This window comes from Bos indicus x Bos taurus, chromosome 2 (genome assembly GCF_003369695.1).
Source record: "Bos indicus x Bos taurus breed Angus x Brahman F1 hybrid chromosome 2, Bos_hybrid_MaternalHap_v2.0, whole genome shotgun sequence".
Taxonomy (NCBI): Eukaryota; Metazoa; Chordata; class Mammalia; order Artiodactyla; family Bovidae; genus Bos; species Bos indicus x Bos taurus.
In genome coordinates, this window is record NC_040077.1 from 104521264 (window position 1) to 104590727 (window position 69464).

General features: G+C 51.3%; 2 protein-coding genes across 3 annotated transcripts; one reads left to right on the plus strand and one right to left on the minus strand.

The window, feature by feature from the left end:
• The first annotated feature begins 364 nt into the window (after positions 1–364).
• IGFBP2 (insulin like growth factor binding protein 2) lies at positions 365–29566 on the plus strand. Its single transcript, XM_027567124.1, has 4 exons — positions 365–867; positions 25459–25688; positions 26707–26847; positions 29044–29566. The coding sequence occupies exons 1-4, from the start codon at positions 450–452 to the stop codon at positions 29206–29208; spliced, it is 954 nt and encodes a 317-aa protein (XP_027422925.1). The 5' UTR covers positions 365–449; the 3' UTR covers positions 29209–29566.
• Positions 29567–36729: 7163 nt separating this feature from the next.
• IGFBP5 (insulin like growth factor binding protein 5) lies at positions 36730–60430 on the minus strand. Of its 2 annotated transcripts, none has more exons than XM_027567139.1 (4): positions 59278–60430; positions 44201–44430; positions 43784–43954; positions 36730–41363 (listed from the first exon to the last, which is right to left on the minus strand). In XM_027567139.1, exons 1-4 carry the CDS (start codon positions 59609–59611, stop codon positions 41232–41234), a joined length of 867 nt encoding a protein of 288 aa, XP_027422940.1. In that variant the 5' UTR covers positions 59612–60430; the 3' UTR covers positions 36730–41231. The 2 variants fall into 2 exon arrangements, with proteins under 2 accessions (XP_027422940.1, XP_027422949.1); XM_027567148.1 differs by having other exon boundaries at positions 43784–43903; positions 59278–60422.
• Between the last annotated feature and the right edge of the window lie 9034 nt (positions 60431–69464).

A 69464-nucleotide genomic window follows, 5' to 3' on the forward strand; every position in this document is an offset into this window, starting at 1 on the left:
CAGCGCCGGCCGCATGGGAAGCGCACAAAGTCCTTCCGAATTGAACCGAAAACAGGAGACAAAAGCACCCACTCCTGCCCACTCCCGCGTCGATCTTAACCCAAACCCCCAAGTTATTCTCATTTTCCTGGCGTCAGGGAGCCCGGGGTGGCAGTGGGTGAAGGGAAGGAGGCCAGAGGGTGTAGGGGACCCACGTTACATGCGAGGAGGTGGGGATGGGCGAGTGGGCGTGCGCGCACGCAGAGGCCCGCGCGCGGGAGTGTCGGGGGGAAGGGGGTGGTCTCCAAAAGGGGGAGGGGAGAAGGCAAGGGGGCGGGGAGAAGCAGGGCCCTTTAGGACCCGGCTGCGGCGGCGGGGGTGGAGAAAGAAGCGGAGGAGGCGGCTCCCGCGCTCGCAGGGCCGTGCCACCTGCCCGCTCGCTCGCCGCCGTCGCGCTCACCGCCGCCAACATGCAGCCGAGACTGGGCGGCCCCGCGCTGCTGCTGCTGCCGCCGCTGCTGCTGCTGCTGCTGCTGGGCGCGGGCGGCGGCGACTGCGGGGCGCGCGCCGAGGTGCTGTTCCGCTGCCCGCCCTGCACGCCCGAGAGCCTGGCCGCCTGCAAGCCCCCGCCCGGCGCCGCGGCCGGGCCGGCCGGCGACGCCCGCGTGCCCTGCGAGCTGGTCCGCGAGCCGGGCTGCGGCTGCTGCTCCGTGTGCGCCCGGCTGGAGGGAGAGCGGTGCGGCGTGTACACCCCGCGCTGCGGTCAGGGGCTGCGCTGCTATCCCAACCCGGGCTCCGAGCTGCCCCTGAGGGCGCTGGTCCACGGCGAGGGCACTTGCGAAAAGCACGGCGATGCTGAGTACAGCGCCAGCCCCGAGCAGGTTGCAGGTAACGCGGGGCTGGGATAACTAGTTGGGAGAAACTTAGTGGGCGGGGGGAAGCCCGGCTAGCGGCCCTTCTGCAGGGAAGGAGTGTGCGGCGGGACCTCAGAGACCGTTTTAACGGAGGAAGAGCAGAGTCCTGGGCCGGCTCTGGGTTGGGGTGGAGGCGGTGGTTGTTGGGAGGGGGGAAAACCCGAAAGTCAGGTCCCGGGAGAGGAACTGGAGTTGGAGAGGGCGGAAGATCCCCGGCTACTAATTTGCTGGGGAATAATACGGAGAGAGAAGGCATCCCTGTTACCATAGGCTTCCCTGGTGGAAGGTACCCGACTTCTGTTTTGGAGGGGAGATTTGCTGGGGAGGAGGGTGCTGGTCAGATCGGTGGGAGTAGGAGCTTAAGGCTTATCTGGGGCACCACTTGAGCTGGTGGTCGCCGGCCGAAGGTTCCCGGAGAGGTCCTGGTGAAGGACGCTGCCCGGGGTGGGGGTGGGGGGTGCGGGGCGGAGGCTGGCGGGTACCGGTGACACCAGGGACCACTGGTGAGAAGGGGGCGCTAGGAGAAGGCAGCGGCGCATTGAGGTCCCTTCCTTCTGGGATTGTGAGGTGAGAAGAAAAGACTTGTGCATACTTTTTGTAGGGTGGGCTGCCTAGGAGTTAAAAAAAAGGAACGCTGCTATTTTACAGAGAGGACGAAGAAGGCGCTCGCTTTTGTGTTGGGTGGAATGATGAAAGAGGAGCATTTGGGAGGCGAGGAGACCCCAACCGTTGAGTCACTGTAACTCAAGCCAGGTCGCCGGTTGCATGCAGTCTGCGGCGCGGGCAGCCTTGCCGCTCATTTTAGCATCTGGGCCCCCGGGCGTCCGGGCGGGAGGATGCCCCAGCCCGGACGCAACTACCCTTACCGGAGCGAGGTGTCGCCCCCCGCCGTCGCATCCTAATTGACGGAGCTCTTCCTGTCCCATAGAACGGGGGCTCCGAAATTCTTTGTAAGGAGCTCTAAGCCCCTCCCCCCAAAAAGTTTTTTTTTTTTGGACACAACCAGACTATAAATATCTCACGTGTTTTTTTTTTTGTTGTTGTTGTTGTTGCGTGTTTTTTTTTTTTTAAATTACAAAAGCCTCCTGCTTCAGTGGTCTGGAGGAAGCTGTAATTATTTTCTTTCCTCTTGGAGACAGTGGTGAAATGTGTTCACTGCCTGCTGCCGTTGTTTAAAAAGCAAGCGAGTCTGACCAAGTTTCTCAAACTTAAGAGATATTTACAAAAAGAAGGAAGGAAAAAAAGAAAAGTGACAAATTCTTGCTCCCTTCTTAGCTTCTGTGGTCTTGACCCCCTCCCCCCTGCACACCTCCCACCCCCGTTCCTTCTGCCTGCTATTGTTTTTTGCTTGTTCTTGAGAATACAAGTAGGGGTCAGAGTTGAAATCTTTTTTCGGTCGCATTTTGACCTTGAGTGCACAGCAAGTTAGGGCTTCCTCCAGCGGAACCCCTCAGTCCCTTTCTTCTGGCTGGGGCTTGCCTCCCTCCCCAGCCTGCCTGGAGGTTAACCCTTCCCTCCAGCTTCTCTTAGAAAGCGCTGATGCCAGGGAAAAGACTCTGCAAAGTCCTTTCACCGCGGGCGCCCATCCCCCCAGCCTTGCGTCCGCGGCCCTCCTCCATCGCCCGCTAGCACCCCGTGGTCCACCGGGAGGTACTGTGGTTTTCTGAACTGAACTCTGACAAACTAAACATCTCCCCCAGCAGGGTGAACTTTTGTTCAAAAGGCCTCCAAGTTCATAGAATCCTTTGGATTTTGACTGTTGTAACCAAGTGCGGTAGTACACGTCCTTCTGAAACGTTTTAGTATTTTTTTTTCGTTCTTCGTTCTGCTTACTTTCTGCCTGAAAAACCAACTCTCTTGCCTCCCAACCCCGGAGGCAGGTTAGGGTTCTTCGGAAGGGACCAGATGCGGGGAATTCTCCCATGCACTCCTCCCTGCAGTCGTCAGGGGAACTCGGGGACAATGGAGTGAGTTCACGGGAAGAATGTCACAGGATTTTCTGCCTGGTTATGGGACTCCTTTCCGCCAGCTAGCCCCAGCTGCCTCCTCTGCCTGCTCCCAATGGCCAGACAGCCGCCTTCCGCATTTTTCTCTTGTGCTGCACGTTGGGAAGAGGGGACACCAGGGTTGGGGGGCGGGGAATGTGGGGTGGAAGCTGAGTGGGTGCCCTGGAAAGAAGTGCCAAGAGCAGGGTGTCTGCAGTGTGAGGAGGGCTGGGGGGAAGGGGACACTGCTGGGCGAAGCCTGGGCTTGCAAGGGTGGGGGTGGGGGCTGGGGAGCCGGGGGTGCAGGGAAGAGAGAAGGGCGAGTTTGGAGGCTCCTGTGCAGGAGAGGGTTCTGGGCTGGAGCAGGGATTGGGATGCTGAGTGAAGAATGCGGAGGTCCGAGTTGGGTGGGGTGGCCCAGATAAGACCTTAGCACTGAACGCCACTGCCTCCACTCCATCACCCGTCTCTTCTCCCCCACTCTGAAGAATAACGCCCCCCTCCCCATCCCAGCCTGCCTTCCTCTGTGAGCAGGTTGCTTTTTGAGAATTTTAAACACACCCTTCTTATTTCGAGGCAGCAAACCCCAGCAGTTCCGGCTTTGCTGTTAGCTCTTTTGTCTTTGTTCCCAGGACTCAGGGGCTGTGCTGCTGGCTTCCTGGGGATGGCTGGGATGCTGGGGGTGGGGCTGGGCACATCAGCGGGTGCTGAGCTTGCATCCCATGGGCTGGGACCAATTGGTTTCAAAGAAACCCAGAAGTCACACGGAGGCGAGGCTGGGGGCTGGCGGGGGGGTGGGGGTTGGAGTAGGTGGGCCTGGAAGAAAAATAGCAGGGGGACCGTGAGACCTGCCTGAAGTCTGGACCTGAGAAATGTGTGGGTGTGTTCGGTAGCGGAGTGTGCAGAAGTGCCTAGAAATGTTAGGGAAAGAAAAGGAAGCAGGCCTGGGCCGGTTCGGGCCCTTTCAGAATTCAGGGCCTCGGCCGGGCCGGACTGGCTCCCTCCAGCATCTCCCCAGCCTCCTTCCCCGCCGCGTACAATGCCGGGGATTATGCGGAGGGGCGGAGCCGCCCAAGTGGCCGTCTGGCCCGCTGCACTTATAAAGGTGCTATAGAAATGTGCAGTCATTCAAAGTCCCAGGGCAGGCGGGCCGGCGGGCCGGCGGGCCGGCGGGCCGGCGGGCGGGCGGGCCAGGGGAGGCTTTGCATCTGCAGTTGCTGGGGCAGCATAAAGGGGGGCAGAGGCGAGGGCTGATTTACAGTGGTTCAGTGCAGCTTCAAAGAAGGGGGAGAAAAGCAACGGGACTTCTGGCTCAGAGCACTGCTTTGCATCTTGTCTTGCATAAATTTGCATACTGAGTTCAAACTTGTAAAATAGTCTCGAATGAGTGGGACCCACTGTCACGGATTGCTAGCATCACTACCTTCCGGCCCCCCACCCCCACCCCCTTCTGGACAGAACACCCAGAACTAGCTCTGCTAAGCCACTCTGCCTGAGTATGTTGGAAGGGGAGATGGGGGACTAGAGGGCTGCTGCTCCTGGGTTCTTCTGGAGAGACGGGAGACTTATAGTTCCTGGACTACAGGATCAAGCTGGGTGTGGCTCTGGGCTCTATGGCCTTGGAGGCAGGGCTCCTCCAGAGGATGTGACTCTCCAGGTTCTGAACCAGCCTGGCAGAGGCAGGCCGCGTTGGAATCTTTGCCTGCAGGCTCCCTGCTCACCTTCCACTCCTGCCTAGAGTTCACTGAGCTTCTTCCCTTTGTGTAGAAATAATGACCCATGGTTGGATGGCATCACTGACTCAGTGGACGTGAGTTTGAGCAAATTCTGGGAGATGGCGAAGGACAGGGAAGCCTGGCGTGCTGTGGTCCATGGGGTTGCAGAGAGTTGGGTATGACCGAGTGACTAAACAACAGTGACCCCATCTATTCCTTTGATGAGGTATTCGAGTGAGCTTTGAGGGAAAAAAAAGTCCTATATAACAGTGTCAAAGAAACTTAGAGAAACAAACCAGAGGTAAGGAGCCTCTGAATTAGGATAGGTGGTGAAGTCCAGGGGGAAAGAAGAACTTGTCTGTTGCGGACATGAGTGTCTTTCTATGCAGTGATTCTTGACCTGATTGGATCATTGAGTTTCCTGGCAGGCAGAGGGAAAAGGGAGGCTTAGATTTTCTCACTGTTTGCTTACCTTAGCACTCAGCTTTCAAATAAGCTTTTCATGCACATAGTTTCTTTGGGGGAAATTATTCCTATAGAAATGCCTGCAGGGTAGCTGTTACTCAGCTAGAGTCATCAGCTGTCAGACACTGAGGGTGACTGAGAGCGTCTCTGTTCTCTAGCCCATTGATCAGGTTAGCTTCTAGTTTCTCAGATTAGCTATTCACTGCCATGGAAAATGGAACACAATTGCTAGTTTTGATATGAGCAAGTTCCAAAAATTCTTGGTTTAATGAAATGCAGGATTGCGGGGTGGGGGGTGGGCAGGAGGGGAGGGCAGGGCAGGAAGTGCTAAAGGGAATGAGGGAGAAGCAGAAGATGAACAGGCTTGGGCCCACGTTTGGTTTTGTCCTTGGTCCTCCTCACATACTACAAAACTACCGGGAAAAAAAAAAGTTTGGTTATCACAAGGAGACTGCATATCCAGGGACCGCATTTAGTTTTAGTCTTTCTCTGCTTTCTCCAGCCTGTGAACTGGTCTCTTCTCCCGTGCTTCTCCTCCTGTGGCTCTAGAACACCTTGCTGGATGCTAAGCAGGAGAACATAGCTTGAAAAAAAATGACGTGGGAAATAGATTGGCTCAGCCATCCTCAGAGATCCAGAAGTAGATGGAGACCACATAGATAATTGGGGATTGGCATGTTTGAACCAAACCCGATTCTTAAATGAGAAGGGTGGTTAGCTGGCCGTGCAGGAACTGGGCTTGGTGGGGGGTAGAGGGGGGAAACCTTATCCTCCCAGGGGGTTCCTGCTCAGGCTCTTCTTCTGCCACAGCCAAGACATAGATCAGTGAGGTAATACTTCTAATGCCCCAGGTGGTCTGGTTGGCAGGTGTTCAGAGCCCCTCTGCTTCTCCTTGCAACCTCTGGCCAGCTCGCTGACATGGCAGGCAGCCTCCCATCTGCCCCCGTCCTGGTCGCAACCAACTTCTTTGCCTGCTTCATCTCCTGTCTTAACAGCAACCCTGTGAGAGAGGCCTTTTACCTCCATGTCACAGGTGTGGACTCTGGGGCTCAGTGGAGGGGCCACCTTAGCAGGTTAAGTAGTGAGGTGAGAAGCTAACCTGGGTCCCTTTCTTCTGAACCCCTCTGCCTCCATGGCCAAGCAGGGGAGTGGGGGCCTCTGGCAGCAAAAGCCTGTGACCCCATCAGAAGGTTTGTTCCTGGACACCTGCCACATGCAGGCGATGCTTGGGCCACTGTGAGAGGCACAACTCCTGGAGCTTGGGGATTTCAGAAGTGGAAGTGGCCAGCGTGCAGCAGCCAGGAGGCACAGAAGGGCCCCCGCACAGGCCTCTGGAGAGGAGCTGGTGGGCAGGGAATGATGGTGGAAGCAGCCTGGCCTTGGCTGGCGGATTGACCTGCGTTCTGATGCAAGCCTGTCTCTGAGAACCTGAGTGATGTGAGTCTTGTCCTTTGATGAAATGAGGATGATTTTATTTCTCAAATGGGGTGTGTGTGAGGTCAGCTATGATAATACAGAATGCCCGGCACATAGTAGGTTCTTTTAGCTGCCTTAATCTTGGTAAGCAACGTCTCCTCTCTGATGCTTAGTCAGCCAGCCTTTAAAACAAAGGCCAAACTGGCTGTGTCAGGCAGGCCACTTGTCTCTGCAGGTTGTACCTGGTGTTGTGGGGCCTCATCCTGGCATGAAACGGCTTTGGTTCAAACCCCTGTTTTCTACCACATACTTGCCACCCAAGGCAAGAGATATATTTTCTCTGAGCCTCCGTTTCCTTATCTGTAAAGGAAGAATTGATAGCATCAACTGCATAGGGTCATGTCTGGACATGTGTATGTGAGTGTGTAAAGATAAATAATACATATAAAGCCTAAGCACTTGGGTGCAGTTTCTTTTTGGGATGATTCACTTGATTTCCACCTCTCTGTCTATACATTGGAAGCATCTGCATCGGATCCCTTTTGCAGACTGTAGTGGGGCTGTTTGGAGAAAAGGTAATGAAACTGTGCTTTCGATGTGGCATGAACCCAGTTGACAGTAAACAGATGACTGAGGTCCAAGACTTACATGTTTCATGGATGAGTTAGTGAAAATCGCTCAGTCGTCTCCAACTGTTTCCAGCCCCATGAACTATACAGTCCATGGAATTCTCCAGGCCAGAACACTGGAGTGGGTAGCCTTTCCCTTCTCCAGGGGATCTTCCCAAGCCAGGGATTGAACCCAGGTCTCCTGCATTGCAGGTGGATTCTTTACCAACTGAGCTATCATGGACGCCCATGGATGAGAGGCGTGCTCGTTAGGGCTTGTGCACTAAGGTCTGGGATTGACCCTTCTTCCTCTGGCAGCTTCTTGTGGTTGTTTGGTTGCTCAGTTGTGTCCGACTTTCTGAGACTCCATGGACTACAGCACGCCAGGCTTCCCTGTCCTTCACCATCTCCCTGATTTTGCTCAGACTCATGTCTCTTGAGTGGGTGATGCCATCCAACCATCTCATTCTCCGTTGTTCCCTTCTCCTCCTGCCTTCATTCTTGTCCAGCATCAGGGTCTTTTCTAATGAGACTGTAGCGCCCAGAATGTGGATGGAGTGGCTGTGGAGGCAGAGGGGGCCCCAGAGTTTGACCCTGGACACTTGGTGCTGCTCAGAAATGGGATGGGTACAGTTGGACATTATTAGGAACTTAGCTCAGTTCCCAGAAGCAGAGTCCTGCCTTCATCTGCCAGCCAAACTCTAGGACCCAGCCCTCCAGTTGCTGGCGTTCAGAGGACTGGGGAGTCCTTGAGGCTACGTTCGGGGCTGGGCAGCACTGTCCTCCATGGATGGCTGGCCTCCACAGGACACCTTCCAGGACTTAGCTTCAGCAGACGAGGATCAGAACGGCGTGTGCTAACATGCTAACATAGGGTGTGTGCAGGATGAGCCGTTGTGTTGTCCATGCAGCCAGTGAAGACCCCATGACGCCATTTCCCTGCTCCAGGAACGTGGGTTTTCAGGTCCATCCTGTCTGAGCCTCGGGTGCCAGAACGTTGAACATGATCCTGGCAAAGAAACTGGACGTTCTGTCCAAAAAAGTGATGTTTCCTTACTCCGCTGTCTCCAGCATTGACCTCATTCCTGAGTGGAGTGGGGACTGAAGGGTTCTCAGTAGATGTGGGGGCATGTTTTCTGGGCGCTGGGGTTCTTCCTAATGTCCGATTCCACCCGTGGTCCTGGAAAACCCTCTGAATGGCCTGAGTGGCTAGTGACATGACACAGTGACTCAGTGTCAAGCCTCTGATGGAGCTTAGACCCCAGGAAGCAGAGAAGGCTTCCCGGGGAATCTGGGGTGGAGGCTCTTCTTAGACACCTTGGTGTTGGTGGTGGGGGAGGGGAGGAGAGGATAAGCTCTCCTTACAGATGGGGTGGTAGGTCTAGGGAAGTGAAATGTGTTGGCTTTTAGATTCCAGAGTAACTGCCCCCTCTGTCACCCTCATCCCCACTGTGAATAGAGTGGATGGGCCATAGGAAATTTTTTTTCCCCCTACTGGAAAATGGACCATCTCTGTCTGCCCCTCCCCACACTTGGCTCCTGAGCCCTCCCTCCCCTCCCCTCCTGGGCCACTCCTGTTCCTTAACAAAGCCAGGGAAGATCTGGGCTGGCTCAGCTCCTGGGTGTCAGTCAGGACGCAGAGGGAGACCTTGCTCAGAAAGCCGGCTCCCCCGGAAAGAAATACAGAGTCGACTGTAGTCAAGAATTGTTTCCTTCCCCCCGCACCCCCCCCTTTTTTTTTTTTGCAGGGTGGAGGGGAGCATTTGGCAGCCCTTGGGGCCCCTTCTGGCTGCCAGCCCCATGTCTCTTCCTGGCTGTTGGGAGGCAGGGCAGGAGTGAAGGTTGGGGAGAAAGCGGGGCAGGGGCTGGCAGGCCTCCAGCTGCCAGGCTGGGGAATTGGCCCACAGGCTTTGCTTAAGTTGGCCCCAAGCAGAGCCTGGGGAGGCTTCTAATTAGTGAATGGGGTATAGGTGTGTCAGCCTGCGTTCATTCAAGGAACTGAGCTCTGGGAGCGAGGAAGCCCTTCGAGGAGGGGTACTGCGCCCAGGAAGGCCTTTGTAAGTTGGGGAGAGAGGGGGGCGGGGAGCGGGGGAAGGCTCAGGGGTTACCTCCTGATAGGGGTTGGGGAGATCGGTGCTTTCTAGCGGGAGTGAGCCAAGTTGTAGGACTGCAGGGAACGAAGGGTCTACCTCACAGGGTAAATGGCAAAATAATCATAATTAAATTGCTTTTTTTCCCCAGACTTTGTTCACTGCCACTAAATGCCAGTAGGATTCCCCCCGCACTCCCCCCAGCACCCGCAACTTTTTAGCCTCAGGATTCTCCCCACTTGACGGGTGAAGAATTCAAGGCTGCATTCAGGTTCCAAAGCCAAGGCAAGTACAGACCAGGATGGAGTCTGGGGCTCCAGCTTCTCATTCCAGAGCTCCATCCCATCAGACTCACACATGCAGAGAAGCAGTGAATTATATACTGCTGCTCGGAAAAGCTCCTTTTCCCTGGGAGGTAGTAATTAAGGCATAACTTCTCAAAAATCTTCTTTATGCAACTCCCCAGGGAGTTTCTTTTAGGTCTATTGTCTTGGCTTCTGGATAGAGGTGCCAAGATGCCTGTAGATGGAGAACGTACTTTCTAAAGTGCCTGAGGCCATGATAAACTGAAAATGGCAATTCCCCTGGGCCCTGCCCTTGCATTTGCCTGATAACACTGGGTGGTTTCTATTGGAACAATGGCAAGGTGTGTCAGGCGAGATAAAGGAAGGTGGGAAGGGATATGTGTATGTATGTTAGTTGGTTGCCATTCCCTTCTCTAGGGGATCTTCTTGACCAAGGGATCAAACCCGGCTCTCCTGCATTTTAGGCAGATTTGTTACCATCTGAGCCAAGTGTTCTTTAGGACGGATTGGCTTACTGGATCCTAAATGCTTTTGAGGTCGGGTAGGGGGCCACTTGGATCCTAAATGCTTTTGAGGTCGGGTAGGGGGCCACTTGGAGAAGGCAATGGCATCCCACTCCAGTACTCTTGCCTGGAAAATCCCATGGACGGAAGAGCCTGGTGGGCTGCAGTCCATGGGGTCGCTAAGAATCAGACACGACTGAGCAACTTCACTTTCACTTTTCACTTTCATGCATTGGAGAAGGAAGTGGCAACCCACTCCAGTGTTCTTGCCTGGAGAATCCCAGGGACAGGGGAGCCTGGTGGGCTGCCGTCTACGGGGTCGCACAGAGAACACGACTGAAGTGACTTAGCAGCAGCAGCAGCAGCAGCAGGGGGCCACTTATGACTGATGGCTTCCTTCTCTGGGAAGACAAGAGAGGGTCTTGTGGAGGTGGGAAGGGACAAAATGATGGGGAACAGAAGAAAGGAAGCCCTGAGGTTACACGGTCTCTGTCAAGAGTCTTCCAAGATGCCAATAAGCAAGTGCCATTCTGGTTGGTTAAGTGCTGTGGAGGGAAACCACCTGGGCTTTGGTTTCGGCTCTGCTGTTGCTATGTGACTTTGTGCCATTGGCCCCACATCCTGTGGCTTCTTAAAGTGTGAGAGGAGACGAATTATCAATCTCATGTGATTGCTTGATGATAAAGTTCTGTACACAAACCACTTACCACAGGATTGGAAACTCAGAAGCACTTGAGAATCTCAGGGAAGTGTTTCTGCTTCTGAAAGGAGGGAAGGGCACAAACTTTAAAAGAATGACATAACCCGAGGGCATGATGTAAACTGACTATAATCAAGTAAGGCCAAGATGGTGGATGAGTTGGCTTCTATTAGCCCTTGAGCCTCAGCATATCTTAATATCTCAGCGTGCTAAACGACACACCCAGCAGTGCCATGGTGGTTCTGAGGCCAGTCATCAAAGGCCAGAAAGAGGGCAGTGGCCCAATTCCTGGAAAATCCCCACCCCTTCCCCAAAACAGTTGGAATAATCCTCCCACTCATTGAAAGAAAGTGAAAGTTGCTCAGTCTGACCTTTTGTGACCCCACGGACTGTAGCCTGCCAGGCTCCTCTGTCCGTGGAATTCTCCAGGTAAGAATGTTGAAGTAGCCATTCCTTCTCCAGGGGATCTTCCCAAGCCAGGGATCGAACCCAGGTCTCCCCCATTGCAGGGGGATTCTTTACCGTCTGAGCCACCAGGGAAGCCCAGCCCCTGAAATTACCAGGCCATAAAAACTAAGCATGCCATATTTCAAGGCCACTCTTGCCTTCTGAGATGGACCACGCTCTGTCTGTGGAGTGCGTTTCTCTCTAAATAAATCTGCTTCTTACCTATCACTTTGTCTCTCACTGAATTCTTTCTGTGATGAGACATCAAGAACCTGAGCTTCATTAAGTCCTGAGACCAGGTGTGTGATCTCAAGTTAAAAGACCGTGGGTTCAAGTCCTGGCCTGTGGGTTCAGGTCTCAATCTGAGTTGCACAGTCAACTTCCACAGGGTGTGGCTTACCTGGACCGCCGCCCTTTGCTTTGGAAAGTCCAGAATGGAGTCAGTCGTGGACGATGTTCCAGAGGGCAGTCGAAGCCTTTGATGCCATTGTTACGCCTTGTGTTTCTACCAGGGCATCTTCATTCCCCAGAAGGGAGGGTTCTTACCTGAGGCCCTGCTAGTTATCTCTGGTTCCTTTGTTGCCTCTAAACCAAGAGAGCGTAACCAAGGAAGACAACTGATGTGCTGCAGGATTATATCAGACAAGATTAGTGAACTTTTAGTTGAAGGAAAAGAAAGCATGGTGACCTATTTAAAGACACTTATTTATATTCAAGACACTTCTTGTGCTGGTTTGAGAGTGTGGCCGGCAATCCTGGACATCTCTGCAGGTTTTTAGTTTCTTTCTGCATCCTGTGGGTTCAGTTTGTCAGGCCTGGGGTATCTGGGAGTGACCCAGGGATGGAGAAGAGGTGGCAGAAGGGGAGGGTGGGAGGAGAGAAGTGGGCGGAAGCCAGTGTTTATGGCTCTCTGGGATGGGGTCCATGTGGTGGCATCAGAGCTGAGTGTAGGGACAGCTGTTTGAATGTGGGTCCCAGTTGAGGGAAGTGGCTTCTCTCTCCAGCTCATGCTTCACTTTGCTCACTGCCTTTCTCTTCTCGCTGCTCTGGGGCTTAGATGGTGAGGGAGAGACCAGAAAGATGAGAAGAAGAGTAATATAACAGGATGCTCTAGGCCAGAGTGGTGGGATGTTTTTCAGACAGTCCGTTTTCCTAATGTTTAAACACTGATTAAACACATGTACAAGCTATGAGACTGACTCTGCAGATACAGTCACACCACCTATGTAGTGCATGCTTTCTGAAATGTTTTATGTTGGAGTATAGCTGATTAACAATATCGTGTTAGTTTCAGGTGGACCGCAAAGTGATTCAGTTTATATGTATGTGCGTGGGCGCTCAGTCGCTTCAGTCATGTTTGACTCTTTGCTACCCTATGGACTGCATCCCGCCAGGCTCCTCCAGGCAAGATTACTGGAGTGGGCTGCCATTCCCTCCAGGGGATCTTCCCAACCCAGAGACTGAACCCATGTGTCCTTTGTCTCCTGCATTGCAGACAGATTCTTTACCGCTGAACCACCAGGGAAGCCCCGCTTATACATATATATGTATCTGTTGTTTTTCAAGTTCTTTTCCCATTTAGGTTACTATAGAGTATGGTGGGCTACAGTCCATGGGGTCGCAAGAGTCGGACACGACTTAGCGACTAAAACCACCACCACCACCACCACCAGAGTATTGAGAAGAGTTCCCTGTGCTATACGGTAGGTGCTTGTTGATTATCTATTTTTAAATATAGCAGTGTGTACACGTCAGTTCCAGACTCCCAATCTATCCCTCCCCAACAACACATGCTTTTTGATCCTAAAGGGGAGCAAGACAGGCATTTGAAAAAGTTGATTATTGTCCAAGAAGAAATCAAGTCAGTAGAGATGTATTTAAATCTCATGCAAGTGGCTCTTTTAGCCTTTTGATCAAGGCTCTTGGGAAGATCTTTCGTGAAATAATGCGGCTCTTTTCTGGTGGATGAAATCTCAGAAGGAAGGGTATCTCCAGTCTTACGAAAGAAAGGACAACCTTTTTCTTCCAAAAAATTGAGCACACAATATGTCTTCCTTCCTGCCCTCTTTTCGTGATAAGTACTTTTTTTAAAAAACAAAAAAAAAGCTCTATGGAAGCTAGGTCCAAGTTTTTGTCTTTAAGAAGCTCCCTCCTTCGGGGGAGGCAGGAAAAGCATGGACCCGTGGCTTTGTGCCAGTGCACTCGGGCTCCAGGGCTGTGCAGGAAGCTGAGTCCAATTACAAGGGTGCTTGGCCCGGGAATGCGCGTCCTCCACTCAGTCAAGTTTCTGCATTACACTTGGAGGGCATTGTCCTTCCTCCTGAATGATGATGTGTAACTTCATTACAGATGTGTCATTTTTTTCTGCCTGCAGTTTGTCCCTCGTTTTCGTTCTTCCCGTGAAACTCTTGGGTGGCTTCTAAGCTGGATCTCTCCCGTTTCAGGTTAAGGCTGCTACCTCTCTGCTTCTTAAGAAGCCAAAACAGTCATCTCCCTTCACTGGGCGTGAGTGGCCCTTGAGTGGCGATACCTGCATCTTCCCCTCCTTGACCCTGTGGCCCTCTTGTGCTCTCTTCAAGCCTTTCCTGATTCATTTCCCGGTTCTTCATGCTGCAGAGACCTTGCCAGGAGCCCGTGGTGCCCTGCTGGCACCAGGTAGCTCTCGTTACACTGCCCTCTGAGAGTGTAGGTGAAGTTGGCCACGTCACTGGTGCCGTCCTCTTTCAGCCATTGGGGTTCACGGAGCACCTTGTAATTACTAGATGCCCCTGCTTGACAAGGAGGGGTGAGGAGTGGCTGGAGTGAGTTTATCTTTAAAAATGCAGAGAGGTACTAAGAATGACATAATAATGCCAGTCTACCACCCATAGCTGGGAATGGATGATGTTTGTTGTCACATTTACTCCAAGTCTTTTTTTTTTTAAAGCGTCCCCTCTCCACCAGCCACCCCCGTCCCCTGTCCCTGCTCGCTAGACAACCACTTAGCGTTATTCACTGCTTCTCTTTCTTAACTAAACAGATCTGCTAATTGGATGACCAACATTTCAGAGTTGTTCTCTGAGAATAAATGGGAAAATGTACATAAAAGGTTTCTTTCGGCAACTTTCCCCCCCATCCACTTTAGATTTTTGAGATCTACCCATGTTGATAGACACTGGTCAGAGCTATTCTTTTTGACTGCTCTAATTATTTCATTGTATTATTTTATTGATTTATCTATCCATTCATCTGTTGAAAGGCTTTTGGATACAGTTGCTAAATAGTTTTCACAAGTACAGTGATGCTGTAATGAAAGTTTTTGTGCACAAGTCAGAGAGAAGCAGTTACTGGGTCAGGCACATTCTTCTCTTTCCTATTAGCCTCTGGTTCAGGTTTGCACCAAAGCACATTCTCTGCTTACTTGGGCCTTCAGCAGGTGGATCCCCTGGCCAGGTTCTCAGATGACTTGTGTTGAACCAGAAGAGAAATGCTTGGGACCCCCGGCAAAAAGGGAAAGCTGGTGGGGCTGCTGACAATCTTTATATCAATTTCTCTGGCTCTTCAAGGACAGCCTGGCTTGCAGAGCCCCAAAGGACCGTGTTGAATTTCAGCATGTTTTTGTTTTCTCAAACTGTCTGCCTCCACCCTGACCCTCCCCAGGCCTTGGCAATTCCAGGAATGACCCTGGTGTTTATGAAGCAGCCCTTTGGAGATCGCAGAGGCAGAGAGGCCCTGTGCTGTGTTTCTGCTCACTCAGGTTGGCAGGGAGGGGGTGAGATGAGAGCTGCTCTAGGAACCTCCAAGGTGCCTGGCCAAGGATGGCCCCTCTGTGTGCATCCAAGCATAGACACGTGTCTGTTTACGAACCCGCCTGTCCGCAGGTGCAAAGAGCGTATGAATCTTTGTCTTGGCAAGGTGTACACGTGAAGCCATATCTCTTGAGCAGAAGCCTTTTCTCCCACCACCAAGAAATTCTTTGGGAAACCGAGGCAGGAATGGGGCCCTGAACTAGAAGGGGGTTGTTAAAAGTATAGTCTCTGACGCCCACCCAGGTCTTGCTGTCTCCAAAGCTTTGGGGCTGGAGCGGTGGTGTTTAGTCGGCATGTCTGACTCTTTTGTGACTCCATGGGCTGTAGCCCGCCAAGCTCCTCTGTCCATGGGATTTTCCAGACAATAATACTGGAGTGGGCTGCCATTTCTTTCCCTAGGGAATCTTCCTGACCCAGGGATTGGACCTGTGTCTCCTGTATTGGCAGGCAGGTTCTTTACCACTGAGCCACCAGGGGAGCCCTGGGGCTGGAGTGTAGGACTCTGTTTCTCCACAAGCTCTTCAGATGCTATCTGATGAACAGCTATGATTAGGAAACGTTTGCCTGGTCTCACTCCCTGAATTTACAGCTGAGCACACGGGGGCCTGCACATCTGAGACACCCAGCTGGCATCACCCAGAACCCCAGGCCTGGAGGTAATCTCAAGATCAGAACCTGGGGACTTTAACTTCCCAGCCAGCACTGCCCTTCCCACCATACTGGAACCGGTTGGCCAAAGCTTTGAGCCCAAGAGCCCTTGTTCCAAAGGAAATCCTACAAGGGCTCAGAATGGCTTGGCAGGTGGTTGTCCTCTGCCTTCCTGTTGGCCACTGTCGCTGTCTCCAGTAGTGGTTCCTTCCCAGCATGAGGATGGGACTGGGTGCCCACTGGCCATCCCCCTCCACAGACTTCACCCAGCTCTACAGCCCTTAGCTGGGTGGTGGGCCCTGGTAGCTGTGGGGGTGCAGGGCCAAGGTCCTCAGGTGAGAAAGGTCAGTACCTGCACCTGTATGATGTGACCACCTGGGTCGAATTCAGCACGGTTCTCTGGGGCTCTGTGAGCCAAGCTGTCCCTGAAGAGCCAGAGAAATTGGTATCAAGATGGTCAGCAGCCCTACTAGCTTTCCCTCCTTTCTGTGAGTCTAGAACGTCAGAAGAGGCTGCTTACTTGCAGCCATTTCCTTACGTAGAGGGTGGTCAGAAACCTCTTTTGTTTGAAACTTGCTTTGCTTGCAAACCATGCAGAGGCACTGCTGGTCTGGTGGCAGCTGAGAGAGGTCAGATTGCTTAGCGGTCGTCCTCGCAGGGAGCAGGGGCTCAGAGTCGGGGAAAGAACGGGAAGGGAGTTTGCAATGAATCTGGGTATGAGCAGGGGGTAGATGGCCTGATCCAGGAGAGTCATTAACTGAGCTGGAATGTTGCCACTGCTGACATCCACGCATGCGTGCACTACTCAGGATTCCCATGTGAGAGGTCTCAGTTGCCAGCTGCCCGTGACCATCTAAAAAAAAGTAGAGGATGACATGTGATGTCTCTCACCCAGAGAGACTAGGGACCTCAGGTTTAACTTTAGCTGAAGAATAACAAATAGGCCCCCTTTGTACCCTGTGTATATGTGTTAGTTGCTCAGTCGTGTCTGACTCTTTTGTGACCCCATGAACTGTAGGCTCCTCTGTCCATGGGATTCTCCAGGCAAGAATACTAGAGTGGGTTAGCATGCCCTTCTCCAGGGGATCTTTCCCACCCAGGGATTGAACCCAGGTCTTCTGCATTGGCAATAGATTCTTTACCCTCTGAGCCACCAGGGAAGCCCCTTTCTACCCCACCCATTTCTAACTTCTGCCCCTACCTTCCCCACCTCCCAGCATGGCCTGAATTACCCACCCCAGCCTCTGGGCGGCTTGTGTTACTGAACACAGTGGCTACAGGCTAGGCGCGTCTGGTGAGCACAGTCAGCCATACAAACGGAGGGACTGGCTTCAGATTCTCTCCAACAAAAGTGGAAAGCTTGTTGGCAAGTTTACCTGGGAGTCCAGCCTCACCTGTGCGTGCACGGTGGGCATGAGACTCTTGTTTTTCCTCCCTCCCTTTCTGCCTTCTTTCTTCCCCTTATCCTCCCATCCTTCCTTCCCTTAGTTTCTGTAAGCAGAGTTAAAGTAATTTCGGCAAATCCACCCTTGCCCAAGGACTTCATCAGATGGCAGAGAGCTTCGATGTTTGCAACATAATATATATATAATCAACAGAATCGTTTCAGAAGAAATATCTGAATAGATGGTTTTGCACAACTCTCTTTTCACAAGTCCCCACCCCAGCCCCACCCCCACCCCCAACTCCATGCATTTGGCCATTCTGCAGATCAGATATCACCCACCATTCCCCTCTGCCTGACAAATGCACCTTTCATTTTACTCATTCCAGAACTAGATGATTCGTGTGTTTCTTCCAAGGCCTGGTTGCCCACATTGGGAGTCTACAAATGCTGTAGACTATTTAAGTAGCAGCCTTCACTTTTGTTGTTGTTAAGTTGCTAAATTATATCTGACTCTGTGACCCCATGGACTGCAGCACACCAGGCCCCTCTGTGCTCCACCACCTCCCAGAGTCTGCTCAAATTCACATCCATTGAGCTGGTGATGCCGTCTAACCATCTCATACTCTGCCACCCTGTTCTTTTGCCTTCAGTCTTTCCCAGCATCAGAGACTTTTCCAGTGAGTCGACTCTTCACATCAAGTGGCCAAAGTATTGGAGCTTCAGCTTCAGCCTTCACTTAAGTACAGTGATTCTTCTTCTTTTTTTTTTTCAGCTTTGAGAAATTAGAGCTCAGAAAGGTTAAAGGGTTTGGCCCAAATCACAGGTGACCTGTCAGTGGCAAAGCCAGGATTGGAATTCAGGGCTCTTGACTCCTAACCATTCGAGTTTGTGAATGAATTGTCCATGGCTATGGATATTAATGGAGAAGTTATCTGAGAGGGAGGAGAAAGATGGTAGTTAGTATTTATGTTTTTGCCCAACATATATGTCAAGGTTAAGTGCATTTTGGGGGAAATCAACAAAGAGCCATGTGACTTCTGTATGCAGCCGGGATGGAACCAAGGAAAGAGCCAACATTCCCCTAGCCTGTTACTTGCAGTGTATTCTCGAAGGGCCTGGGGATGCTAGTACCTGTTGAAGGAAGTGAGTTCACTGAGAGAATGAGTGATGGATTTAGGGTTGGGTTAGATCATCTCTATGGTGCCCTCAGCCCTTAGATTTCCGAATAATTATGAGACAGAAGGTTGGAAAATGGCTAGGATTTCTTTAGAATAAAAAAGGAGATGTATTGACCTATGATGAAGATGTGTGATGGTTTTTGGAAAAGATCTTCTTTTCTCATCAGCCCTGCATAAGCAGGAAGGGGTAGGGGGTTGCTGTTAGTCTTAAGGCTTGTTTTCCTCAGAGTGTGCTAAGGTTTCTTCTAAATCAGAAATTGTTGTTGTTCAGTCTCGAAGTCATGTCTGACTCTTGTGATCGCATGGACTGCAGCACGCTAGGCTTGCCTGTCCTTCACTATTTTCTGCAGTTTGCTCAAACTCAAGTCCATTGAGTTGATGAGGACATCCAACCATCTTGTCCTGTATTGCCCCCTTCCTCTCCTGCTCTCAGTCTTCCCGGCATCAAGGTCTTTTCCAGTGAGTTGGTTCTTCACATCAGGTGGCCAAAGTATTGGAGCTTTAGCTTCAACATCAGTCCTTCCAATGAATATTCAGGGTTGATTTCCTTTAAGATTGATTGATTTAATCTCCTTGCTGTCCAAGGGACTCTCAGGAGTCTTCTCCAACGCCACAGTTCAAAAGCATCAATTCTTCAGCACCCAGCCTCCTTTTTGGTCCGACTCTCACATCTATTCATGACTACTGGGAAAACCATAGCTTTGACTATACAGACATGGTGTCTCTGCTTTTTAATACGCTGTCTGGGTTTGTCATAGCTTTTCTTCCAAGAAGCAAGTTTCTTTTAATTTCATGGCTGCAGTCACTGTCCACAGTGATTTTGGAGCCCAAGAAAATCAAACCTGCCAGCTGTCAAATGGAGCAGAGGTCAGAGCATTGCAGTACGAGAAAGTAACATTTCATGAGAGGAAGGGTCTGTTGGACACAAAGGTCTTCGTTGAATAAGGTTGTCAGTGCTACAATCAAACAAGAAGACACTGAGGGGGAAAGGGCTGTGCCCAAAATTAAGTTTTAGTGTTTATGGATAGAAGTAGGCAGCTGGAATGTCACCCTCCTCGGGTAGGTTTAGGAAGGCTGGGTCACAGAGCAGTGTGGAGACCCCAGGCCAGTTATGGAACACTTGTAACAATAGCAGAGAGGTTGTGTGTGCTCCTGGAGACCCAGGTACTGGTCCTTTGGGCCTCTAGTTTGCTGTCTGTAAAATGGGACACCTCATCCATTTCTTCTCTTCCTTCTGCCTTTCTCACTCAGCTTTCCTCCAGGTGTGTAAGGGGTGAAGTTGGGACAGTGTCCCTGCTGTGTGACCAGCCTTCTCCCTGCCCTACAAGTCTCCCACAGGTGCGCTCTACTCTCCCATCATCATCCCCACTTCCCCACTTGGAAAAGCTTGACCTTCTGTGTATCATTAGGAAACTGCCTGCTATAGCATTGACCCATTTCCTGGGTCACTAGGCAGAGAACAGTTACTGCTTGCTAATCCTTAGGCAGTATCTCGTCAGGGGTCTTGGAGTTCCCTGTCAGTCATCCTGAAGCCTTCAGGCTTTTCCAGTTCAGTGATTCGGGTTGCTAAGAACCATTTCTTAGAGTGACCTTTGCACTACAGCCCATGGAGCTGCATACATAAGTGTTGCTTAATAAATATTATTCTGAACCAAACTCTCCTAGGCAGAAAGAAAAAAAATTCCAACTTGGTATTTTTGTTCCTGAGGGCAAATTCCATCTCTAGCTGGAGTTCTTCTGTGGAATGTTTTCCTGCGGACTGCCCTGTCACCTATAAGAGAACAGATGGGCAGAGCTTGGTAACATGTGCTGATGTCCTTGTCCCGCAGAGGGAGGGGTGCCGTGTGGGTTCGTCCCGAGGGAGGGCCAGCCCTGTGTGCTCGGCACTGTGTATGCATGCCGCCCTTGGGATCCTGCCTGCCGCCCATGGGAGGTGGATCCTGTTTGTGCCCATTTTACAGATGAGCAGTGAAGGCACAGTGAGTTTAGGTAACTTGTCCAGGGCTGCACAGCTCGGTGGTGAAGCTGGGATTCAGCCAAGCGATTAGGCTTTGTAGGCTGAGTGCTTGAACCTCTTTGGCTGGTAATAGGAGCAGTCAAGGAATCAAGGCTCTTCTCAGCCTACCGGCCTTTCTCATCTCCATCCCAGGAAACGATTGCATTTCCCTGGCTCTGGGCTTCCACTTCAAGGTGGTGGGGGCGTCAGCACCTGCGTCAGCGAACCAGGCCCGTGGATTTCCTCATCTTATTAGCGCTTTCATCGGCAATGATGAAATCAATAAAGGAGTGGGTTCCAGGAACATACCCTGGAGCCCAGGCGGCCTCCGTGAGGGTAGGCAAACTGACCTTCAGCTCAGAGCGGTCAGGGACATCTCGGGACAGGAAACCGCCTCTGTCCTCCTGGGATAAGGCTGCTCCCTGGAGCCCTGTCTTCTGGGACCCAGTGTAGGGCGATTTTATATGACTTGGGGGCCCTAGACATGTGTGCCTCCATGGGCCCCTTCCCCCACAAAAAATGGCTTTAAATCATATTTTTATAACTGCACACGTATCAGTGTTATATGAGGATGTGTGCTGTGACCTAAAAGTTTATTATTTTTTCTTCTGATTTTAAAAAGAAATGAAAACATTTCCTGGGGCTCTGGGTACTGTGCCCACCGTGGTCCGTGATGAGCAGGCCAGCCCTGCCAGGAGCCGGAGGCCCTGAATAAGCATTCTTCTCTGTACGCTTTGCCTCCGCCCAGTGTTTCTGGAGCTTTCCGAGGGCCTGGTTCTGAGCATCAGCTGTGGGCTCAGCTCTAGGCACAGTGGTACGAGTGCCCAGGAGAGTTGGGAAAGAGGGGTCAGCAGGCTGCCAGTTCTCTGAGGTCCCCACCACCATCGCCAAGAAGGCGGGCTCGGAGACCAGAGGCATGCCTGGGGATGGAGCTGTGGTGGAGGGGGTCTTAGCTGAGGCGGGGAGGCGGGTACAGCCTTTGTGAGGGGCTGGGGGTCTTGAGCACTGAGCCATGGAGAGCATCAGGCCTCTGGAGAAAGCCTAACTCCTGAACAGTGGTTTTCGCCTGGGGGCATTTTCGCCTCCCGGGGCCATTGGGTAATGTTCAAAGGCATTTTTGATGATTACAACTTGGGGCGGGTGCTGCTGGCATTTGGTGAGTGGAAGTCCGGGATGATGCTGGGCGCCTCACACAGGACAGCTCCCAACAAAGAATCTTGTGGTGCCAAGACTAGTAGTGCTGAGGTTAGGAGACCCCAACCTCAAGAATGTTCCGGACATTGGTTCCTGTGAGTGGGCCCTTTCCAAAAGTCCTCGAGAGGACTAAACACGCAGGCTGACCTGCCCTCTTCCAACCCAAGGTGGTGTGATTACAGCCACAGTGGAGACAGGCTGTATTCATCTAAGCCTTGGGGTGGCTTCCCATGAAAAGAGAGGAGTCAAGTGAGCTTCTGAGCGTCACAGCTTCAGACAGCAGAGCGGATGGGTCCAGAAATGGTGGGAGATTCCCAGAGCCCTTGTCTAGTTCCCTGGTCAGCAGAATGCACGGTCTGGAGTGCTGGAAGTAGTGTTGAGGTCTCCAGAAATTCTGCCACGGTGGGGCAGGAAGCTGGCTGGGCAGGGCATGGTGAGGTCGGGGTCGTGCCCAGGGTGAACTGGGGCTGGGCGAGGGCAATCCGCAGGTTCCTGTAGTGTCTTTCCCACGGGGTCCTGCCGGGTTCCACCCTGGGGCTGGGCGAGGGCAATCCGCAGGTTCCTGTAGTGTCTTTCCCACGGGGTCCTGCCGGGTTCCTGGTGGAAGCAGGCTTTTGTAACCATCTTGCTCTCTTCCTCCTGTGTTCCCTGGGCCGTGCCAGCAGGGACGGGGGCAGAGAGCCTGAAATTGCCCCACGGGTCCGGGGGCAAAGAAGCCTGTAGAAATGGAAATGGCAGAACTGGCGGTGAGGCTGGGGTTGAGTCCTCTTCTCCACTCGTGCCAACATCTGCCACACGCATCAAGGTTAACGTGAAGGAGATGGAGGGTTACCTGGATCAGACCATCCTGTTTATTTGCCGGGTTTATCTCAGACTCTCTCAAGCCTTCCCTGCAGGCTGCTGCCCTCCACCTCTGATATCTGAGGAGGGAGAGGGGGATCTTATCTTCTTTGTGGTTGACCTCAGCTGCCTGAACACTCCAGAGGAAAGCTGTAGCCAGCCCCCCATTCAGGGGAGCGTGGCCAGTAGCTGAGCTGGGGAACCAGGAGCGCCTTCTCTTAGGGCCTCTGGGTTTCTGCTGTTAGGGCCTGAAGGACAGAAAGCGGAGGTGGGCAGGGTAAGGAGCGTCTGGGGCAGGTTGATGTAGACCACGGTGGATCCCGATTCCCACCTGACTTGGTGTCAGATGCTTCAGACCCGCGTTCCCCTGCGGGTGGTGCTGGGGTTTCTGGAATAGGGAGTCACCTGCATTTGGCTATTTATGATAGAATCTGGGCTACTCAGAGCCTCTGGGGAAATAGCCATTCTGGAGAAACATTTTCTGGGTTTCAGAAGGCTTACTCATTTAAAGACTTCAATTTTTATTTTCCTAAAGTATAACAATTTTGGATAGAAAAAAATTTTTTTTTTTTTTAAATACTGAATACTTGACATGCTTACCCCTTCCCTTATTGCATGCCCCAAGGTCATGGCAACCTGCTCCAGTATTCTTGCCTGGAGAATTCCACGGATAGAGGAGTCTGGCAGGCTATGGTCCATGGGGTCACAGAGAATCAGACTCGACTGAGCAACTAACACACACACAAGGTCACATTATCAACATGAGTCTTATTTTGGGCCACACAATGTGGAAGTTTTCAGGGGTCATCAATGGCTGTGGAGTTGTTTGTGGGGCACTGAACATCCCCAGAGTTCTTCTGTCTGTTTTTTTTAACTGTCTTCTATCCTCTCTGCCATTTGGTACTTCTTGCGCTGACAACATGCCTGCCTTCTTTTTCCTTTTAATTTTGTTGATTTTATTTGTGATGGCCTTGGAAACCAGACATGCAGAAACCAGGCTTACTGGAGCAGTGCTCCTGTGAACCATCAGGGTTCTTCATGCATTGATTTTCCCTGTCTTGTTGGGAAAGCATCACAGCTTTACAATGCTCGGACGTGGTGACCGCTGTTCTGAGGCTCGTGAAACTTATCTTCCTCTGCTTCCTGTCTCTGGGTCAAGTTCCACAGGGCCAGCGTAGCGGATCACTGAGGCGGATGTCATCAGCATCCCATCATCACTATTACCATTTTCGTCATCAAAGTAATCACCACCAACAGGACGTAGTTTCTGCGCCCGCCTGTATCTCAACAGCTTTCCCTTTAACATACACTCAACTGTTCTGTGAAGTAGGAACTATTATTATCCAACAATTTGCAGTTAAGGAAACAGAGGCACAGAGCGAGTATATATGCAGGAGAAATACAGGCTGGTATAAAAAATGGTAGAGCTGAGATTTAGCCTGAGTCTGCCCTCCTAACCAGTGCTCGCCAGTCTGGAAATAATGTATCAGGTTCTAAAGGGATCCTCTCTGGCTAGTGAGATCTGACACACAGGCAGCAGGTCTGGTGTGAAGGGAAAGGATGGGAGCCAACCTTTGTTGAACTCCTCTGTTTGCCGGGACCCTGCTGGTGCCTGGTCCCCCGGAGTCTGCTGGAAGGAGATGCTCCGAGGATGTAGGTACTGGCTCCCCAAGGCACGGAGAAGGGTCCCACCCCTTAGCTGATGAGGGAGTGAACACCAAAGCTCATAACAACCCAGAGAGGTTATCACGGGCCCTCCTTTTACAGGTAAGGGTCAGCTTCTTTCCTCCATACAGCACTACCTGGGACAGCGACCCTCAGCCCGCCACGCTGTGCCTGAGTTCTGAAGGGACTACTGAGTCCTGAGCGCCTTGCTTGAAATTCTTGTGTGGAAGGATTTATCGTAAGACATTTGGGTTTGTTATCCAGACTGTAGGTTTTTGGAGGTGCACTAAAGGGGAAGAGAAAATGTGCAAGGTTTGTTTGGAGACAGCTCTGAGTGTTCCCTGGGGCTGCAGGCGGCTGCAGTGCTGTCTGAGGCCCTGAGGCCCCTGCTGTGTCTGTTAGGGGCTGTGTGCAACCTGGCCTGCCTAGAGCTCTCCGGACATGGTCTCCTTGGTCAGGACCCTTCCAGACCATTCACTGTTCCCTGGCTGCACACACCTAAGCCTGTGTGAGATGGTGGGGGTGTGGGGCATGCCACATGAGCTGTGCACACAGTAGGAGCTGTTCCCTGTGGCTGACTGGCTGGGGGAATAAGAAAGTTCAAAAACTTAATGGGTGGACCTCGGAGAGTCATCTGGATATGAGGCTACACGCCCTGCAATAAGATAAAACTACAGCGTGGTCCTTGTTCCCGTTCTGGGAGCTCTCGATGCCATGGGTTAAAGTGGTAGTCGCTCAGTTGTGTCCGACCCTTTGTGACCCCATGGACTATAGCCTGCCAAGCTCCTCTGTCCATGGGATTCTCCAGGCAAGAATACTGCCATTCCCTTCTCCAGGGGATCTTCCCCACCCAGGGATCAAATCCCGGGTCCCCTGCATTGTGGGCAGATTCTTTACCATCTGAGCCACCAGGGAAGCCCTGTTGTGGGGCGGCGGGGCAGCATGCACAGACAGACCAGGAAACAAGTCAGGGACCCTGGGTCGCACTGTAGGAGTGGAGTGTCCACGCGGGCAGCACAAGAGGGGCAGGCGGGCTGATGAAGAGTGATGACGGAGGCGGTGTTGGACAGAGTTCTGGTGGCGACCTGACTCTCCACCTCACTAACCACCATACACCACATAGCCCAGTGCTCTCTGTGGCTTGAATTTCAAAAACTCATCCAATCTGCGCCTTTTCAGACCATACATGATGAAGACTTAAAACAGGGGAGGTTAGTGGTGGGTGAATCTGAGAGGTGTTTCTAGGGAAGAGTTGATGGCTCACCAGTTCCCTGGTGAGGGCCTTGCCCACTCGATCCCCCAACCCTGCCTGGCCTCCTGGGATACGGACAGAGCAGAGTAGGTGGCCCAGGCTCCTTTCTGGAGTCAGAGTTTGTGTTCGCATCCTGGATTGTGATCTTGGTCAAGAAGCTGACCTCCGTGAGCCTCAGCTTCTCCGTCTGTAGAAGCTGGGGGATGTTGGTACTCCTAGTGGCTGTGAAACTGAAATTGATCGCCCACGTATCTTGCTTAGCGCTGTTACTGAGACGTTGGTCATCCCCTTTCTTGTCATTGTCAGGGTCAGCCAATCCCTGGAGAGCTCACATCTGGGGAAGCTAGACCTGCAGCTCTCCATCTCTTCCTCTGTCCCTGCAGACAACGGCGAGGAGCACTCTGAGGGAGGCCTGGTCGAGAACCACGTGGACGGGAACGTGAACTTGATGGGAGGTGGAGGTGGTGCCGGTCGGAAGCCCCTCAAGTCCGGCATGAAGGAGCTGGCCGTGTTCCGGGAGAAGGTCACGGAGCAGCACCGGCAGATGGGCAAGGGTGGCAAACATCACCTCGGCCTGGAGGAGCCCAAGAAGCTGCGGCCGCCACCTGCCAGGGTCAGAGAGGGTCGGGTCTGGCTGGAGGGGTGGGAGGACGGTCAAAGCGAGGGTCCCGGCAGGAGGGGTCCGGAGCACTGCCGTGAGATCCATGTCCTGTGTGCCTGCGGGCAGAGTTCTTTCTGATTCCGCTGCTAACATTCAGAGTTTTTTCAGGCACGTCAGTGTGTTTTTGAGGGCCTCAGCATCTTTGGCTGTGAGATGGGCTGGACGTATGGGTTCTTGAAGTCCCTCGCTTCTAAAGCTTCCACATTTCTGCTCGGCTTCATTGCTGTTGTTTAGTTGCTAAGATGTGTCTGACTCTTTTGTGACCCCGTGGACTGTAGCCCGTCACGCTGCTCTGTCCATGGGATTCTCCAGGCAAGAATACTGGAGTGGGTTTCCATTTCCTGCTCCAGGGGATCTTCCCTGATCAGGAAGTGACCTGCATCTCCTGCACTGGCAGGCAGATTCTTTACTGCTGAGCTACTGCGGAAGCACTGCTTGGCTTTGAGATATAGCACCCCCCCCCCCCAAAAAAAAAAAGGCTACAGTCCATGGAATCGAACGAGTCAGACACAGCTTAGCAACTACGTCCCCACCACTACCACTTGAACTTGCCCACTCTTGTTGCAATACACTACCCTCACTGAGCCACCCCTCTTCTCTTTCCAGCTCAGCTCTGCTGTCTTGGCCCTTGGATGGGTTTATGGAAGGGAATGATGGTTGGGCCACTGGATGGGGTAGAGATACTTGAATTCACTGTTTGCAAGTAGATCCCATTTTGACCCCTGAAAGGAGGGAGGAGAGGAGGGAAGACTCACCTGCAGGCTGACTTTCTCTTGGAGGGGGGCGGGGCCTGGTGGTAAGGCAGTGAGCTTGCTGGGCTGGGTGTCGGAAGTTCCTGGTTCCGCCAGCTTGCTGTGTGGTCTTGGGAAAGTGGTGTTCTGCACACGGGCTTCTTTCTGAAGCTGTGCCGGGGTTGGCGTTGCGTGAACCCGTTCTCACTCTGAGTGTCCTCTCGTGTCTGTGCCTGCAGACCCCCTGCCAGCAGGAATTGGACCAGGTCCTGGAGCGGATCTCCACCATGCGCCTTCCGGATGAGCGGGGTCCCCTGGAGCACCTCTACTCCCTACACATCCCCAACTGTGACAAGCATGGCCTGTACAACCTCAAACAGGTGAGTGAGGGTGTCCCTGGCCTGGGTGTGCCTTGTTCTTGCCTCCCATGCCGCCAGTAAGCCCCTGAGGTCTCAGTGCTGAGCCCAAGACCAGTCTTCTGCGAGGAGGAGGGCAGGGATGCCAGCCGAGGAGGGTGGGGATGCCAGCTGCCAGGCCAGGGAGGGTGGGGCGGGGCTTGTTGGCTTCAGTCCCTTCCGAGGCTGACTTCAATTCCCCGGCTACCTGCCAGCAGTGGTTAGTATGAGAGGGAGCCTCTTGGAGAAGAGATAGGGCCTCATAACAGCACCTCTTGACTTTACTGAGCATTAGAATCACCTGCCGGTGATTCTGGGGACCCGGCCGCAAGAGATTGCCGTTCAGAAGGTTGAGTGGGGTCCGAGAGTTTGCGTGTCTAACCAGCTCTCAGGGATGCTGATGGTCCCTGGACCCCACTTCCAGAATCACTTGACTTAAACTGTTTAAAACCAGGTAGCCTCTCTGGTTTCCCAGTATCTCAAAGAATGGAGAAACACCACTTGAAATATTACTAAAATAGGTAATAGAAGAGGGCTTCCATTAGTGGCTCAGCAGTAAAGAATCTCTGCCAGTGCAGGACACTCGGGTTTGATTCCTGGGTTGGGAAAATCCCCAGGGAAGGAAATGGTAACCCACACCGGTATTCTTGCCTGGGAAATCCCATGGACAGAGGAGCCTGATGGTCTGGAGTCCTATGGGGTCAAAAGGGTCAGACATGACTTAGCAACTAAACAGTTAACAACAACATGAATACATTAGAGAAAATTAAGAAAGTTTAAGTTTTTAAAAGAAAAGAACCCTTTTTCCTCCCCCTTCCACTCTGTTCATATGCCTTTTAATGACCTATGTGTATATCTGTATTTACCTAACCACATAGAGTTTATAGTGGTGATTGTTACCAGTTGTTTAATCTTGGTGGGTTGTCCTTTAACCTGCCCCACTGCTCACTTCCTCAGGCTCATCCCTTGTGTAGGGAGAAAAGGTCCGTGCGCATTTCACGTAAGGCAGGATTGAGAGAGTGTGGGCTCCACCAGCCATTCTCTTTTCCAGTGGAGGATCTGAGCCCAGGTGCACAACGGGTTTCTCTAGGGAGCTTTAAACAATACGAATGCCTAGGCCCCACCCCCAGACATCCATATTTTGTGAGACTGGGGTGCTTTCTGGGCACTGGCTTTTCAAAGGCTCCCCTGGTGATCCTAGTGGGTATTGGAGCTGACTTAAAAGCTGGGTATGTGGGAACTTGCCTGGTGGTTCAGTGGCTAAGACTGCACTCCCAGTGCAGGGGGCCCAGGTTCAATCCCTGATGGGGGAACTAGATCCCACATGCTGCAACCAAGACCTGGCACAACCAAATAAAAAAATTAAAAGGAAAGGTGGGTGTGTGGAGCCAGAAGATGGGGTATGGGGCTCTCCTGACACCCCAGGGGATCTCACTTCCCCATCTTCTTAGCCCAGGCATCTTTGTCCCTTGAAATATCAGTCTGCCATTAAAAGCACACCTGCCCTTTAAATGTAAGCCAGCTACTTTGTTTGGAGTGCCAAAGAAGCAATAGCAATCTTTTCTTCCAAACCTTATGGATAAACGGGATTTTCAAGACGAATTGGCTCATGGGAAAGAGCAGGCACCCTGGGAGGGCAATGCCCGGGTTGGTATACCATCTGTGGCTCTCACCAGGGAAATGCCCGGGTTGGTGTACCAGCGGTGACTCTCCCTAGCTCTGTGACACAAGCCAAGTCTGTGCTTCCTTCTGATCATCTATAAAGTGGTAAAACATTGGTACTTAATTCGCAAGCTGATTGTGGAGGTAAATGAGTGTATGTTAGATAGGAACTGTAAGCAAGCAGCATAGAGATTGCTTACACCACGCCCAGCACCTTTTACCATTATGTGCATTCCCGACCTCCCGTTACAAGTGTACATCCAACTATCCCGTACACTGGGTCGGCAGCTGGATGGGACCTCCCCACGTGTGGGGGCCAAGCCTTTCTATTGAAGCCACCCCCAGCAGCCTTGCTAATAACCAGAGCGCAGTTCCTGGGCCAGCATCACGCGTCACACTGGAGCGTAAATGACCGTGTGGAATTGGCAGGCACACCCAGACCTCAGAACAGGAGCCTGCATTTCAGTGAGACCCCCTCATTTTTATCGAGGTGTTCTCTATGTCCTCCTCTCTCCTCAGTGCAAGATGTCTCTGAACGGGCAGCGTGGGGAGTGCTGGTGTGTGAACCCTAACACCGGGAAGCTGATCCAGGGAGCCCCCACCATCCGGGGAGACCCCGAGTGTCATCTCTTCTACAACGAGCAGCAGGGGGCTCGAGGGGTGCACACCCAGCGGATGCAGTAAACCATAGCCAGCCGGTGCCTGGCACCCCCCACCTCCACCCCTCTTCGGAGCGGGCAGAGCATGGAGAGCGCATGCGTGGTGGGTGGCGGGGCGGAGCTTCCAGGAGTTCTGACATGTGTATTTATATTTGGAAAGAGACCGGCACCGAGCTCGGCACACACCCCCCCACCCCCTTCCCCACCTTCCCCCTCCCCAGCCGGAGATGCCTGCACCCTCCCTGCTCGAGGCCCTGCTGGGCAGGAAGGGGATGGTTGCAGTGGCAGAGCTGGGGTAAATGTTTGGGAGAGGGAAAAAAAGAAATTTTTATTTTTGAACCCCTGTGTCTCTTTTGCTTAAGATTAAAGGAAGGAAAAATAAAGCTTGTGTGTCTTTTGCCTGAGTCTTTGCTGCCCCACCCCCCACCCCCCAACCTCCTCCAACCCCCGTGCCCAAAAGAGGTTCTGAGGCTTACCAGCCTCCTTCCCTCCAGTTTTGCCCCGACTGTGTGGGGAAGCCAGGCAGGCCAGCCTCGGGTTCATAACAGAAATGAGATGGATGGGGCGGGAGGAAGTCAGGAATCCAGGTGGAGCCCCCCAGCACAGCCCTAGGAGTCTGGCCAACCTCCCCTGCCCCTGGGTGGGCTCTGGAGGAGGAGGGGTGGACCCCAGTGTCTCTTCTTCCATCTCACATTGAGATGACATTGCAGAGGAAGAAAGGGATCCTGGAAATTGGAATTGGGGTCCTCTGGCCCCCCCAATTAAGGAGAGCTCTCTTACCCCGCAGGAGACATGTAATCACCCCCAAGGGAAGTGAGTGGGGCTGTTGTGACTTGGAGTCTCAGACCTGCTTGCTGAGGGGCCCAAGGAGCTGTCTGGCTCCAGAACAGCACCTCTTGGCTAAAGCTGAGGGACCAGGGAAAGGGCACAGACACAGGCCCTATTTCTGAAGCAGAATTCTGTCCACTTGGTTCTGTTGGCATCTCCAGCCCCGGCCAATTCCAGGGGGCTCCCCACTTGGCCGGCTTCCCTAGTGGCTCAGTGGTAAAGACTCTGCCTGCCAATGCAGGAGATGCAGGTTTGATCCCTGGGTTGGGAAGAGCTCCTGGAAAAGGAAATGGCAACCCACTCCAGTGCTCTTGCCTTGGAGAATCCCATGGACAGAGGAGCCTGGCAGGCTACAGTCCATGGGATCTCAAAGAGTTGGGCACAACTTAGTGGCTAAACAACAGCTCCACTTTGCAGGAGGCCACGGGGAAGTGGTGCTCCTGCTTTCAGGCCCACTGTTCACACGGCCTTACTTTCCACAGCGCCCCTTCTGTGACATCGCACCCCTTCCCGTGTGGAGGAGGGGACCAGAGACAGCCATGCCTGAGCCACCACCCTCCTGATCAGCCACCTGGCAACTCAGGAAGGAGGCAGAAGGACACCTGGGGCCAGGCCTGGGAGTGAGATGAACTTCACTTAGAGAAGAGAAAAAAGCACGCCCCCCAGAGCAGGCAGATCCCCAGCCAGAGCCTCTGGGCTGTACCGGCGAGGGTCTGGCTGCCCCGGAAGTACATTAAAGCTGTTAGTCCTCAGGAATCCACAAATAAGGTGCTATTGTTAGCTTCACAGGTAAGGAAAAAGGCACTCAGAGATGCCTAACCTGCACTGCCTGGGACCGGGTCCCCTGACTCCTAGGTGGGTTTGCCGCTCAGCCCTGAGTTATACTGCCCTCTGTGGGCAGAAGCAAGGAGGTTCTCCTGGAGAGTCTAGAGGGCTTTGGGCACTGGTTGGATCTGTGCCCTGTGGGTCACCAGCACCTTCACGAGGGGTGCTCCCCCATCCTTCTCCAATCACCTCAGCTGTCGTCGGCAGCCAGTGGCTGCTGCCCTGGGTGGGGCAGCAGTTTTCAACTTAACTAATTTGAATTGACTGAGGCACTAAAAAATTTCTCATCCTGGGGCTGTGCCCTGCCATCAAAAATTCTGACCTAATTGGTCTAGAGTGGACCACAGGCAAGGTGTTTTAATTAATGTAATTAAATTAATTAAAGTTCTAGTGCTTTCTACCCAAAACTGAGAAACCTGGGTTTGAATTCTGTCCCACCACTTATTATTCGTTTGCCCAGAGCTACATTACTCACCTCTGAGCCTCAGTTTTCCTCACCTGTCTAATGGGGATGATTTCAGCCTCAACAGAGTTGATACCTAATGTCACCCAATTGATAACAGCGTGGTATCGATATGAGACAACAGATGCGGTTGTGCTCCAGAAGCTATGAGTGTACCATATGACGGGTTAGGATGGGGCCATTGCTGGGGTCAGTGCTCACGCCAGCCCCCACCATAGCTCACGTGCCCCAGGGTTGCTAACTCGCGTGGATCCTTTCTGTAATGTTTTTGCAGAGTTCTCCTGAGGATGCCACAGTCTCTTTGCCCATTTTCATATCACTTGCCCACAGCCTCCTTGTACTCTTAAACCCGCTGAAGAGGTGGATTTTTACGGGTGCGTGAGCACCCTTCTGCTATGGCTCTTGCTACAGGAAACGCATTGACTGATGTATAGTGTGACCTAGAAACCTTTTCAGAGGCAAAGCTTAATTGCACCCACGTGGGAAGATGGTTGACCGGGCAGCGATCTCTGAAGATCAGAGATGTCAAGCTGATCGCTCACCTTCTGGGACTAACTGCCTCTTCCAATTTTAAAGACGGGAAGTTGATGAACACCGGGGCTATACTGCCACTGTGTGGCAATATAGGGAACTGCATCTGAGTTTACATGGTCTCCAAGAGTCATTTGCTTAAGGGTTGGTCCCAGGAGTCCAGGTTGAGTCAGCTGGGGGATGCTTGTTAAACTTGCGATCAATGGAATCTATTCTGGACTGCCTGTTCTTGTGCCCTCTGAATTTGGAGAATCACTGCTGTAGTGACTTCATCTATCTGTCAGCTGTGTCTGGATGATGGGGTAGTTGAGAGCATGAGTTTAGAGATAAGGCAGTCTTGGAATTTGGGCTGTACCTACTTAAAGCGTATGTGAACTTTTTTTTTTTTTTTTTGCTGTGCGACGTAACTTGTGGGATCTAATTTCCTGAGCAGGGATTGAAGGTAGGCCTTTGGCAGTAAAAGTGCAGTCCTGACCACTGGACTGCCAGGGAATTCCTTGACTTAGGTGACTTTGGACACATTTCTAACTTCTGAACCTCATTTGTTTCATCTTTAAATATTGAGATAATTTCTCTCAAAGAATTGCTTTGAGAATATAAAGTCATTTTTGTCATATAATAAATGCTGCCTACATGCAGTTGTAGGCTTCCCTGGTAGCTCAGATGGTAAAGAATCTGCCTGCAATGTAGGAGACGCAGGTTCAATCCCTGGATCAGGAAAACCCCCTAGAGGAGGGAATGGTAACCCACTCCAGTATTCTTGCCTGGAGAATCCCATGGACAGACCATGGGGTTGCAAAGAGTTGGACACAACTGAGCAACTAACACACACACACATGCAGTTGTACTGCATCCTGGCTCACTGTTAGGGTTTTACAATATAAAGAAGGAAAAGATTATGGTCCCTGACCTGAAGGGGCTGACATTCTAGTGGAGGGAACCAGCCACCAACAGAAGAGTGCCCGGTGAAATTAAGAGGGGCATCTGTGTCTTGGGAGATGCAAAAACACAGGCGTAAGGAGGAAGTAGGCATCTGGAAAAAGGAGTGGTGTGTGTATGTGAGTGTGTGCATGTGTGTGTGGCGGGGTTCACACAGAGGGACCAGCATGAGCTACCCAGTGGCCGTGGAGACCTGCCTGAGGCCAAGGCTGCCTGTGGAATGGGAGGTTTAAGGGGAGGAGGGCCCACCAGGAAGGACCTGGGTATCTTGCTAAAGGCTTTTGGACTGAAAGCGCTCAAGAGTCAAGGAATTTAGGCAGAGGATAATGTGACTGGTTGTCATTCAGTTGGTAAATCGTGTCGGACTCTGTGACCCCATGGACTGCAGCACACCAGGCTTCCCTGTCCTTCACTATCTCCCAGAATTTGCTCAAATTCATGTCCATTGAGTTGATGATACCATCCAGCCATCTCATCCTCTGTCATCCCTTTCTCCTCCTGCCCTCAATCTTTCCCAGCATCAGGGTCTTTTCTAGTGAGTACTCTCTGCATCAGGTGGCCAAAGTATTGGAGCTTCAGCATCAGTCTTTTTAGTGAATACTCAAGGTTGATTTCCATTAGGATTGACTGATTTGATCTCCTTGCAGTCAAAGGGACTCTTGAGAGTCTTCTCCAACACCACAGTTCAAAAGCATCAATTCTTTGGTGCTCAGCTTTCTTTATGGTCCAACTTTCACAACCATACATGACTGCTGGAATAACCATAGCTTTGACTAGACAGATCTTGGTCAGCAAAGTGTTGTCTCTCCTTTTTAATATCCTGTGTAGGTTTGTCATGATCTGTGCGTTAGAAAGTGAGCTCTGACTGCAATGTCCAGCATGGAGGACACGAGTGGGGTTGGGAGGTCCCAGCAGGAAGGAACTGCAATGACCCAGGTGAGAAGAGAGCATGGTCTGAAGCGGGCAGGGGAGGTGATGAGAGCAGTCAGACTGGAGAGCTGTCAAGGAGGTGGCTTATTCCTGGGATTTGGGAACTTATCAGGTGTCAGAGGTTAAGGAGAGTCAGGCTGAGGCAGCTGGGTGGATGGTGATTCCATTCTCTGAGAGCAAAGAGAGATGGAAGGAGGAGAAGAAAGGAGATGAAGAGCGAACAGTTCAAGAGGGGGGATGACGAGTCCAAATTGTGTTTGTGGTTTTGAACTTTGTGCTTCTAAGGTATAAAATCAGATGGGCAAAGTACATGAGCTTATGGTACGAGATCAGTTTGGGACACTTCGAACTTGAGTTGTCTGGGGGACTTTGGGTGGAGAAAATATCCTTGACCCTCCCGTCATTCTCATCCTGGTATCTGGTTCATGAGCAAGTCCCATTGGCCTGTCCGTCCCCTTCTCTGCCTCTTCTCTGTCGCCAGTACAGCAGGAGAGGGGATGGCTGATGGAGGGGATGGGTAGGGAGAGAAAAGGAAGGGGACCGTCCCTTGGAAACAGAGGCAGAGTGATGTCAAGGGTGGAACGTGACGGTGGTTTAGTGGCTGACTCCATTTGGGTTGGGAAGGGGAGGTAGGATGTACTCAAAGGTGGGTCTTGGTTCTCTTTGGTAGCCAGATGACAATGTGAGGCAGAGCCTGAAGGTGTGTAGTAGATGGGAGGGGGAGGTGGGGGACTCCTCAGGCAGGCTTTGGAGCTTGGTGACCCCTTGGTGGTGTCAGCCCCCATGACGCTGGGGCTTTCTCTAGCAGGGCTCAGTGGGGCTGTGCAGGAGTGACAAGGGGAGGTTTCCCAGGGCCGAGGGGCTGCAGGGCAGGCAACACCAGACAAGTAGATGCTAACAGTGGAGCCCCGTGGGCTCCAGGCTCCTGGGGGAAGGAAGCTGAGCCAGGGAAGTGTTGATGAATCGAGAAACAGAATGCGGGAGGCCAAAGGCTCACGTTCTCCACTGAGTAAAACGTTGACACTGCAGCCCTCTCACCGCATTTCTCTCACTGAAAGAGCTAGCTGGGCTTGGAATGGGAAAGTAGCATCTTCAGATTTTCCGTGTGGAACCCCTGAGAGAACCCAGGCTCAGAGAGTGGCTGCAGTGGATGGAGGACCTTGGAGTTGAGGACATTTCTAATAGAGTGTGGACTAGAGTGTGGCTTCTCTGATGGCTCAGACGGTAAAGAAACCACCTGCAATGCAAGAGACCCAGGTTTGATCCTTGGGTTGGGAAGATCCCCTGAAGAAGGGAATGGAAACCCACTCCAGTAGCTTCTTTCATGGACAAAGGAGCCTGGCAGGCGACAGTCCATGGGGTCTCAAAGAGTTGGACACGATGGAGGGCTACCACTTTCAACAGAGTGGTCTCCGATCAGCCCCCACACCTAAGGGTGAATGTGGGAGAGGGCAGACCCCAGGCCCCTGCCGGGTCCGGATCACACGGCCCCCAGATGAATGAATGGTCAGCAAGGCGCTGTGGGTCTCAGTGATGAACTGTGCAAGGAGGAGCAGGCTGAAGGGCAGAGCAGCTTGGAGCCAGATCTCCTAATGACGTGGGGAGGTGAACAGGGTGTTGGTTGGTGAGGGTTGTAGGGGTAGGGGGCATGGAGGAGTGGGTCCGGGGATGGGACAAGCCTTGAAGGGGGAACAAAGGGGCCAAAAATCCTAGCTCACTGCCCCCCACCCCAAGGCAGTATGTGGGTGAGCAGCTGCCAATGGAGGGGCCAGGAGACAGTCCCGGGGCTGGTGGTGCCCTGTGGCTGGACTTGGGCCAGCATGGCCTTCCTGCACGCTGCTCTTTCTGCACTCCCCCCCTCATCAGCACCCCTGCAGAGGAAAGTGGGACTTCCCAGCACCGCTGTCCCACCCGCCAACTCTCCCGTCACTGCTGGGTGCTGGCTGAACAGCTGTATGCCTGCAAGGTTGTGCACGGGCTTGAGCCGTCTCAGGGGAGAAAGCTTCAGCTATGCTTCAGGAGCCCGGGTGCCCAGTGACAGGCCAGCCCCTCACCAGGCAGGGACACTACCAGTGACTCTGCTTAGCATGTGACTCGGACGGAGCAGGGTAAGGTCTGGGCTGGGCTGAGTGGAGATGCCCCCAGCCTCATTCCCCCGCTGTGCCCACAGACAGAGACCCTTGTTGGGGGCAGTCAGGGGAGTACAGAAAGGGCGGTGCCTGCTGTGGACTCGCAGATGAAGAAGGGACATGGAGATGGGGAGAAGAGTCTGAGAGGAGAAGGGGCCAGAGGAAGGAAGGGCGGACGGTAGGAAGTGTGCACTCTGTGTCGATGGAGGGTTAGCCATTTCATAACATTCCTCTTCACTGGGTGGAAATGGCGGCTGGGAGCTGGGCAGAAGCAGGAGGTAGGATTCACCTCGACCAGAGGTTCCCAGGAGTTAAGATCTTGCGAGGACCATTCTAGCAATGCCTTCCTTAAAGTCCTACCTGAGGAGAAGAGACCCATCCCTTGCTTAAGAGTCAATTAAGATCACTTTTCTTTAGGGACTTCCCTGGCGGTCCAGTGGTTAAAAATCTGTCTTTCGATGCAGGGGTCTGGGGTTTGATCCCTGGTCCGGAAACTAAGATCCCATATGCCAGAGGCAACTAAACCTGTGTGCCGCCACTAAAGAAACCTTGAGAAAGCCTTTGCGATGTAGCAAACACCCAGCGAAGCCAATAAATAAATAATAAGATGACTTTCTTTAGCAGCAGGAGCTAAGCTTAAGTGGTAATAATGGTAATAGCCCGAGTGGTACCAGCAGCTGACCCCGCAGGACCACTGGCCCTCTTAATGCCGTGTGTACTCACTGCAAAGGTTTTGAAGAGCTAGAGAAGGGGGCACCGGAGTGCCAGGTGGGAGGGAGGGCCGGGGGCGCCTCTGGAGGGTGCAGGCCTGCATCCTGCCTCCACTGGTCCCTTCTTTTTCTCCTTGTCCTCTCTCCCTTCGCCTACCTTCCCTGGGCCCGAGGAGGAAGCTGAGGCAGGCTAACTGAATGCATAACTTTATTAAATAAATGCTTTGTCACGATAAAAGACAAAGATCGAGGAGTAACATAAATTATAAGTTGAATAAATAGTATACAGCAATCTTCACTTCTTTTAATAAAACGTGAGATCCTCAGGGGTTTTTCGTTTTGTTTTATTTCCTTAGGTACAAAACACTAAACAGGAGGTGAGCTCGTCCACATTCAGCGATTGTTTTCCCCCCGCTTTTTCGTTTTTTTTTTTCTTTCCACAAACAAGTTTCGTTTGCTGGTTAATTTTTTTTTCATCCTTTTCACCAGTAAAGATTATGAGCATTTATTTAAAAACAGGAAAGTCAAAAACAAAAAAAGAGGAGAGAATAGCACTATGGTATGTATGTATGTCAAACTATAAAGAACTACAGTAATATGTGCTGTGATTATTGCTGTCTAAAAACAAACAAACAAACCGGTAGGCAACTCGGAATCTGAAGGAATCTTGTCTGACAACTGTCTATCCGTGTGGGCTACTGTGTGATTGGTGGTGGTTGTGGACGGTCCGGGACTAGGGCTGGTGGCCGGGGACCAGAGAGGTGGGGTGAATGGGTGCACAGCGGCTGCCCCCCACCTCCCCTTTCCTCCATCCAAAAAAGTTAGAGAGGAGGCCAGAGTCTGTGGAAATGGCTAAACTATATACTCCATTAGGGAACCAAGAAAGGATGCTTAAAAAAAGACACCAAAAACCTACAAGAAAAAAAAAGTAGAGAAAAGTGCAAAATAAGTCTTGCACTTTAGTGGTTTTAAAAACAAAGACAGTACAACGCCCATACAACCACCTCTCAAAATACAGCCTCCTCAATCTAGGAAGCCAACTGTGTCTTCTCCAAGACTGGGCGTTGCTTCTCCTTGGCCCACTCCTCTCTGCAATTCCCATCTGAGCTGGAGCCCTTGTAGGGGCTGAGTGGATGGAGGTGGGGCACTGCCCCACATGGAGGGGGGGCTTGGTGGCCGCATGGTAGCCCTGTGGCTGCTGACGAACTGGGCAGTGGGAGAGTGGTGGTCCAGGCCCGCTTCCCCAGGGGAGGTTGGCCCCACTGGGTTACCATGGAGACCACAGAGGTGGTGATGGGAAAATGGTGAGGAGACAGGAGGTGGGACCACGCAGGGCCTCCCGTCATTCTCCGAGTTGGGGCTGAATGTCTCCAGGCCTGTCTCTCCAGGCCTGGCTGTCTGAGAAACTTCCAAGTCTCTTCTGTCCCAGACCGCCTGCTTTCCCCGGGTTGAGGTGGGGCAGGGGCTCAGTCCTGGCTGGGACCCCCTCAGTCACCTGGCCGCAGTGGTGGAGACGGTCTCCTCTGCTAGAGTGAGGCCTGAGTCAAAAGGAGATGGGAAGAGACCTCCTGTTGGCACTGTAGGCCAATGTTTAGATTTGAGGCCACAGAAAACCTGGAGCCTGAGGCCTCTGGGTGAGCAGACAGTGGCCAACAGGGAGCCGGGGGTCAAGAAGGTCCCTGCTTGGAACTTCACAGCTGGCAGCTTGCCACACCTGCCTGCTCACCATCTTGCCCAGAGAGGCCTCACTTTCCTCCATGATTCCCTCCCCCTGGACTCCCACCCTGGGCTCTGCCTGAAGGTCCAGCATCCTGTACGGAGTGGCCAGAGGATCAGAGTCTCCCCGCCCCCTCTGCAAGCAGTAGAGAGAGACTCACAGATTTGGGGTTGTCAGTGTGAGCTCTGGAGATCTGAAGACAGGGGTTGCGTTAAAGCAGGCCCTAACCCCCCACCTTGTGGCTGACTGCAAAGAGCCCATGGAAGGAGCTGAGGCCCCTTCAAAGTCCAGTAAACAGCGGGAGGAAAAGACAGCCCCCTCTCAGGAACCAGGAACTGGGTCCAGGCCTTGGGGGGAGGTGGTGGGGTGGGGTCTGCAAATTCCTGGCTCAGTCTTTTCTTAGGGGGAATGGCACCCCAGTATCCACATGGCAATCCCAGTTTAGGCGACTGCTGAAGATCCAGAGAAAGGATGGGCGGAGAGAAGAGTGAAGTGGGAAAGGCTGACGATACTGGCCTAAGACGTTGAAGTGTGGGTCGCGGGTTTGGGGACAGTGGCACAGGGAGGGGCCACGTGGACACACAGCACGTCAAGGAAGTCCTCACTGCCATCCCCATCAGGCCCCTGTCCAGTGGAGATCGATGCCTCTCCCATTCCAGCCGACTGTCCACTCTGGGGGAGCAGGGGACACTCCCCTACCGAATCCCAGGGCTGCAGGCTTGCCACCAGCTAAAACGTTTCTGCTCCTTAGCTGCCCCTCTTCACTGTCCCCAAGTTCGATGCTGGAGTAGTCTCCACGGTGTCATGTCGTTGGGGAAGAGTGGAGTGAGCTGCGTTCACAGCGAGAGAGGGTGTCCTTTGCTGTGTCCAAGCCCCGTCTCCTGGCCAGAGTTCTCCATCAGGGCTGCCCATTTGTTGCAGGGGTGGGGGGAATCAGTGGACAATGGGAGTTTTCTTGGTTCAGAATCTTGGCTGCCCCAAAGCATCCATTCACTGCTTGTCCTGCGCCTTTCTGCCATTTCCCACCCCAGGAAGGAAGCTGCAACAGGCCAGGGTAAGACCAAGAGCTTGAAAGCCTCTCCAGCCTCCGTCCCCTACTGCAGGGTGAAGGTGGGCAGGTGAGCTCGTAGACTTGTCCCTTGCAAACCACGGCCTCTGCTTATCCTTGTTCCTGTCCTTCTCTGGAAAGTTCCTCACCTTCTCTGGCTCACAGGGCTAGGTTAAACTCACTTCTCTCTTACAACCTGTTTCCTTTTCTTCTTCTTAAACCTCTCTCCTTCTTAAATCCCAGAGGGCTTATCAGGTGGGGACTGTGGGAAGTGTCTCTTGGCTTTGTCCCCTCTTCTTTTTGCTTTGCTCCAAAGCTAGGATGGGGCAGTCAGCCCTCTGTCTCTCCAGCTGTCTGCCCTTCTCTCCATCTACTCTGGCCTGAACAATCACTTTTATTGTTTCCCCGTATTTACACTTTTCACCTCCATCTCCCTCTTTGCCATCTCTCATTTCAGTCTCTCTCCTGCTCTGCCAGCATGAAGGCTGAGGGAGGCTTTCCAAATGCAGGGTCTGTCCAGATGAAATAAAAAAGCTGGGCAGGACCAGGGGGTTGAGATTGGACCGACTGGGTTCTCTGGGTGTAGGGTCCAGAGACAGTAACTTCCCAAGGGTCTAAAGGTGAATGTGACGTCCTGGGAGCTTGGTAGGTGCACTGTTGGGTGTGGTCACCGACCTGGCTTGGTGGTACATGAACACACGTGCACATGGGAAATCATGAAAAAAAAATCCAACACAGTGTCCCACAGAGGGCTGAGTTTGCTGCTGCTCATGGGATGCAGGCAAAACTGGTTTTATGGGTTGTGTTAGAAGAACATGGGTTTTCTTGGTTTCCCCAGAATAAGGACGCTCTTCAATGCCCCCAGAGGAACTACTTGGAAAAGTTAATGCAAACCTTTGACAGAAAGGAAGGAAGAAAGGGGTAAAAAAAAAAAAAAAAAGAAAGAAAATAGACTTATATGCCTATATATGACTATATGGAGCCTTGTAGATAAATACAAGCCCACTTTTTTTTCAGCCTATCCTCCCCCACAAAGGCTGCGCTAGCTGTGAATTGGATGCAATGAAGGGCTGAAACCACAGACTTCATTCGGCGCTGAGTTTTAGCTACCCTGGAAGCACATGTCTTCCCACTATCAGAGTGTGGATTGATTTCTCAGAGGCTGCATGGGGAGTGAAATATGCACACATACTTCATATTCATGGATCTGCTTTAGGAACACCTACCATCTAGTATCACTCAGTTATGAATCTGCCTTGTGTTGAGAAGGATGGAATGCATCTTTGTCTTTGTAAATTGGAGGGAGAGAGAACACAGCGCCGAGGTGGGAAGAGAGCAAGGACAGGGTTTGAGCCGTGTGAGCTGCTGGCTGCAGGAGGAGATTGATCCAGGAGAGGCACTGACGCCTGCTGTCTGTTTCTCTCTCCCCCTGTGACCCATCCGAGCTGGGCAAATTCCAAGTGTGGCATCAAAGGCCACACCCAGGGCCGCACCTGCTCCTGCCCAGACGGCTTCCCCACTCGGGCCAGGGCTGGATGTAAAGATGGATGCTTCTGGCCCAAGCTCTGTTTCTCCTCCTCGTGACTACTCATCCTCCCCTCTCTTACACACTTCTGCTTTCCTCCCTTCTCTTTCTCTTGTTCTTCCTCTCTTGCTCCCTGTGTTCATTCAACTTGCCTCAAAAAGAAAACCTTTTTTTTAAAAGGGGGGGTCTCCTTAGCTTTTCACATCTCTGTTGTTGCCGTTTTCAAAGTTGCGACCTTGCCAGAGATTCCGAGGTCCTCAGTTTCCTCAAATAGATAGATATATGTATTTTTTTTTTCCCTTACATGAGATGAAATGAGTGGCGTCCTGGGGTGGAGGGAGGCGCTGGCTGGAGTCGGGGCTGGGGGTGGGATGGGGTGAGGGAAAGACGGGGAGGGGACGCGTCACTCAACGTTGCTGCTGTCGAAGGTGTGGCACTGAAAGTCCCCGTCCACGTACTCCATGCCCGGCAGCTTCATCCCGTACTTGTCCACGCACCAGCAGATGCCACGCTTGCGGCCACGGGAAGGTTTGCACTGGGGTGGGGAGAGGGACAGGCCGTGAGCGTGGCTGTACCCTGAGGCTCTGCTCCTCCCTGACCCTTTGCCTTCCCTGCCCCAAGATAGACTCTAATCCCCAAAGAGTTGAGGGCACTGTATCACTGACTCAATGGACATGAACTTGAGCAGACTCTGGGAGATGGTTAAGGACAGGGAGCCTAGCGTGCTGCAGTCCGTGGCGTGATGACTTAGCGACTGAACAACATCAACACCCACCCCTTGGGGTTCTGGTGTCTGCACTGCATGGGACAACCCGGGGAAAGGTGTCATTTAGGCAGTCTGTTCTTGGCTAGCTCTTGCAACTTTGTCTTGTGTCACCCAAAACAAGTTGGTTTATTTCTCCAACTTGGTATTCTCCAGAGAGCGACATAACCTGATCATGATCATGACGATGATAGTGATAATAAATTAAATTCTTAAATAACGTGGTGGTGGTTGAGTCACCAAGTTGTGTCTGACTCTTGTTCCTCTGTCCATGGGATTCTCCAGGCAAGAATATTAGAGTGGGTTGCCATTTTCTTCTCCAGGGGATCTTCCCGACCTAGAAATCAAACCCAGGTCTCCTGCAATGCAGGCAGATTCTTTACCGACATATCTGGTTTCCCTTGGAGCTCAGCTGGTAAAGAATCCACCTGCAATGTGGGAGACCTGGGTTTAATCCCTGGGTTGGGAAGATCCCCTGGAGAAGGAAAAGGCTACCCACTCCAGTATTCTGGCCTGGAGAATTCCATGGACTGTATAGTCCCTGGGGTTGCAAAGAGTCAGACACGACTGAGTGATTTTCACTTTCACTTTCTTTACTGACTGAGTTATGAGGGAAGCCCATTAAATAATAGTAATAGTAATAAAAGGTATCACTTGTGTAGCTGTACCATATACAAGACACCACTTAACACTTAACTATACTGTAGATACTGTTCTAAGTGCTTTGCAAAGATGAGTTCATTATTCCTCATAATCATGTGAGAACAACAGATACAATTATTCTCCATTTTACACGAGGAACTGGAGCCAGAGACATTAACTGACTGGGGTAAGAGGACACAGCTAGTAAGCAGGATACCCAAGGACTCACCCAAAGTTGCCTGGCTCTTGATTCCTAACTTAGATGTTGTCGTTGTTTAGTCACTAGGTCGTGTCTGACTCTTTGTGACCCCATGGACTGTAGCCCATAAAGCTGCACTGTCCATGGGATTTCCCAGGCAAGAATACTGGAGTGGGATGCCATTGCTTTCTTTAGGGGATCTTTCTGACCCAGGGATTGAACCTGTGTCTCCTTCAGTGGCAGGTGGATTCCTTATCCCTACACCACCATCTAAGGGAACTTAGATGCTGGGTGACTTTATGGAGCATCTGAGTCACCCAGGGGGGAACTTGTTGAAAACCCAAGTTCTCAGAGTCCACCCCAGACCTACCGATCAGAAACTCTGGGGTGGGACCCAGCAATCCGTGTGCTGCTGATGCCCTACTGTGTACTCCTTAACAAGCTTAGATGACTGGTTAACAAAGGGTAGCCTGGCTGTGAATGGGTCACAAAATTATTTCACGAGGTACATGGTAAAAACATATTTTAGTCATGCGTGTGTGCATGCTAGGTCACTTCAGTCATATCTGACTCTTTGCGACCCCATGGACTGTAGCCCGTCAGGCTTCTCTGTCCATGGGATTCTCCAGGCAAGAATACTGTAGTGGGTTGCCATACTCTCCTCCAGGGGATCTTCCTGACCCGGGGATCCAACCCATGTCTCTTGCGTCTCCTGTATTGGCAGGTGGGTTCTTTGCCACTAGCACGACCTGGGAAGCCCCATATATTTATGGAAGTGTATCAGAAAATAACATACACAGCACAGGCTGTGAGACAGTGATAGAAAGTTTCCTTTTAGATGGACTCATGTACCTATGGTGACTCATTAAAACATGAGTAGATTACAGGGTAAGCGGGAATGGGGTCAGTCATGATTGTGGGAAGAAAGGGTACTAGTGTTTTGGGACAGTACAGAAATCCAGGCATTTAGAGGTGGAGATTTGGTGGCGTCAGTGGTAAAGAACACACCTGCAGTGCAGGAGACATAAGAGACTCAGGTTCCATAGTGGAGGAGGGCGTGGCAACCCACTCCAGTATTCTTGCCTGGAGAATCCCATGGACTGAGGGCCCTGGCGGGCATGGGGTCCACAGGGTTGCACAGAGTGGGACACGACCGAAGCGACTTAGCGTGCATGCCCTGAACATGGGATATGGGATGGGGCATGCCGGCTTTCTTTCTTTTTTTTTTCCCCAAGTTTTACTGGAGTCGAGTTGATCTACAGTGCTGTACAGGTGTACAGTCTCTTCAGTAAGTGGAGCTGGGGGCACTGGATGGACCTGCTTTCTCTTATAGAGAAGGAGCTTCACGTACCTGCTTTCTCTTGTAGAACCCTTTGCGGTCACAGTTGGGCAGGTACACGGCGCGGGGCACCATGCGCGGGCTGGCTTTGAGCTCCTGCAGGGACGCCTCCATGTGCCTGCGGCAGGGCCCCTGTGTGCGGATCGGAGGCGTGAGAGGCGTGGCCAGACCCCAGGGAGTCACCTAGACGTGCAGAATGCAGTGGCCGAGGTGTGTGGGTCAAGGGTCTGCACGGAAAGTCACCACCTTTTGTCGAGATTAGGTGCTACCCAAGGTCTTCCTCTGCCTCCCCTGCCATTACCCCTGGGCGTATAAAGTGCTACCACACATGCTCATTTAGATAGCTGGGGGCCAGGTTAAAAGCTGCAGGTGGCAGAGACTGAGGGTGCGGATACAGAGGGAGATGGAGAGAGGGTCCTTGAGCCTCACCTGCTCAGATTCCTGTCTCATCTCAGGCGCGGAGATGACCCGGGGATGGGCAGTGTTCTCAGCTCCTCCCACGAACTTGGACTGGGTCAGCTTCTTTCTGCGGTCCTTCTTCACAGCCTCAGCCTTCAGCTCGGAGATGCGGGTGTGCTTGGGCCGGAAGATCTTGGGCGAGTAGGTCTCCTCTGCCATCTCGGAGGTGGTGGGCTCCTCGTGCTCACGGGAGTCTCTTTCTGTGGGGAGAAGCGGATGGAGGATTAGCGTCTGCCAGCTGAGAGCCAACCGTGTGGATCCCAGAACTCCAACCTTTGGAGCAAGGAGACAGGCTCTCTGCACCCCGACGGGGCTGCCCAAACTGGGGAAAGGGGAATGAGAATCAGGATACGAGCCAACACGCCTGTGAGTGGTGGGAAGTCCAGTAGAGCAAGGTAAGGGTGACTTCGTGGAGTAGGAGAGTGCTGGGAAAGTCAAGCTGATACAAGGAGGGAAGTGACGCAGGAGGAAGAGGGAAGTCTGGGGGCAGGGAAGGGACTTGTTTGCTGGGAAGTAGAAATGGAAGTTAGTCGCTCAGTCCTTCCGACTCTTTGTGACCCCAGGGATTGTAACCTGCCAGGTTTTTCTGTTCGTGGAATTCTCCAGACAAGAATACTGGAGTGTGTTAGCCATTCCCTTCTCCAGGGGATCTTTCCAACCTAGGGATTGAACCCAAGTGTCTTGCATTATGGGCAGATTGTTTACCACCTGAGCCACCAGGGAAGGCCCTGTCTGGTGGTGGTGGGTGGGGAGCTGGCTAAATAGATGGGGGAAGTGGCTGGAGGTGGGGCTGAGGTGTAAGAACACCATCTGGAGGTCGAGGCTGTCAGAGGAAGAGGAGTTGCCAGGGCGTGGACAAGAGGCCAAGTCCATCGTCTAGTGAGATCTGCCTGCTTTTGGAACTGCTGGAGTTGAGATACATCTGCATTTGGGGAACCGAGGGCAGGAGGGCCCTGGGGTGTCTGGACTTGCAGGGTGTGGGGAGGAAATCATAGGAGAAACAGGAGGAAGGGACCCCGGAGAGCCAGAAATGTGGGATCCGGGGGGGATCAGTGCAGGCGGGTGGGGGTAGGGGCATGGAAGCCTGAGGCCTTGCTCCCTGCTCAGAGCTGGCGCTGAGCTCTGTGACCTGGGACATAACAGCTCCCGGCCAAGAGAGGCAGACAGCTGGCTGGGGCTGGAGTGGTTATATATAGCAGTGACTTGGTGACAGTCTATACTTAGCTGACTTATGACCTTTAAAGAACTAGGACTTTGTTCATTTATTTGTCGATCTTTTAATTCCACCCCTCACCCCCCCAGCCTTTGGCTTTTTCTTGGTCCACAGATTTCCAAGAAATTCTCCTCTCACAGGCACCCTCCCCTGGGTCCCTCCTCTCAGCTCCCTGACCCCGACCAGACCTGGATTGCTCTTCCCAGGTGGGCAGGGCATGGCCAGGATGCCCAGGGCCAGAGCAGGTGCAGGGCAGGATGGGCGGGGGCAGGGAGCCCTGTCTTCCCTGCTTTCTTTTCTTTCTCAATTCTGGAAAAAGAAAATTGGGCTTTGGGGTGGCCCTGGAAAGTGAAAGTGTTAGTTACTCTTTGTGACCCCATGGACTGTAGCCCGCCAGGCGCCTCTGTCCATGGGATTCTCCAGGCAAGGATACTGGAGTGGGCAGCCATTCCCTTCTCCAGGGGATCTTCCTGACCGAGGGATCGAACCCCAGTCTCCTGCATTGTAGGCAGGCTCTTTACCATTTGAACCACCAGGGATGAAGGGAAATCCTCCTCTTACTGGGCTCCCCAGGAGGCGAGAAGAGGTGTGGAGAGGGAGCAGTCTGGTGAGAAGACAGTTGCATATCCCCAGGGCAGGAGTTCTCAGCCCAGGGGAAGTTCCAGGTGTGTGTTGAGGGAGGCATTTGGAGACCTGGCCTCACCTGGTCAGGATGGCAGGTGGCAGAAAGCACCCGAGCACCCGTTTGTCCCTGGGCTCAGGGTTTGTCAGATTTAATCGAATGGATGTCCAGCATTTATGCCCCTTGAGGGAAGCTCCCCACCCTAAAGAAGCCTCCAGAGGTGTGCAGTGTTCTGGGTGGTTGGCTGATCTGGGTATTTATCCACAGGAGAAGAAGAGAAGTAGTTTCTGGAGAAGAAGGTGGGAGGAGACACATGGCAAAAGAGTGGGCAGGCTCTCCCCGAAGAGAGCCCAGCACCAGGATCTCTGTCCCCTTCTGGCCTTTCACTCCCTCTTCCCACCATGTCCTGCCCTGGGCTCTGCCTCTACTTTATCAAAACCCGCTGGGATGATGAACTAACACGGTGATGCACTAGGTCTGTAGAATGGAGCCCTCTGGGGATTAGCTGACAGAGTGAGGTTGTGGCATAAACCAGCTTTTCTTGGTAGTGGGATGAGCTGCGATGGGGGTAGGAGGCAGGGTGCAACAAGCTGATTTGGGGGACTCCGTACAAAGTGAAAGATTAGGGCTCTGTTATCTAGTAACTCAGGCCCAAACCTGAGGCTCCGATCTGGAAGAAGTAGGTGAGGAGAGGAAAAGCTGACCATGGCCTGGTCCCATCTTACTGAGTGAGCTGACACGTCACTCAGTCTCCCTGGACATCACCAAGCATCCTGACTGTCACCTGAGTGGTGCGGTAGGGGAGACGGCAAGAGGTGGTTGCCATTGAAAGGTTGGGAGCATTGTGGGGGTGCACGGCCACCCCTTCCCCAGTCAAGATTGTAACCAGATGAAGGGAGGGGAAGTAGGGCCAGACAGCCGGGTGCTGACCAGTGCGTGGAAGAAGGGTGAGCTTTCCCCTGGGGCCACAAGTGCATGCTTCCACCCCAGTGGTGCTCTTTCTAGTTCTTAAAGACATCTGGGGGGAGGGTGCCACTCACGGCCCTCTGGCCACCTGTTGTCTCCCTTTGGTCAGAGGGTGTCATCCTCCAGATGCCGTTGCACCTTCCCTTATGGAGCTTCTGGCTCTGGCTTTGGTGGTCGTGCAAGTACATTGGCTAATGCCCCCCACCCCCCACCCCACCATCGGCAGCTCTTCTGAAGACTCTTCATATTTTAGGATCTTCAAGAAGTGCTGTGGGCTGCCCTGAACCTGGAGTCACCTTTCCTGGGAGGAGGATGGGCTGTTCACAACAGTTCAGGAAACTTTAGGGCAGTTTACTGAGGCCTCTCTCGTCTTTCCTGTGAAGGTGTTAGCCTTGAGACTAAGCAAGGACAATACCGGGGAACAAAACGTAGATTCTTGTACCTTCTCTGTGTTAGTCGCTCAGTCATGTCTGACTCTTTTTGATCCCATGGACTGTGGCTCACCAGGCTCTTCTGTCCGTGGGGATTCTCCAGGCAAGAATACTGGAATGGGTTGCCATTCTCCAAGGAACTCCAGATATGTTTGCAAACCTCTGTCCTCCCCCTGGCTTCACCAAGGTAGGGTTCCCTCCCCAGTTTGCAGTCTCTTTGGCTGCTTCTGAAGGGCAGGCTTAAAGTTTTGATGTGCCTCCCAGGTTTTGGTGCCACTTAACCCCATGGGACCTATTACTTAGGCAGCGGGAGAGTCAAGTATCAGATACTAATCAGGGTCTTGTGGTCACCTGTAGGTTCCAGAGAGACAGCGGAAAGTTGGATTGGAGCCAGGGCAGGAGCCTGGAATATTAAAGGGCTGGAAAGTAAGACTGGAGCTGGGATGCCAGAGCCAGCTAGTCCTACTCAGCTGCTGTGTGGCCGAGTCATAAACAGGCTTGCAATTTTGGAAGGGTTTAAATTTTAGATAACTCAAGAAGGCACAAGTAGACTGGCAGCTCCTGAGCTGTTTCATCAAAAGAAAATGAGTCAGGGTTGCAAAAGGATTTAGGACTTCCTGGTGAAGTTGCACTGCACGTGAATAGCAGTCTCTCAGGTACTTAACAATGCCGTAGGTTCTGGAACTCAGTCGACTGGCAGGTCAGTACCTGCATATGGCCAGTAGGTGGCGGAGGAGACTGATGGCTGCAGAACAGGCTTCCTTGTAGGAACCGTAAGCGGTTTTAAAATCTGGAACTTTTTGTGGTCTCCTTCTCTTACTTCTCTGACCACCACCCCAGCCTTCCCCTCTCAGCATGCATTTAGAGTCAGGAAGATGGACGTGCATAGACTGGGAAGGACCTACGTGAGGCCAGGGATGGCGGGGAGGGGACAAGGCCATCAGTGTGTAAACCCCGGCTGTTTCCTTAGTCAACAATGCAAGCATAATGATGAGGTAAAGAAGGGAAGCAGATCTAGGACTTCCCTTCCTATGTCCTTTTGAAAGGATTCTGCAGCGAGCGTTCACTGTTGTCCCCTTCTCTGGGAAGCTGTGGAGACAGGACCCTTTAATTCAGTGTCTTAAGAAAGCAAGGGCTCTCACAGCATCCTGATAGTTATCTTTAGGCTGAGTTCTGATTCTCTGCTCTGTTCTGCCCCTAGTCTTGCCAGCTGGCTCTCTGATGGTCCCAGCCCTGCCGTGTTAGGGCAGCCAACTCAGTTTCTGCTTCATCCTAAGATGCTGCCCATTCATACTGATACAACAACATGCACTGAGGCACCAGCCTTGGCAACGCGAGAAGCTGCTTGAGGACTGTGTCATCCTCGTGTCCCAGTGAACCTTCTTTTTTTTTTTGCTGTGCAGCTTGTGGAATCTTGGTTCCCCAACCAGGGACTGAACCCAGGCCCTGGCAGTAAAAATGCTGAGTCCTAACCACTGGACCACCAGAGAATTTCCCCAGTGAATGTTGAGGGTGTCTGGGTGCAGGCCCAGCTGCTGCGGACTCAGACGCATCCCCAGTTGGGGGAGAGCACTACTCCTCACAGCACAAGTGCCGATGCATCTTCCCTCTACAAGCCCACCATGGAGACCTGCTGCTGTAACTGAAACTACAATCGAACTTTCTACCCTGGGGCTCTTAGTTCTACCCTGGCACCATTAACAGCCCAGCCTGGTGGTTGTTTCCCACGCTATCTTGACTTAATAGTCAAAACTAGAGAAAAACGGATGGATCAGATATTGTGACTTTGCTTACAGAAATTGAAGAAGCTGTGGCGTACTTGGAACTCGCAGTGCAGGAAGGATGTAGGGCTTTGCCAGGCCACCTGGACCCGGGAGAGGAAGAGTCTCTTTTTCTTGCCAGAAGGCAAGAGGGATTCGCCCAGAATTTCTCTGCCAGGAATGAAAAGGGGAGCTGGGTTTCCACCAGCTCTCATTTCTAGCTCCCTCTGTGGAATTCAGACAGTCAATGTCTTAAGGGCAGAACTTTGTCATTCATCTTAGCCTCTCCAGCACATAGTCTTCAGTAAAGAATCTGATACTTCAGTAAAGTACTCCATCTTTATGGAGAGATGCGTGAATTGGCTCATGGGACAAAGTGCAGGTCTAGCGGCCGTTCTGCAAGCTGCGATATGTTGGAGCTAAGTGGATGCCCTGGGGGGTCATGTCACCCACAGACCTGCCTTTAAACACAGGAATTTACTACAGAGGGAACAAGGGGCAGAGATGTGGGCCTTAAGAGCAGGAAGAAGTAGGGTCCCCTACATTTACTGGGCTTCTTTGGTCTAAGACTGTGCTGTTGAATATGATAACCAGCAGCCACATGCGTCTATTGAAAAGAATAAATATTAAGTCAGATTACAAATTCAGCTTCTCAGTTGCTTGAGGCACATTTCAAGTGCTCGATAGCCACACGTGGCTGGTGGCTTCCGTGTTGGACATCGATAACTGAGAACACTTCCTTCACTGCAGAAAATTCCACCAGACAGCTCGTCGGAGGGCCCTGATCCGTGCCTGGGAATGGCTGGGTGCTCCGTACTTCCTCCCCACTTTGCCCTGTTTCCTAGCCAACCTGCAGCCTCCTGCTCTTTGCTACAACATGAGGCTTCTGGGAAAATGAGGGATCAACTGTTCACTGTTGAAAAAAATGTGAGACATGTCTCAGCCTCCTGAAGTCTGACCGTTTCCCAGCTGCAGATGCCAAGACACTGAGTTACATTGTGTGTCTCTGCATAAGAAAAAGGGACAGGGACCGTAGGGAGGGCCGTGAAGCCTCCTAGGGGAGCTGCACCATGCCCAGCCCTGCCCATGACATCCCTGACCAGGGCCCACTTTGCCCCAGTCTTTCCTGGAAAATTGTTTTCCTTTGTGGTCAGTAACAGACATGCATATTCTGGGCTCTTTCTTCACCTGAATTATGGGCTAAAAAGGGAAGGAGCATGGACTTTGCAAGAGGAAAAGAAATCCATACAACTGTCATCCAAAGGAACCAGTTGCACCTAGGGAGGAGCTGCAAATAGACCTGCAGAGGGAGTCTTGCTGACTTGGGGTACATGGCCAAGGTGGGGAGCAGATTCAGAGAGTCAGTGACTGGACCTTGAGAGCAACAGGCTTATCCCTCTTAGCTTCTTTACATCCCCCTCTCCATTTCAGGCCAGGAAAACCAACATCTCTATCCTGAGCAGAGAAATAAAGACACCTACAGCAAAGCAGATAAACAGAATCAGGAGTTGGACCACCAGCCCTTGACTGTCAGTCTCCCTTCTTGAGTGGAAGATGGGGCTGCTAACAGTGCTTCACTAAATCCTGGTGCAGGTGTATTTTGCCCTCTCTTAGTTGCTTCCTCCCCTCTCCTTGCCTTAGTCTTCTCATTTGACTTATGGGGAGGATGACAACAGCCCCCTCTTCATAGGGTTATGAGGATTCCATGAGTTGTTACATGCTAGTGAGCTCTCAGTACAGGTCTCTGCCGTTGTAAGGACTCTGTTGCCTCCCACCTCCCCTGTTTCCATCATCAACTAAAAATCTGGTTGCTGTGATACTGGCTGACAGGTGTCTGCTTGTGGATCACAAGGTCTCAGGCGCCTTGGACTGCAGAAAGGTCTGCTGGGAAGCAATGGCTCTACCCTCTCCCCGGGGAGTCTAGGTTGCCAGCCCCAAGTGAGAGGAACTTTACCCAAGTGCTTCTGAGAAGCAGTTTCCACTTAGAGAACACTGCCTGGAAGTTCGTCCCTTGTGTAACCTCATTCCTTCATGCTGCATTAAGGCACCAGGTCTCCTTCCCTAAAGATGGAGAGAGAAAAGCTGACCTACCGCCTTTCACAGTGCAGATGTGGCAAGTGTCAGGTTGGTGACCCTTCCCTAGAATGAGAGAATGGGGTCCCACTCACACATCCTCTAGGTAAAAGAAAGGATCCTCCTCACTTTTTCTCCCTGAGGACGAACTAGGATGCAGGGCCGTGACTCTGGTATACATTTCTTGATCCCTGGGCAACAGCTGGTGATAAATTTACACATGAGAAATATATACTTATGCACAACACTCAGCGTGAGTATCTCTAACCAGGTCTCTAGACTTGGGGAAGGTGGAGCATGCTCAGTAAAAATGTATCTGTTCCCTATACACACCCCCCGGGAAGCCTGGCATGCTGCAGTCCCTGGGGTCACAAAGAGTCAGAGAAGACTTAGTGACTGAACAACAACAATGCACACCAGAAGGTAATGGAGGAGTGAGGTGGGGAGCAGCCTTTCAATGGGGTAAGGGGAGATAATGAGAGGGAGGAAGTGAGGGGCCATTTCTCCGATCTGGCCACACTCCCACTGGTGACTCATCACGGCCCATTCAGAACAGCACAATTTAGCCAAATTCCCTGGAAAGCCCTGCATGACCAGAAGGGGGCGGCAGGGAGCAGATTGTTTGGACTCTTGTCGAGGATCCCACCGCCCCGCCCCGACCCCAGGCCAGGTCCTCCTAAGAGAGACTTGCTAGGAGTCAAACAATGTTCTTTTTGGCAATTGAAGCTCAGACTCTTTTCCTTTTTGACTCTTTTGGAGCAGGAGCAGAGAGTGGAGACAGGTTCCCTTCACAGCTGTGGGAGGGGCTTGCTGGTGGCCTTTGCCCTGTCTGGTTAGGTACCCACTAGCCAATGTGATTTTTGACACTAGGGCTTCCCTGGTAGCTCAGACAGTAAAGAATCTGCCTGCAATGTGGGAGACCCATGTTTGACCCTTGGGTTGGGGAGATCCCCTGGAGAAGGGAATGGCTACCCACTCCAGCATGCTTGCCTGGAGAATTCCATGGGCAGAGAAGCCTGGCAGGCTCCAGTCCATGGGCTCAAAAAGAGCGAGACACGACTGAATGACTAACACTTCACTTCACTTCACTTATGTGGCCAGTGGGACTGAATTTTAAGATTTATTTTATTTAAATTAATTTAAATTAGACAACCAATACCTTTGGTTATTGGAAAAGTTGTGAATATGTTTGGGACAACTCAGATATATGAATCTACTTTTTCAACTATAAATCTTATGAAACCTAAAAATACAGATCAACTCTTCCCAATGAAAATTCAGTGTTTGAAGTGTGATGTGCTCTAAATGTAAAATACACCTCAGATTTCAAAGACAATATGAAAGACAATGTAAAATAGCTCATTCATTTCGGTTCAGTTTAGTTGCTCAGTTGTGTCTGACTCTTTGTGACCCCATGGACTGCAGCGTGCCAGGCCTCCCTGTCCATCACCAACTCCCAGAGTTTACTCAAACTCATGTCTGTTGAGTCCCAACCATCTCATCCTCTGTCGTCCCCTCCTCCTCCTGCCTTCAATCCTTCCCAGCATCAGGGTTTTTTCAAATGAGTCAGTTCTTCGCGTCAGGTGGTTCATTAGAATGGCTTATTAAATGGCTTATTAAAATAGCTTATTAGAATGGCTTATTTTGAATCTATATGAATATTATTGCGGATATATTGAAAAGATATACAATTAAATTTCACCTATTTCTTTTTACCTGTTTTTAAAATGTGGCTGTTAGAAAGCTTGAAATGACATTTGTATGTGGCTTATATTGTACTTCAGTTGGACAGTGCTGCTCTGAAGGGTCTGGAATGAGAGGCATCTTTCCTGAGGGACAGGGAGACTGGGGAGCATGCTCAGTACAGCTTTACTGGTACAATCTACACAGTTCAGGATGACGAGGACCCACACAGAACATCACTGCAAGTCAGAATAGGTCACATGGGGCTGGATTCTGAGAGCAAATTCAATTTGGATCTTGCTTCAGGATTTGGCAAGAGAAGGGCTGGTCTCTGATGGTTTAGGATGGGGATCAAAAATGAGATAACCTGGGGCTTCTCTGGTGCCTCAGTGGTAAAGAGTCTGCCTGCCAATGCAGGAGACACAAGTTCGGTCCCTGGTCCTGGAAGATCCCACCAAGAAGGAAAAAAAAATGAGATTACCTATTTATTTTAAGGGGCTTCAGGTGGGTCAGTGGTAAAAAAATCTGCCTGCTGATGCAGGAGATTTGGGTTCAATCCCTGGGTCGGGAAGATCCCCTGGAGAAGGAAATGTGAAACCACTCCAGTATTCTTGCCTGGGAAATCCTATGGACTGTAGCCCGCCAGGCTACTCTGTCCATGGGGTCACAGAGTCCAACACGACTGAGCATGCACATTTATTTTAGAACCCCTTCCAGGACTTCCTTGGTGGTCTAACCCATTGGGAAGAGGGTTTTATCTTATCTGCCTCCTTCTTGGGAATCCCCCAAGGGAGCAGCTGCCACAGCCTCCAAGGTGTGTGAGGATGGCGCTCAACAACTCCTCAGGTCAACTGGAGGCTTCCAGCTATAATCTGGACCTCTCCTCTCCTTCGAAAAAGGCTTTGACTGTGTTAAAAACCCTGGCGATCCTCTCTCTCTGTCTTTCTTATCAACTTTTGTGGCATGTGGTTTTCTCTCTTTGTTTACGATGTGAAAATCCCCCAATCACTCCCTCATCCCACCTAACCCCACCCCAGCTCGGATCTCAACACCTTGCTGCTCCGCTCTGTGGAAGCTCGTGCTGGAGGAGGCTGGTTATCACGGGAAGCCGGCCACTTCTATGCCGAGGGCTCCTTAGAGACTGTGGATTGCTGCTCAGCCAAGGGGCAGTGAGGGCCTGCCTGCCTGCCCACATCAGGATAGCTTCCTATCATTCAGAAAATGAGGTTTGGCACATGGAGCTTGAAGTCTGGGCTGAACAAACCCCTTTCCACCCTCCTTGCCCCGCCCCCCCCCCCCCCCCCCCCCACCAAATCACTCGCCTAAGCCAGCCTTGCCTGTAAGACCATGCAGAAAAAGGGATGGAACAGAACAAGGCTGAAAATAAAGGGGTACTGCTTTCTCCACCTTGGGGCCACTTTGCTTCTCCTCAAACGGAGCACTTCCAGTTCTGAGCTCTTATTTCATCTTCATATCATGCCCCCTCTGCCCCTCCTGCTATGAGATGACAGCATTGGGTAATATTTGCCAAAGGCCTCATTGCAGGTTAGACCAGGCCCAGGCCAGAGCCCCAGGGACTTATGGTAGAAAGCCAGGGAGAGCAGAACTAGGACTAGGAGGGCTAGGCTCAACAAGATTCTAAGACTGAGTTCTAGCCCTGGCTCTGCCTCTAACCCTGCACCTAATTCTAGGCTCGTGACTTGTACTTTGGGCTTCAGCGTCCTTATCTGTAAAATGAGGGCCTGACTGCCAAGATGCTGCGATCATGGCAGGTCCCTTCCAGCTGTAGCATTCTTTGGCCAATACCCAGACAATTCCTGGAGAGACACTCAAACCTAGCTAAGCTGAGTGGCCAGGCAGGAAGGGCTACTTCACCTCTGATAAAGATTCCCAGTCACTTCTTTGGATTTATATTGAAGAAGAAGAAAAAGACATCATAACAGAAACCATGGAAAGAATTGGAGCTGGAAACAAGAATGGAGAATTCTGTGGATAGAGGGAGAGGGGAGTGAAAGCTTAGAACTGTTTTTGTTTTTTTTATTTGCTTATTTATTTTTGCAGATATGTAATAAATCTTACTGTTTTGGAAAACATATTTCCAGGTTACAATTGAAGGACGGTCTCTGGGGATGGTAACTTCTGGACCTACCATAGTAAAAATGCAAAACAGACGTGCAAACAAAACCCCACCAGATAGCATCCATGTCATGGCAGCCATTCTCTGCTTTTCACTTCCGCTTCCCGTGGGACCTCATAGGTACCTGATCTGTTTACAATGTTCTTCCAGTTTCTGCAGGCAGTGGGCCTGGAGTGTGGTGGTCCCTTCTCCAAAATTTTGTTTTCCATACATTAAATAACCCAGAGTTTTAAATACATCGCTCAAGTACAAAGTAAAAGCTTTAGACAAAAATCATCTTCCTGTCCTGCTAGCTCCTCCCGCCTTCCCCGCCTTAATGGGACCGAGGTTTTTGTGGGGATTCCTGCTCCCATGCTCTTTGTTGTAACCTTCTAGTGACCCCTGGCTCCTAGGTCAGCCCGGTCCTCCCTCTGCAGCTGCAAGCCCACCTGCCTGCTCAAATCCAACCCTGAGCCCCAGGACCAGCACAGCTGCTCTGATTGAAAAGCCAAGCCCCCTGGGGGTGTCTTGGGGTTGGGGGATGGAGAAGGGGGTGGGATAGAGAAAGGGGTGGGATAGAGAAGGGGGTGGGATGGGAGGGAGGGATAAGAAAGTAGGGGGGAGAAAAAGAGAAATGGAAAAAAAATGAACTCTCACTGTGGCCAACTGTGTTTGCTCTTCCAGTCTGAGCTGACACAGCAGAAAGAGGAGGAAGGGAGAGGAGGGGGGAGGAAAGAAAAGTCAAGTTAAAAGAGCCCTCTTCTTGTCTTCCCAGTTCCCATTTTGGTTGGCTCAGGGCACAGCCAGCCTCTCAAAGACTTGTTTCAAAGGGAGGGGATAGGGGTGGGAAAGGAATCTGGCTCCTTCAGTTTTCCATGATCTTGTTCAATCCAGACACAAATTTGGCCAATAAACCTAACCCTGGAACTTGATTTCAACAGGGCATTTGGACTAGGCTGGGAATGGAAGCCAGGGTGATGGAGGGCCAAACCCCTCAAAGAAGCAAAGGCTGAATGCAATTTTATTTAGGTAATTTTTCTTTCTTTCCGAGAAGCATATTTTCTGCTCTTCCCCTCTCTCTTATTTCTCAATGACAGAACTGAAACCCAGCACCCACTTCTCCCTGTATCCCAAACTTAATGTCTCACAAGCACAAGAGAGATCTTCCAGACCCGGGTAAAGTATGCGGGCCAGTAAAGCCACAAGGCTCCTTCTCCAAAGAATGCCAGAGCAAAGCTCGGTCCTTCCCCGGACTCGACCCAGCTCACCCATATTTATTGAGCTTGGTCCAATAAATAGCTCCAGCCCTCATACACACCGCCCTCTGTTTCTATATCTATCTCTGCCCCTGAACTGGCCAAAATAAAATGCAGGGCCCAGAGCGCTCCCAGGACCCGGCTCGCAGGCGGACTCCCTCTCCCGTTGCCCAGCAACGCGCCTAGCAAAACACCAGTCCCCGCCGGCCCTGCGCTCTTCCTCCCACAAGCTTTGGCGGCTAGCCATCTCTCTCTCCTTTGCTCCCCATTTCTGATTCTAGAAATGGGCTTTGTTGTTGTTGAAAAACCCTACATCTATCTCTCTATACACATATTTTTGGTTATATGTGTATATATACATATATCATCTATGTCTGTCTCTAAATCTACATCGGAAGGGGCAAATTCCAGCTCACACTGCTCGTTATTGGTAGAGAGGCGTGGCGGTGGGAAGTCGGTGGGGGGGGGGGGGGGGGGCGGGGCAGCAATTTTGGCCAAAGGAGCGGACACTCTCCTCCCTCTTCTCTGTTCGTTTTCCTCTCTTTAAGTACTGTCGCTGCACCATCTCCAACTTTTGGGAGACCCACCCAAACTGAAAAACTCCAGCCAGGAGGGCCCACTCCCATCTCATCTGTCCGGGAGGAAGGCATCAGTTCCAGCTACCGGTCAAGGGCAGCCATCCAGCCATCAGAGAGGATCAGGCACCTGCTTTAGGCGAGGTGGAGTCTTTCAGAGGGGTTGGGATGGGGTGGGGGGAGGAGGGAGGCCCCTCCGTGCTTCAAGGCACTTTGAAGGTGGGGGCTGAGGAAGGGGCTGCAGAGAAGTCTAAAGGGCATCTCATCTTGCTTGGGACAATAGCCCTTGTGTGTGTGTTGGGGGGGGGGGGGGAGGGTTTGGGATTGAATTGGAAAGTTGGATGCGCCAGTTTGCTCTCCCAGCAATTGCGCGCGCTCACCCTCCACACCAACCACATCACACCAACCACACGGCTGGGCAAATAAAAGTGGGGCCAGAATGCGGCCAAGCGATACCTTGCATACTTTCGCTGTGACCGGATTGTTACCCAGAGCTCTCTCTCCCAAGCCAGGAAATCGATTCATGCCTTTTCCCCCCTCGGTGCCCGTGCTAAGCTTTTCCACACCACATCTCACAAGATGAAGGCGGGGGGGTGGGAGTGGGGGTAGGGGGGTGGGGGGGGGCGGGGCCGCCTTTGAAAATTGGCTCTTAATAAAAATAACTTCACCAACCGTCCTCGGGGGCCTCCGGGGCCTGCACATTGCCCTCTCTCCCTTTTTTGCTGGCCGTAAACTGGAGAAACGCTACCTCTTGCAAAGCTGTACAGACAAAACCTGCAGGATTTGCGGGAATCCACGTCGAGCCCAGGAAAGCTCTCGTACCTCTCTTCTCAACCGCAGACGCACTCCTTTCCTACATGAGAGTGTCTGTAGTTTGCAGTTAAGACAACTCATGTTGGGGTGCTCGTAATGGACGGAGGTAGGAGGGAAGGGCATTGTTCCAGTAAGAAAATACCGTACAGAATAAACACAATTTAGCCAAGTCTTAACTCCTTTGGGGGAGGACCAATGCTCAGAACCCAGACTTTTGTGTACAGTTCATTAAACTTAAAAAAAAAATTAAAATCAAGTAACTTTCCAAGAGGAAGCCGAACTGTTTCAATTGAACAAGCAGCTCTGTCAACCTTTTAAACCCCAGCACTGAGAATTTGGGGGTGGGGCAACCCGGGGGCGGGGCTACGTGGAGGTGGAGGGGAGGCGCCTGGTGTGTGGCTTTTCCGTCTCCGCCCCCTTGATTTTGCATTCTGCGTTTCCAGGGCCCCTCTTCCATTTACACCACACCCACTTGTGATCTGGTTTGAAAGCTCGAGGGGCGACGTGACAGGGTGGGGGATTAGCACTGGAGGGGAAGCTGCAGTGTCTGAATTTCACATCTCTTCTTGTTTCCCAGCCCTTTATCTACCTTTCTTCCTAGGTAAAATCTGAATAGGAGCAGGGGAAAGGAGTTCGATTCAGGAACACCCAGCCCTGGAACATCAAGCCCACCTTTCCTATTCCTTTCCTTCACTCTCCCCACCCCCGACTTACTCCACCTCCCCGCCGCCTCTGAGCTTGCCCAAAGTCACCTCTCCTTTCCTGGGAGGAAAAAGAGATATTTTGCATTTCAGTATGTTTTACAGACGACCAGTCAATCATATCAAGTCAAGAGCAATGAGTGTGCACGTGGGAGGGGCATCAAAGCCCCCGCCCCAAAGGCAAGAGCTACCAAGGGTGCGTGCGTGCGTGTGTTATGTGTGCACGTGAGTGTGCGTGTGCGCCCGAGTGTGTGGGGGGGCGGGGTAGGAGAATAGAAACGTCAAGGAGGGACTGGTAGCGGGGTAGGGGGCTGGGAGGGACAAAGGTAGAATTAGCACCGAAAACCGGTAACGCCTCTCTCTCCAGGTCCCAGTTGAAGCAATATTTTAACAAAAGGCATTTTTTTTCAAGTTCAGAAAAAAACAAACAAAACCTACAACATATTGGGGGTGGTGGAGAGGGAATTGTTCACGTAAGATGCACACTTTCGGACTGGAGATTGAGTACCTGAGGATTTGCATCTAGAGAAGAAATAGGAGCTCAGAGTCACCGTTTAGTCGAGGGGGGAGGGGTGAGGTGAAGAAGGTGGGGGTAGGGACGAGGAGAAGGAGCGAAAAGCCGGAGAGGCTCGGCTAGATCGACCCCCGGGGTAGCAGGATCGGCTGGGGCTCCGATTCCGAAGTGCAGGGACCCTCCCCGCCCTCCTCCCGGCCAGCACCCCGGCTCTAAGCCACTTGCTGGGCAGAGCGCGCGGGGCCAGCCTGTCCCGTGCCCCCCCCACCCCCCACCACCCCGCCCGTGCGCCGTGTAGCTGCCTGGCACACGGAGCGCGCTCACCGATCTTGGCTTGCTCGCGGTAGCTCTTTTCGTTCAGGCAAACCCCGCGGCCGTGCAGCAGGGCGTGCAGCGGCTTCTCCTCGTCCTGCCGGGGGAGGCAACGCAGCCCCTGGGCGCAGCGCTCAGTGTAGACGCCGCACGACTGCCCCTCGGCCAGGGCGCAGGTCATGCAGCAGCCGCAGCCCGGCTCCTTGACCAGCTCGCAGCCCAGGGGGCTGGGGGGGCACATGGAGAGGGCTTTCTCGTCGCAGGGCTCGCAGTGCACGAAGGAGCCCAGACCCTGGGCCGATCCCGCACAGGCGGCCAGAAGAAGGAGGACCGCGGTGAGCACCATCTTCTCCGAGTCTCCCCCTTTACCTGGGGCGGGGCAGGAGCGCGAGAGTGCAGGGAGAAAGGGGCCAGGAGGGCACGCGGAGCAATGTTGTTCTTTTTTGAAAAAAATTTCTGGCAGGTAGAGCAGGTGCCCTCCCCCGGACAATTGCAAAATGTAGGGAGCGATGGAGGGCTGGAATGCCTGCAAGCAAGTCTGAATTGCAAAGATTACAGACTTGCAACAGGTAGGGGGAAAGGGAGCAGCGCCAGGTGCACGCAGAGGAATCGGAGGCTGGAGAAACAAATCCCTCTCCGCACGAGTCTGACCTGGTCAGAATTGCGGCGGGGGAGCCAAAAATGGTTCACCCCCAAACAACCACCGGAAAAAAGAGCTCGGAGGCTGTGGAGGAGAGGCAGGTGGGGGGGGGGGGTGGTTGCGGGAGAAAAATAGATTTCTTCTTCAGAATTTTTAAGATCTCAAAGTACACCCTGCTCCTTTCTAACCCTCAGCTGCCAGCGGCGCGCGGCTGCTGCGGAACAGGTAAGAGGCGGCGGCTGCAGCCGCGAAGGCGGGGGAAAAATGTGGAAATCAAGAAATTAAAAAAAAAAAAAGAAAAAACACACCAAACCCCCTAACACCTCTTTTCTCCCACTCTGCTAGCACCTTTTCGAAATTCGCAGGTTCTGCGTGAAGCCCGAAGAAAGGTGCAAACGGAGGAGAGGGTAGTAAAGAGGAGGGGGAAAAAAAAAAAAGGAAAAAACCCACACCGCTTTGCAGCTCTTTCCTAGCTCTTTTCCCCCCGGCAGAAGTTTCCAAAGAGACTACGGGCTCGGGTTGAGCCGGCGCTTTTAAATAGACGGCCCCTGGCTGGCAGCCAGTTTGTAGCTGCAATTTGAGCTCCCCAACACCCAACCCAGGCAAGTATGCCAAGGAGTACAAGCTCACACGGGGTGGGGGTGGGGAGAGGCCTTCTAGACACACGGGGGCTCCCCTTCGCTGCCTGAACAGCTCCCTCCTCTCCCTAGAATGGAAGAAAGTGGTGAGGGGATGGGGGGGGGGCGGGGGCGGGGAACAGGGCTGGAGCTGCCCAGAGAGGAGGTGGGGGTCGAGGGGGAGAAGAGTTCTTGCAGCACGGTGGATACAATAAGGAGCAAGTCGTCTCCCGTCCCTCCCACCCCTTAGCTAGCCAAGGCTCAGGCTGGAGGGAGAATTTTCTTATTAGCCAACTGGATATATAGAGTGCCCAAGAAATGCTACCTTAGCTTTGGGAAATGGCTGTCTGCTGGTGTCTGAGTGACCAAGTAAGGGTGTGTGTGTGTGTGTGTGTGTGTGTGTGTGTGTGTGTGTGTGTTGGAGTGGGTGTTAGTGTAAGATGGCCAGGGATGGGTGGTGAGGGGAAATAGAAAAGAAAAACTAAATTTCCTCCCTAAAAATCTGGGGAGGGGGATTTAATCTAGTGTTTCTGTTGCTGGTGAAGTGACTGTCTTTGGTCACAGGGGGAAGGGGCCATTTTTCTTTAGTTACACTGTTGGCCCAGGGAAACTGTGTGTGTGCGTGTGTGTGTGTGTGTGTGTGTTGTGTGTGTGTACTGTGTGTACTTGTACCAAGGGACATGCATAGCAGCAGCATCATAGGCAGCACGGAGTTACAGAGACTGACACTTGGGAGGAAATGCTGGTTCTGAAAACCGTGCCTGGAGGCCCCCTGTGTCCTGCCCTGCTGTGGGGTTGTCGGAGGCAAGGAAGGCAGAGTGGAGTGATCCTGCCCCTCCAGGGTCTTTGAAAGGAGTATTTCTATGGGGCCACAGCCCTGGAGGGCATAGGTAACAGACCAGAGGGACCCCAGGTTATGAGGGACCCTCCTGGGAGCAGGCATAGCCCAGGAATTGGAGCTGCTGGCCCAGCTGATCCTGACCGGAAACACCCTGATCCCTTTTGAAACCTCAGAGGATCTATGGGGGACCCTAGGGACCCTTCTTTCCTTAGTGAAAGGAAAGAAAGTGAATGTTTTCAAAGAAGGAAGGTGGGGGTTTTAGCTTTTTCCTGCACTTGGCATGGGGGGTGTGGCCTTCAGAGCCCCGTCTGAGAGAGCTAAGTAGCTGTGGCTGTCCTGTTTGGGGAACTTGGGTCAGCACTCTTACCCCTTTTACATCTCTCTTTGCCGCTCTGGAAGGGCTCTAACTTCCCTTTGGAGAAGGGGTTGCATTTCATGAAGTTTGCCACTAGACTGCACCCTCCTCTACGATAAGAATTCCTTTTGCTGGTAGAAAATATTTGTCTTCCCGGTTGGGTTCAGAAGCATCTCACTCTATGCTGTTAACACCCCCAGATCCTGATCTCTCTTCCCACTTACCTACTTGCTGAAAGGCACATTTTAAAATCAAGGCAAAAATTTTAAGTTTTCTTTTGTTTGTATTGCCAGAGGAGCTTTAAGTGTTGGCTGGGAGAGGGAGGAGGAGCTGTGTGTAATGATTAAAAAAAAAAGCAAGCAAGGCTCCTTAGTATTGCTTCTCCTCTGTGTCTAGGGGCTCGGTAAGGTAGGAGGAAAATTAATATTCCCAACTCTGGTTGGAATATTTGAGGAGTGAGGGAGATCACGTATTATTTTCCCCTTTGTGTCAGGTTCGGACAGGGTGTTGTGTGTGTCCCGGCCCCTGCTCTTATTTCTGCACTGACTCCGCAGCAAAGCCGGCTCTGGGCACACTGGTAGCATTTCAGATGAATGGGGAGATTGTGGTGCTGCTTCCAGAGAAACATGAGTTGCCTAGTTCCAGCCACCCTCTATTCTGAGAGAGACGGCCTCAGTGACACGTCTTTTTGTCTAGCCGACTTCCAGTGGCTGGAAAATAAAATGTGTGAAGACAGGTAAAAGGGAGAGGGGATGATTCACAGAGAAGACGAAAAGGGTAGAGAGAAAGGAAGCCAGAGCTGGTCTGTGGGGTAGGGCGGCAGGGGGCCAGGGAGAGGGAGAGGGGTACTCTGCAGGTCTGTATACATCGTGACTGTCTGTCTCTCCATGGAGAAACAAACAGGCTTATGTCATGAGAGGTTGACAGTTGGCTGATGGGACAGAAGCTGCCATCCAAGGGACCCTCAGGTAGTCAGGCTCCCTGGGAGGGCTTAAGAGAGAACTTTCTCGGTAGCCTGGGCTAGTCTATGGCAATTTGGCTCAAAGATGGGCTCCTGGCTGGATGGCTTTGCCCCTAGGAGCTGGTAATTAGCATCTGACAGTGGACTGGAGGGTCTGTTCCAGGATGTTGGATTATGGGAGATGCCTTGGAGCCTTTCTTAATTCCATTTTCCCCTCCCCTTAGTTCTGAAGCCTTAGATCTGTCACAAGCACCTTTAGAGGGTTGCTTTTGGGGGAAAAAAGTTTGCATCAATGAATTTAGTTTTGTGGCGGGGAGGGGGGTGGCACATTTATGCCTGCCAGATTCAAATATTAAAAAGCTGGGGTCCCTTTCCTCCTTCTCTGTCAGGGGCTTCCTAGTACTGCTTTCCAAGCAGTATTGATGCCTTTCAACTACATCTTTCTTGGAAAAGTAAGAAATTAAATATCGTTCACTTGTGTCCAGTTCCCCAGAGATCACCCTTTCCCATTCCTTTAAATGATTTAACCAAATATCTTAAGAAATGCAACCCAGTAAAAGATTTGTGCTTCTGTATGGACAACTTTTTCAAGGGTACATAGCATTTGTGTTTTATAAAGTTTGAGTCCTTTCCTGTGGTCATTTTTTATGAGTTTCTAGGTGATTTTTGAGTCCAGGGTGATGCCTGATGACTTGGGGAAGCAAGGCTTTTAATGGGACATAAAATATCATGGATTCCTCTGATTGGAGAAGAAAAATGTTAGCTAAGGATTTTGTCTTTATTCACTCCTAGTCATTGCTCTCCCCTCTGTCCTTGACAGATTTGCCTAAACTGTGAGTTATTATTCCTTTTTAAAGGTCCTATGGGATTGACTGGTCCCTTTCCCAAAGGAAAATGCCCTTTCACAGTGGGCGTTTCAATGCTACCGCTTCATCCTGGTCCAAATCTAAGGTACGGTGACCTTTAAGAAATAAAGTCTCCCCAGTCACCCAGGTCCTGTGCCTTCCTACTCCCCAAGATTAGGGAAATTCAGCAAGATTGAGATCTGTGCAGAAGAGCTAGTTAAGGCAGCTTTGTTGTAGTGATGGGGCTGAAGGCTAGGTGGCAGAATGGATACATCATTTAAAACACGCCTCCTCAGGAGAAGGAAAAGCTGACGCTGGTGGAAGTCTGACAACAGGAATGGGGGGCAGGGGAAGCAACAGCACGGATGGACGTTCGTATCAACGCCCCCGGGGTGCACTGTCCACCACCCCAACCTTGGCACCACCCTTTGCTGTGATAGTACCAATCCACCTGGAGCGAGGAGATCTTCCAAGTCCCCCCAGCAGCTGTATTCACAATCACTTTCCCTCTGAGCTGAGGACGGGCCAGGTCAGAACTTGATTACTTGGGGTTCATCAAAGGATGCCCTAAAGCTTCTCTGGTGAATAATTAGGAAATAGTCTTCAGCCAAAGTGCAGAGAAATGTCCTTTTGTTTCACATTTTAAAATGTTAATTATGGTGTATTTCCAGGTTTCAAAAAGCAGGGGATAAGACAGTAGAGTAGATATCCCCTAGATATACACATTTACCACCTTAAGATTTTGCCGCCATCTTGTTAGAGGTTATTTATTTATTGTTTTATTTTTAAAGAAATACAATGTTACAGAGAACAGCTCACCCCTGGCTGCAGCCCATGCCACTTTTCCCTCTGCAGAGAGCCCTCCTCCTGAAATAGTTCCGTATCCTTTCTGCACAGTGTTTTTCTAGGTTTTATGAAGTTTCTTAGAACGATTTTGAGGGCGAACCCACGGACTTCTTTTGAGCTCATTTTGTAGCCGGGCTTGCTGTGGCGGCCATTGAACTAGAGGTTAAACAGACCTCAGGCTGTCTTTTGAAGAAGTTGGAGTCAACTGCAGCTCAGAATGATTTATATTTCTATGCAAGCAATATATCAGTTAATAGTTTTAAGAATTTATGTTGGGAATTCCCTGGCGGTCCAGTGGTTAGGGCTCTGCACTTCCACTGCAGGGGCCACGGGTTTAACCCCTCGGGAAGCTGAGTGGGCAGCACCCCACTCCCCCTACCAAATAATAATGCATATGGAACCAGAAAGATATGCAGAGTAGAGAGGGTTTCATGTTTCTGGTTGAGGGCTCTTGTCTTCTTGGGTCATGGGACCTGGTATGTCCTGACAACATGTAGGCCCAGGGCTCTGTGTGAGTTTTGGGAAAATGAGACTAACCAGGAAGAGTGAGAGAGTTAGAACATAAAGAGGCTGAACATGGAAGAATTGATGCTTTTGAGCTGTGGTGCTGGAGAAGACTCTTAAGAGTCCCTTGGACAGCAAAGAGATCCAACCAGTTGATCCTAAAGGAAATCAAACCTGAATATTCATTGGAAGGACTGATGCTGAAGCCAAGCTCCAATACTTTAGCCACCTGATGCAAAGAGCCAACTCGTTGGGAAAGATCCTGTTGCTGGGAAAGATTGAAGGCAGGAGGAGAAGGGGACAACAGAGGATGAGATGGTTGGATGGCAACATCTACTCAATGGACATAAGCTTGAGCAAGCTCTGGGAGATGGTGAAGCACAGGTAGCCTGGAGTACTGTAGTCCATGGGATCTCGGACAGGACTTAGTGACTCAACAACAACAACAACAGGAAAAGTGATCCTTTGAGTCAGAGGACAGTGTGGATAGACCCACATCTCGGAGGGATACAGATGGACTGATTAGGGAAGATGGAATGACATGGGATAGGAGGAAAGTGAAAGTGTTACCTGCTTGAAGCAGGTTTGATGTAATGCATTTGCATCATGAAAAGGTCAAATAAAGTAACAGTGTGTGATTGGAATAGGTTTCATCACAGTGCAAGAAGGAGAATCATTAAGAGCTAGTTTACCACCAGTAGCCCATAGGGCACATTTGTGTGAATTAGGAAAAGATGCCCTTCCCCAAGATGTTAGTACCTTTCTTCTATTTGTCAGAAAAGTGTTATAACATACCGATTTTATGAGGGAAAATCAACTTTCTTACCCTTTCCTGTAAGTGTCATAATGAATGTATGTATCTATGCTGTCTGTGTGTGATACGTGCCTCTTAATTGGGGCTCTTATTGTGCAGTGCACAGTCTGTATAGCTGTATGTGATGGTTCGGTTTGGAAGAGTTGAGCCTGGTTTCCAAACCATCAGGAAGCACTGCTTTTCTACTAGTGTGGGAAGGAAGGGTCCAGTGACATGACTCGGCTTGATCCCTTCCTAGGGTTGAGGGATGGGCGAGAACCCCTTCCAGGCAGCCGATTCAGCTGGGCCAGTCTACACCTTTGTGCCATTCCTCAGAGAAACCATGCGTTTCTGTGCCCCCATGGCTTTGTACAACTGTCCTTTCTGACAAGAATGCCTTTCCCTCTCTGTGCTGCCTGGTGAAATACTAGTCATCATGAAAGACCCAGATGAAACCATGTCTACGTTGGAAGGTTTCTCTGACTCCCATGTGTGATTTTCTAAGAGCACCTAGCTGAGTAGCAGTGTTTATCCCATGTGGTCCTCTGTGTCCTCATCAATAAAATGGGAGAATAATATTGCCTACCCCTTAGGGTTGTTGTGAGCCTCCAATGAGGCCATCTATATGAACCAGGTGGAGCTAGTGGTAAAGAACTTGCCTTCCATTGCACGAGACAAAAGAGGCTCTAGTTCGATCCGTGAGTTGGGAAGATCCCCTGGAGGAGGGCATGGAAACCTACTGCAGTATTCTTGCCTGGAGAATCCCATGGACAGAGGAGCCTGGTGGACTATAGTCCATAGGGTTGCAAAGAGTTGGACACAACTGTAGTGACTTAGCATGCATATGAACCTCATTAGCACTTAAGATTACCTATTGTACCCTTATCTTCCCATTAGACTAAATGTCCTGAAGGACCCAAGGTCTTACTCATCTTGATATCATATTTCCACTTCTCCTTCTTTCCCTACCTCTTGGCTGTGAGTTCCTAGTACAGTTCCTGGAGCAGAGAGCACTCCATAAATTATTGTTGAATGAAAAACATTTACCACCCCCTAATTATCCCAACATCTTCCTAAATGAGCTTTATCTCTTTACCATTCTGGCTGTTTTAAAATTCATGTTGATGTGTTTCTACTTTGTAACCTTATATACTGATCTGGTCAACCTTTGTGTTTCAAATGTGAGTAATTTATGACCTCTTTAAAAATTACAATAAATTCCAATGTACTCCTATTGTTGGACTTAAAATATGTTAATTGTAGTGTAACCTGAACATGTAGAAACATATTAAGGTATGGGCTCCATATACTTATCTCATTGTAAACTCCAACAAATATGTAAATAAACTTAATCAAAACTATAAACCCAACAAAACCCAAAATGACAACATTAATTTAGTGTGTGGGTTGATGTTTGGTTGATGTTTTGCTGGAAATAAATCACTGTTCATGTTGTGATTATGGTTTAACTGTTATGGTGCAGAGTTTTTGAGCTTGGCATGCACATGTTTGATGTCCTGTCTGATGATTTAAGTCTCCCACTATTTTTTTTTTTAAGCCATAGTGGAGTCATGGCTTAGATAGTGGTTAAAGTCAGTTTGACATACAAAAACTGAGTATAAGCAAAATTTCCCAGGAAAACCCCTCAAATCATTTGAAAAACAAAACAATACTGCAAAACCTTTACTTTTATAACAGTCTCAGCACACCCAGCCTTTGCTCAGCTCCTACGGGTTGTCTCAGGATCAAAGCCATACCTACTCTTTGGCCCATTAGCACATGACAATCACAATGCAGTTAAATGACTTCTACACCTTTGAAAAACGAAAAATGTCTTCTATTGGATACAAGGCTGAGGTAAGGAACTTGCACACAACTGGGTGATGAGCTTTGGAGAAAAAGCTCCAAATAAATAACATGAATAGCCTGTACTATTATGGCTGATATGTGTGTGTGTGTTTGGGGGCGGATATTGGAGGTTGCACACAGAGAGGTCATGAAGCCAGGGTGGTCAGCCACTTGTTTGCTGGTGAATGAGTGCTACATTCAGCATGCCATCATGACTCACTAGGTCATCCTGCTTGTACAGACTTAGAACAGGTAGAGGCACCAATTTGACTACCAAATAGGAAGTAGGAGCATCTTAACCATAAACCAACAGAAGAGACAATGTGTGTTTGGAGCAAAGATCTAAAGACTGAGTGGAGAGAGAGGTGGGGTTTACTGAATTAGAGTGGACTGAGTGTGGAGGGCTGCATTCCCTGAGCCCCAGGCTTTGAATACTTCTTTCATTTTAAGTTATAGCAGCTCAACCTTGGACAAATTACTTAACCTTCCTCTGGTTCAATTTATTCTGTAAAATGGGTTATGGTCCTTGTCAGTGGTTGTGAGGGTTACGTGAGATAATTGTGTAACTTGTTTAGCACAGCACCTATTGCGTTGTGAATTAATTTGCTAGGGCTGCTGTAACAAAGCACCACAAATTGAAAGGCTTAAACAACAGAAATTTTATGTCTCATGGTTTATGTCTCAGTCCAGAAGTCTGAGATCAAGGTGCTGGCAAGGCCACACTATCTTGGAAAGTTCTAGGAAAGGATCTGTTCCAGGCCTGTCTCTTAGCTTCTGGTAGCGCCTCGGTTTATGGCAGCATAACTCCAATCTTCACACGCTGTTTCCCTGAGTGTGTGTCTGTGTCCGAATTCCCCCTTTTATAAGGACACTGGTCATAGTGGATTAGTGGCCCATCCCACTCCAGTGTGACCGCACCTTAATCAGTTAAGTCTGCCAAGACCCTATTTCCAAATGAGGGCACATTCTGGGAGTGAGGATTTCAATATATGAATTTCGTGGGGACACAATTCCATCTACAACATGGAGTTAACACCCCTGTGGTAATTATTATTATTCACAATGCCTTCTTCAGTCCCCTTTCCATGGGGTAGTTTTATAGTTGAAATTTTCAGATCTTCTTTATTCTCATTGTCTTTCCTGGCCTGTTTATGTCTAGAAAGTGCCCCGAGACCAGCCGATTGGACAGTTGTGTTCACCATCGTGTTGTTAGATGCTTAGAACAGCGATGGGCACACCACAGACACTCTAAAGTTTTGTGGATAAGTGAACAAAGTCTGTTTTTTTCCTCTTTCTTCCTTCCCATTCCCGCCCCCCTACCCTCTTTGGATTGATTTCTCAGTTAGCCAGGCTCTTTCTCTAGTTATCTTTTCTTGACTGCCAAGTATTAAAGGGGAAAGAAATGAAATCAAACAAATTTTAATTTCCTCTGTTGATAGTTATTAAATCCTCCTCAATCACTTACTCTCTGCAGCCAGTTAGAAACCTGGCCAGATGGCAATGGGCAGTGGGGGTGTGGGTGGGGGAGTGGGGGAGGGGCCTGTGTTAGAGCCAGCTGGAGCCTACTTGGAGCACTTCCTGGGACTTGATGTTGGCCAGGACTAGGACTTGGGAATGAAGGGCACCCAACTCTATCCTGGGAGTCTGGGAAGAAACCCACGAGGTCAATATTGGCTCTAGAAGTTGAGAGTCAAAATCTACATCAGGAGCCACAGGCTGGAAATGTGTGTGTTTGTGTGGGTTCGTCGCTCAGTCGTGTCCGACTTTTTTCGACCCCACAGATTGTAGCTCACCAGGCTCTTCTGTCCATGGAATTCTCCAAAGAAGACTCAAAAGCCACATCAGGAGCCACAGGCTGGAAAGGTACAGGGGTTTTATTTAGTCTTCGGAAAGATGCATACCCACTTTGTCTGGTGCAGTGACTCTCTGCTCCACAAACCACCAGTTCA

What these genes read in the sequence shown, in the direction of transcription:
- IGFBP2 (XM_027567124.1), top strand. Translation starts at nt 450, where the DNA reads ATGCAGCCGAGACTGGGCGGCCCCGCGCTGCTGCTGCTGCCGCCGCTG. An exon ending in CAGCCCCGAGCAGGTTGCAG is followed by an intron (nt 868 to 25,458) that starts GTAACGCGGGGC and finishes CTGTCCCTGCAG; the next exon opens with ACAACGGCGAGGAGCACTCT. An exon ending in TGCGGCCGCCACCTGCCAGG is followed by an intron (nt 25,689 to 26,706) that starts GTCAGAGAGGGT and finishes CTGTGCCTGCAG; the next exon opens with ACCCCCTGCCAGCAGGAATT.
- IGFBP5 (XM_027567139.1), bottom strand. Translation starts at nt 59,611, where the DNA reads ATGGTGCTCACCGCGGTCCTCCTTCTTCTGGCCGCCTGTGCGGGATCG. An exon ending in CCGCGAGCAAGCCAAGATCG is followed by an intron (nt 44,431 to 59,277) that starts GTGAGCGCGCTC and finishes TTCTCCCCACAG; the next exon opens with AAAGAGACTCCCGTGAGCAC. An exon ending in GGTTCTACAAGAGAAAGCAG is followed by an intron (nt 41,364 to 43,783) that starts GTACGTGAAGCT and finishes TCCCCACCCCAG; the next exon opens with TGCAAACCTTCCCGTGGCCG.